Below are 60,948 nucleotides of genomic sequence, written 5' to 3' on the forward strand. Positions count from 1 at the left end.
CTCAGATGGGACTCCCGACCCCCATCCCGCCTGCGAAGCGGGCAGTCGACGAGGCGGGGGAGGCTGGGAGGGTCGGGAAAGGGGCGACGGTGGCGGAGCACCCCCGCACTCGCTGCTGCCATCACGAAAACCTTTCATTCGGCGCGAAAGAAAAAATAAGTGGATTTTACCACTCGTTGTTTTTCCGACGCCGCTGCGAGAAAAATCATTATTTATCTATAGAATTCCCATCGAAAAAAGGAGGAGAGAAAAAGTTTCCGCGCGCAAATAGGTGTGGAGTGTGTGCCGAACGTGTGTTGTGTTAGAGACGCCATTTTTTTTTCTTTCTCCTCATACAACGTGCGTCTGTCAATTTTCCACACTCGTTCTATCTATCCCTCTCTGGCGTATCTCTCTCGCCTTCTATCGCATATTTCAAAGACGCACAACGCAGCCACCAACGTGAGGTTAAAAGTCAAATCTAGATAAATATGTATTTGCATTTGCCGTGAAACATTGATTATCCCGAAAATAGAAAATAGAAAATAGACGAACTACATATTGCGTGTGCTGCGTAGAATCCCTTAACTAATACTGCATACATATGTACATATGTATGTATATCATAAAATGAAAATGATTTAATTCAAATATTTATTCAATTCTATATAAAAATATGCTCAGATCGTCTCGTCTTAATAAAATATGCCGAATTCATCCGACTAAGATTAAAAAAAAATGGTGATACATCTGTCAGTAAAATAAATCAAATTAGGATGTAAAATACAAAATGAAGCATATATTCAATGTATTTCAATAACGTATGTAAAATTCAATGTATGTAAAATTTCAATAACGTCAATGCCCGATTCACTATATGTATGAATCTTTTCTATCCACCTATTTGTCATAACAATACATCATTATGCGATTGCACGGATATGCCGATTCACCAGGTGTAGAAATATATTCTATACACCAATTTTTCATAACACTTCATTTAATAGTAAAATCACACGTATATGATCTCTTTACGATGGTATGAATGTTTGCCCTGACCTTTTTGCTGACTCTATCAGTACTTTTAGGGCTAAGGTGAAGGAGGAAATCTGTTGTTGATTTGCTTCCTCATTTGTTCATTGTCATACATTATGTATTATTTTTAATATGTTTTTGTATTTTTTTGTTTTTTTTTATACATTTGTCATGTATGTGGTGCTCACTGTACTTGGAATATAATATTTTCATTTTTATTTATATATTTTTTATCTCACTGTACTTGCTTTCTTTTATATTTAATTCATTATGTGTGCCAATTTAAATCTATATATTTATATAAAAATCAATTTTATTGTGTGTATGCCCGCGATGGTTTCTGTAAAAAAAAATCGGCCAAAAACGGGAACGGAAATGAGTGGCATTGAAACGCAATAATTTCAAATGTGTTCGCGTCGCCACCTGGGTTGTTAGGGTAAAATAAACAAGCAATTGTGTTCGCCGCCTACGTTTTTCCGACAAATTATCATTACTGTTATTTAATTTAATTATTAAGTATTAATTTGAAACTGAAGCATTCACTTATCGAAACACATCGAGAAACGGAAATTTCTTGCGTTATTGCGGCATTGCAACGCATGCCAGGTTCAACTAGTAAATAAATAAATAACAATTTAATTCAAATAGTTTCATACGAAAACTATACGTATATGTTGAATTCCGATACACTAATTATCTGTCCATTTTTCATTATTTTCATAATTGGATGTGATATATAAGTGAATTTTGTTATTCTCTCTTCTATTTGGGCCTCACGGTAGTGCTTTGTATTTACAACTGGTTCTTGTATATATATATTTGTGATGACTGTTGATGCAAGACATTCCCAATTTTTCTTCTTACATTTAACTATTATTATATGTTTTGTGACTACATCTATTAATATTTGAATTTTTGCTGCAATTTTTTTATTATAGCCGATTATTTGAATTTTGAGCCGTTATATTTGAAAGTGGTGGAAATAAAATTTGCATTTCCAAAAAAATTATTTCTGTTTGACTTGGAAGTTGGAAAAGCAGAATAAACGTATTACAGGCTACCAGTATGTTTAAATATTGTTAAACGCAAAATATTATATTTAATGTTTTGCGAGATACTAGTTCTCGAAATGAAAAAAAGTGGACTTATGCCACTTTCGATTATAAAAGCTCAAATAATACATTGTACGTATAAATACTTTTTTTTTCTGTATAGTTAACACATTTTTTTGTTATATTTTCGATCATTTTGAAGGATTAGGAATTCCCATAATGCTACAATGGTCCAAATTAAAATATGTAAAATATCCGTCATATTTTAGGTCATCAATTATATATCAATTGTATAATTTATACACATATGTAGATATTTATTTGAAAAGAATTTTAATTATTTAATATTTTCTATACTATTTACCATTATAATAAACAAAAAAGGTATAAAATATACAAAATATTATAACCGATATACTAAATAATTTTCTATTATATAATACTGCATATGTACATATGCATGTGTAAGGAAAGTCAAATTTTATTATCAATTATAAATATGGAAAGCATTTCAATTCTTCCATATTTCCTATATATCAGTGAATTCATCTATTACATATACAAAATATTTTAAAATATACAAAAAAAAATTTCAACCTCGAGATTCCAACTTTAAATAGAAATTCTCATTCGTCGACATACATATAATATGAAAATAAATAAGAGCACGTAGTTGAATCGCAGAATCGAACACGCAAAATAAAAATTTAATTTATGAATCAGCTAAAATGCTCAAGTTGTATGCTACGAAATGTACAAAGCTCAAATTTGGTTATATTCGTGTGCCAAGGGAATGTTTAAAGGGCTTTTTAGTATGGAGTTAGCTATTGCAACATAAAAAAGTGTATGCGAGCCTGAAGAAGAACCGTCTTAGCTTGAAGAAGATGTATCGTTTTTTGATGCTTAAATTTCACGCTTTTCCATACACATACCGTCAAGGGTGAATACGAAGCCTTCGTTTTCGAGTACGAACGGACTAAAATATAAGATTGATTGTTGGAATACTGAAAAACTCTATAAAAAAAAAATCACATTTTAATGTACATAATACAAACCCACATACTCATATTATGTATAGGAAATTATCATATAATACATACATATATAAAATAATCAAATTTCAAACATTCATTTCACCTATTTTAGAACTCGATCCTGAAGTGATTTATAGGCTGAAAATTTAAAGAACGCTTATGAGGTCATAGAAAGCAACAAATGCACTTTCTAATGCACAACGACCGTAGCCCGATTTCTCTTTTAGGCGTCCCGGTTTTTTTTTTCCTAAAATAAAACACAAACACATTGTACCTATATAGAAAGCGATACAGACGAAAGCTCGTTTATAGCCAATGTTATCCGTGAGGTAATAAATCGACAAGTTTCACTTAATAAGCTCTACGCATTTCGTCCCATGAAATTCTTCGAGGTAATGAGCAAGTAATAGATACACCGAAGATATCCCAAATTTAGCTCCGGTTGACACAAACCGATCAAGATAAAATTTAAACAGATTCGCAAGATCGTTAAAAGTTACCGAGTGTTGAAAAATCAGGTTTTGTACCCATGTGGTCGGTGCATTTTTTATTATCGTCTTGACCATACCCAAACTCGAATGCACCTGACGATAATGCACGTTCTGCATCGACGCAAGTGAATTTAAAATAAGAATAACTAGCATTATTTTTTTTTGTGAATCCCATCGCAATAATACCGATTTAAATGCAATATTAAAATATAAATTATTTGTATAATTAACACTTGCCTTAATGTGCCCAAAAATCCGCTAGCTACTGTGCTGGACGCCAAGCGTCCAATTAAAAATGTGCATTTTAAGTTGAAATAATGCAAAATCTGCGCGGTCAATTATTGTAATTAGCAATAAAAATCGTTTTATCGTGTATTAAACGTCGAATAACATCACGAAATACATACATATGTAAGTGCAAGAAATGAAAAAAATAGCTACTGAAGCAAAGCCATCATTCCAAGGTGGATGTCATTCTCACAGTATCCGTTGAGCGCAGAGTACTGAATTCCCCCAATCTGTACAAGAGGCTTCCCTCGAAAATAATTATTTCTGTTGACATTGATCAATGTTTTTATTTCATAATGACATCCTTGGAATCATATACGTATTGTACATAAAATATGAAGACCCTGCATTCAGTATATTTGGAGATATAAAACAATATAAGTCATGGTCACTCACTATCCATCACAGTGCGGCAAGTGTTAATGAAAATAACATTATTAATTTTTTTCAAAAGACATTAATAATAAATCACGTACTTTTTGCGTTGAGACCAGGGTTGCCAGACATCCATATTTGAGCGGGACTGTCAGGAGTTCAACAGACAAATCCTGAATCCCACATTGCCTCTGAAAATCCTGACTTTGTATATGTACGTATATAGAAATGGTTTGACTTGAACAGTATTAACAAATATCAATCCATTTAAATATTGTCCATAAACCAAACATGAAAACTGAATTTTCATCAATTAACAATTTTTTTAATATTCCTTGCAATGTTGACCTTCAATACAAAGATGTCTGTTTTTTTTTTACTGAATATGACTGAATATGAACATTTTGAACACATGACTGAAGCAAACGAGAAAATAACAATATATGAGAAACGGATAATATTTTTTTAAAGATCATTCCGCTTGTAATAGTAGTTTGTATAAAATTGTGGCCCACATACTTTCAATTCCACATTCCAGTGCAATTTACGAAATAATATTTATTCTAATAAGTGCAATCTTTGAGGGAGTTTTCAGGAACTTGGAGTGGGACATAGCCGGAGTAAGCATCAACGGTCGTTTCTTGAGTCACCTTCGGTTCGCAGACGATATAGTTTTAATAGCTCGTGATTCAGCTGACCTAATTAACAGACTAACACAGCTGGACAGGGAAAGTAGAAAAGTAGGATTAAAAATTATCGTAGATAAGACCAAACTAATGTTCAATAGTTATTGCATGCCTGATAGCATCCCATTAGATGATAAACCGGTAGAAGTAGTAAATAATTATTTATATTTAGGTCAAATAATTGACATGTCTGCTAGTAAAGATGAAGAGATAAAGAAACGTATGAAATTAGGATAGAGTGCATTTGGACGGAGGAATGCTGTTTTTAAATCAAAAATGCCGCTCTGCCTGAAGAAAAAGATCTTTGATCAATTTTTTGAAGAAAAAGATCTTTGATCAAGTTTTGCCAGTGATGACGTATGGATGTGAAACTTGGAAACACAAAACGCCAAGATACTACATAAAATTCAAATGCAATGCACTCAAAGAAGTATGGAACGCTGTATGCTTGGCATAACGAGGAAAGACAGAAAGCGGAACACGTGGGTGAGAAGTATGACAAAAGTAGTGGACATAGTGGATAGAGTGAATAGATTGAAATGGCAATGGGCGGGTCACGTAGCTAGGAGGATGGACGAAAGGTGGACAAAAGAAGTGCTTGAATGGTACCCGAGAGAATGCAAAAGGGTAAAAGGAAGACCGCAAGGAAGATGGGTGAACGAAATTAGAAAAATGTGCGGGATGTGATGGGTGAGTGTTGCGCAAAACAGAGACGAGTGGATTGTAATGACTTTAGAAAATTTTATCAAGCAAAGATGGCAAACATATTTTGAAACAAGCTAAAATCTATAAAAAAACTTTTGATAAAACTGCAATGATTGTGCAAATTTTTTAATTTAAATAGAAATATAATTCGTGTAATTGTTTCCCATATATTTTAATAACTGTGATTCCTGTGGATTATTATGTGACTATTTTTTATGTCTTCTCTTATTTATACATATGAATGTAAATAGGTTTTTGAGTTATTTTACCTATTATGCTGTACATTAACATTAGAATAATATAATACTATGATTACTAACCAAATTAAATTAAATTGTAAAATAGAAAATGATCATTAGATCAGTATCTATTAAAATAGATATACATAAGATGTAATGTGAACATAATTTCGTAATAATAAAAAGCATTTAAAAATCAAATCAAAAAAACTTATGATCGTCAAATTTAGTAAACTACTTACTACCTAAGGCTTAAAGTCTAAGCTGTAGACGGAACCTTTGCGAAGAATTTTTTAATATTCATTCACCCGATCGATTCGATTAGTATATTACATATTATATATGTATGTATTATAATAATATATTGATATTTTTAGATATTATTTATGAGATATTCCGGAGTAAATCCTAGTGTTGGTCAAATTAATATAAGATGCTATTTATACGTATTCATTACAACACTTTGTATGTATGTACATACGTATGTACATTTGATTAAATGTGCAAAATATTTATATTGACTGTAATAATCCCAAAATACACAAAAAATAAAATGCGTAAATTTTCCATGCGTTTAATTTTATTTGGAAAAAAGATGCTAAAATTGGCTTTCGTATGAGCGAACGTCCTGAGTCGACCTCAGGTGAACTGGTTCCTTGAAAGGACTTAAAGGGCACTTCACGATCGCGGCGAAAGTCATGGAGGGCAAGAGGTACGTCCTCCCAAAATGTTCCTTTGGCTCTTTTTTCAAATGTTGCATCTTCGTTGCTTTTATTGCGTGCGTTGCGTATAATCTCCTATGCGTTCTCCGAAAGAATTTTAATGGACGTCCACATCTCTGGCGGGATACCATACATACGCATTAAATATATTTACAATGAAAGCATTGAACATAAATTAACACACTCAAAAGGACCATTCATGAATGATCCTTCTCCAGGCGGCGTATCATTTGGTTAGATATGTACTTATGTGTACATGTAATACATATGTGAGGTCTGGTTCTTCGTATGTATACAGGTGTTATTTATGCCGTCATTAAAAAGGTCTGTGATAATTCGACCGCTGTTATTTTTCACCCACATACACTGATCTATCCCAACGCTGTTGGGTTAGGTCAAGCTTTGGATTAGGTCAATTCAAGTCGGTGGGAAAGTGAGGTAGGATGAGGATCAACACCGCAAACAATTTTGGGACTACTCATCCTTTCAATAGCACCACTTACGATATAATTTTCAATAACTTTCCGATTCCACTTTTAATATTTCGACAATCCTAAAACCATCTACATACATATGTATATGTAAATATACATATACATATACATATGTATATAATACATATGTATTTACAAACATGCATAGGTAGTCTTATTTTTTTTATCCTAAGCTTTTCTGAATAATTTGAATGATTACTCTTCGTTGTAAAAATTACAAATCAAAAATATTTAGTAAAAATTTTAATCATGATAAATGTTATTTTGCCTTATTTTCAAATTCGGCATACATATGTACCTACTATTACAAGTTTAGAACTTTTTCTGCTATATATTGCATTTTAGCAAACATTTTTACAATTTGCCATGTATGTATGTATGTGTCACAGTGAAATTATACATATTTCAGGTGAAAATATATTTTCACTAATGTTTCAGTGAAATTATACATATTTCAAGTGAAAGTATATTTTCGCTGATGTTTCAGTGAAATTATACATATTTCAAGTGAAAGTATATTTTCTCTGACGTTTCAGTGAAATCATAACCAGTTACATTCTCAGGGTTGGTTTCATTCATTTAAGATTAGATTGTTAGGGTTAGTATTATTTAAGGGTTAGGATAGGTTAGGTTAAGTAAGGTTCGGCCCTATTCATTTAAGATTGGGTTGTTAGGGTTAAACGTTTTAAATTCATTGTTTGATACATTTTCACTGCTTAAATTGGTGAAAATATATTTTCACTTGAAATATGCTTTCACTGTAACATACATACACTGTAACGTATGTTTGGACTATATACTATGTATGTATAGACCATGTAAAATTTTCTGTGGCCGTAAAAATTTTCAAATCTTCGAACCTTTTATCACCCGTCAGATTCAGAGATTGAAGAACTTCTATTATTTGAAGCTTTAATTTTAATTTAGAAGTTGGGTCCGTAATTTTATCTACAAAATCGCTAAAATAAGGTAACAGAAAATTTGTCATTCTCATCTTCTGACACGAAGCTTTTTACTGTGTTTTTTAATTTGCCTATGATGAATACGGTTTCTATTATTGATAGGATACTTTTTTGTAGTTGTTTATTTATCAAACTAATACGCGGCAAAAAAATGCTTTAGCAATAAAATTGACCTTTCATATAATCACTTTGAAGCTTTTGCCTTAAATATTTATGCTTTACGCCCAAAACGGATATAACATAATCAATGAATTCACAAATACGTTGAACTCTACTATCGAAGCTTAGCAATCTAATATGGTTGTAATTGAGCAATATATTATGTTTTTCATTGTTCACATATACACTTAAACAAGTTGGACAACTTATTACTGCTAATTCCACATCTTCCATACATTTAATTACAGCTTTGCTAACTAGCACTTCTTGATGCACAGTACAATGCATACGAGATGTTTCATTTTCACAGTCTTCGTTAAACAAATTTAAAACCCCCTTTTTTTCGCTCTTCATAACCGCTGCTTCATCAGCAGTTACAGCACACAAATTGTGCGTCGATACGTTCAACTTGATTAAATCCTCTTTAACACTATAAATATTAATTGTATTCGGGCGGTCTTTCAATGAAGTCTGGCACATAAAATTTTCAGTAAATTCACCTTTTTCAACATCAAAATATCTTGCAAATACTAAAATTTGGATGGTTTTTGTCACATCATTACTTTCGCCCAAACATAAAACTATAAAATGGGCTCATATCAATGGATTTACTTATTTTAGGTCCTATAAACTTTCCTATTTCGTTGAATTGTATTCAGTCAGTATTAAATAAAAATATTAAATAAAATACTCTATAAAGCGTTGGTGGCCGCAACAAAATGCTCTAGTGGCCGTAAATGAGAACCACTGGTATAGATACATATCTACATATGTACATATTTAAACATACATATACGATCAATCGTTTTTTCTTTAGCGTTTTTTCTCTTAAATTCTTAAAAAAATCAATGTGATGGAACATTCCATGTGAGGTTTTTTAAATGTGAAACTATTTCATTTATAGGGTGAATTAACTTCTAAAACTGGGATTAAAATTAAAAAACCTTTGAAAATCAATAAAATTTGCTATTTTCACAAACTTACATAAATGGGCTGGCAGCAGTGCAAATAGCTTTTTTAACAATTTGATATTAATTTTACGAATTTCCCGTGATAAGAAAACAACTTTCAAATTCAATGTTTTCGATATACCCTATTGGTAATGTTAACATATTTATTCAATCAAAATACTATTCGATAATATATAAGAAAACTTACAACAACATTAAGAAAAACCCAAAGAAACCATTTTACTAGAGAATACTACTAATATCAGTGGTGTTATCCCAATTTCGAAACAACGGGTTTCCTATATAAACATACATATATGTATAACTTACATATATATAGGATTCGGATGTGAAGGATTCCAAGTGAAACGCAGATTAAGTCAGAACTATGTATTTATTAACACATGTCTTCGGGCTTGTTCTCCAACAAGTGACCATAACAACACGCATCCGGTCTCTCCCATGCATACCACACACACTTTATCCATAGCAGTTTGACCAACCACAATTACGGCTCGGCTCGTTTAAAAATCATTCCTACATATATTAATATATATGTATGTATAAAAATACCCACAATTTCAAATTAAATTCATAACAATTAGCGATACGGGCATATACATATTTTTTTTAAATACAGATACATTAAATAAAAATGACTTTAAATAAAATAATTAGTGAGAAATGAAACGGGTTTCCGGAAACTTTTGATTTTTAACAACCGGTTTCAGGAAATCCTCAGAAACTCAAGGATGACACCACTGCTAATAAGATTGTTTAATTACTATCCAGTATTAAATGCAATTATAACACATACTTTCTTATTGTTTCATATTTGATTTCTTTCATTATTACTTCACTTTTCTTTAGGAATATTTTTAATATTATTTATATCTGGAGAGGTCTGGTATCATATTAAAAATATAAAGAACCCTTTGAATGCTGACGTCTTTTCTGTTGAAAGCCCGCTACGCAGAAAATTTCACCAACATTTCCAACTAGAATTATTTAGAAATCCAATATATCTTGCAACAATATAAAATAAACAAAATCTGTTAATAAATTTAATTTTTCCAAAACTAGTTCGATCTTCTTCATTGTTTATTAAAATGTAATGCTCACAATCTAAATTCCAAGCCACAATCTAAAATACTCAGCAGTTAGGGATTTCCATCGAGAAATTCTGCTATGGTTATAAATTCAGAAATTCCGGTGTAAACCAGTCTTTATAAACATTGACACAGATTACACGACCCATATTAAATGCATTTTTGTCAATGCTACCTGGAAAGGATTAGCGGGTAGTATTCTTGTTTACTTTGAACATGCTTAAAACACAACGCCTATCGGCGTTTTCAGGCCTTGTTGCAAAACGCCGATCGGCGTTGGTCAGCATTCAAAGGGTTCATTGATTTCAAGTAATATTTTAAGACGCCATTTGGTAAACGCTATAAATTAACACTATTTAGGCTAAATTTTAATATTTGTATTTGATTTTTAAATGCTTTTTTTTATTACTAAATTATGTTCACAATACATCTTATATCTATTTTAATAGCATCTGATCTACTGATCATTTTCTATTTTAAAGTTTTAATTTACTTTTGATAGTAATCATAGTATTATATTATTCTAAAGATAATGTATGTACAGCATAATAGGAGAAGATACATCTAATACATATTAATTAAAGACTCTAAAGCAGATTGTGTTTAGGTAATCTGTGTTTATACCTGAAGGGTACAGATATTTTGTTGTAATCACCGAGACTCTTCACAAGTGTGTTAGTATGGCTACACTGTTCGACAAATAACGAATTTAGTATAATAATAGTAGCGAATTTTTAGCTCGCAATTTTACCGATTTAAAATTTAGCACACTTCCAATTAACCCCTTTAAACGAAAATAAAAAATAGTGTGGCCAGAACACTCTCCCAATAAACATGTTTCAATAGAAAATACTCAATATAAAAAAGTATTAACAGTGTAAAAATACGTACTTTTGACTTTTGATTTGAACTGGACGACTACTTAGAGATATTTGAAAGCTGAAAAGTACTACAAATAAAAGATAAAATACCCGACTATAGATTACAATATTCATTTTGAACAGGAAATTGACATATTTTGAGACATCGACCGAACAACACCAAGATATAGAAAAATCGCGCGATTTAAAAAACACATATATCTCCGAATCTCGAGCCGATCAACATTTATTACCAGATTCATATTTACTGGGCATAGATCTATAAGATACGTCATATCTCATCTCTGAACCATTTTTCGTGTCGAACAGTGTTATTAGTGATTCTATATATACATACATACATATATGCTTAGAAGAGTACTTTCACGGTGATTTACATATATACGTAGAATCATCTTAATAAGTTACTAATTAAAATCTGCATTGTATACATACATTGTCAAGTAGCTCGTGCCATAAATATACATATATTAAAAAGACGCACTTTTAAAAAAAAGTAATAAAAACTTGAGTGCATGGTCACGAAAAGGACCCTTTTATTATACACGTATAATATCCGAGTAGACAGACAGACACCATAAAATACCGAAAAAATCGCGGCACCGAGAACGGGACCCCTGGCCCTGTCTGTGTAGTTTGAGCAGGTGTTTGAATCTTGTTCGTTTTGTGGGTGCGTGCGAGTGCGTCGGGCCTCGACTCTTGTTTTTTGGTCCTACCGAGACAACAGGCCCGGATGCTGGAGGGGCAGTCTGACACGCGGTGGCGTAGGTTAGTTAATGCACCTTTTCAAACTGCACCCGTCATCAAATCTTACGTATGTATGCATACATACGTACATAGGTATGCGTAAAAACTTACCTACCGTTCGACAGTGGCGTAGTCTCCGACCGTTGTACGAATCAAACATGTAGAGACGAACCCGCTGCTTCAATTGAGGCAGTGCAGGATGGAACATTTAACTTGGACTTTTTCAATACACAATCAAAGATAAAAATACCATTGCAGAATATTATTATTGCGATTCAGACTACATTACGATACAGACTATTGTATAAATTGGGATTTCAATCAAAATTATGATCCCGGTGAAATCAGAAATCACAGGGAAGAACGGCACGTCGTCTGCTTGGCTCCCCGCTGTGGAGGATCTCCTACATTTCTTCAAATATGGGATACACCGTTATCGATCACTGTCAAGCAAGGGTAAATACAAGTATACAATTTTACCGAAAACACTCCTGGGGGGTGATTTTAGGATGATGTCTGCCGGGCGTCCCATGAATTTTTATTTATTTATTTATTCAAATAGCAAAACTGCTAATACATACAATACAAAATAACAACAAAAAATTTTAAATCATCTTCCACAAAGGTATCCATTAACACCCTTCAAGAAAGCAGCAATGTTATTAGAACTTCTAATGCCTTCAGGAAGGGCATTATACATTTGAACACCTCTGTGAAAAACACCTCCTGCAGTTTTAGCTTTCTTAACTCTACCTATAATTAATTTATTTCTATTTCTCGTTTTATAATTATGTATATCTCTATTCCTAACTACATATATGATTATTACAATATTTGGGTAATAGATTCTTATCTAGCTTAAATATAAACTTTAAAGTGCTTACTTTAAGACTATTTCTAATGTCCAACCATTTCAATTCATCTAACATACTTCTTACATTCTTACGTTTCCTCACAATATGTGCAAGGTATTCTACATTTTTTTCGCATGTTTAAAACTATCTAAAAAAACCATATGCCACGTTCATCGCTGTGTGTTTTCGCCCTTATTGGTATAAATTTTAAAATTCTACACTACATATTATATTTAGTCATGTTTAACTATTTTTGCACGCTTTGATTTAAATATTGTCTTGTATTTAACGTTTAACTTAACGTCCTCAATATATCCGACATTTAATCGTCAAAAAATCTAAATATATGGCGTACTCATATTCAGCAGCGGTTTATCATACATAGAAAATAAGCAAGCGCTTGGGGCCCCAAAATCTTGGGGGCCCCTAAATGGGCCTTTGCTACCAATATTTACAACTTACAAATTATTATTATTGTCCAAAATACGTTCGTAAGCCAAGTAGATGATATTAATATCTATTTTAGATAGTATTTTAAAATATTACCCATTTTATTCCAAAAATGTTTTATGTACTATTTTATTATATTATTTTTTCTTTGGCTTATGCTGGACCTGTATGGAATAATGTCTCCAACTCTAACCATTCAAAACTCCAAATAATACAAAATAAATCATTTATACTAACCTAAAAATACTACAATCACAAAGCATTCCGTAAGTTGTATTTTATTTTTTATTTTATTTTATTAATTGAAAAATCAACAGACAGGATGTACAGAGATAGGTATAAAAAACACAAAAAGTAAATAAATAATATATGTAACACCCGAGTCCAATAATAGATTTTTACAAAAATGAAAAAGATAAATATAAGGAAAACAAATTAAAAAGTAAAGAATAAAGGCATGACAAAATATGTAGTACATTGCATAATTAAACTATAGTATTAAAATATTTGGAAAAGGTTATAAGATAGAATATAAGAAGAAATTGAAATTTACAAATATAAAAAACAAATGAAAAAGGTAAATACAAAATAAACAAATGAAATGGAAAGGAATGAAAGCTATAATATGATTAAATAGCACATTACATAACTAAACTAAAGTATAAAAATAATGGAAATATTGGAAAAATAGAATAGAAGAAAAAATGAATCAATCGGTCAAGATTCTCTTGATGTTAGACCTGAATTGATGTAGGGAAATACCAAACAGATCAACCTCATTCAGCTCTCCGTTAAACATACGATAAACACGCTGCAGATAAAAATATTTTTGGGAATTAGTATTGAAAGGATCAAGTGAAAAGAGTGTAACGCGTCTAGGGTATCGAACTGGGATTCTGAAATTAACCTTATTCAGTAAATCAGAACAATCAAGGAAACCATTTATGAGCTTAAAGAAGAATATAGCATCAGAATGTCGTCGCCTGACAGAAAGATTGTTAAAAGAAAGGATTTTTAAAATGTCGGAAACAGTAGAATGGGTATAGGTAGGAAAAAGGTAGCGTAAGGATTTAATAAATTTAAGTTGAACTTTCTCAATACAATTAATATGGGATAAATAAAAAGGTGACCAGATAATTGAGGCAAATTCAAGGTGAGACCTTACAAAGGAAAAATAAAGTAATTTTAGTACATAAGGATCATTAAAGGGTTTTGTTGAGCGGAGTAGGAATCCAAGAGATTTAAATGCTTTGTTGGTAATAAAAGAAATATGTTCAGAGAAATCTAGTTTATTATTGAGTATTACACCAAGATCCTTAATAGAAGATGACGTGTTAAGGATTGAATGATTTAATTGATATTGATTAGTAATAATTGACTTATTTCTAGTGAAATTTAAAATAGAGCATTTTTCTAGATTAATAAAAAGATCATTATTTAAACAATATATAGAGAATCTATCTAGATCTTCTTGTATCTTATGACAATCGTCTATGGTGTATATAGGTTTGTAAATTTTTAAATCATCAGCGTAAAGAAGTATAAAGGAATGTTTGAAGATGTATGAGATATCATTAATATAGAGTAAAAAGAATAAGGGACCTAAATGCGACCCTTGTGGGACACCGGAAGGAATATGTCTAAGTGATGATCTAAAACCATTGAGAATTATGATTTGGTGACGATTTAGTATATACGAAGAGATCCAACGAAATAAATTTCCTCGGATTCCAAGGGACCAAAGTTTATTGAGTAAAAGGTTGTGATTGATTTTATCAAAAGCTTTAGAGAAATCCGTATAAACGACGTCTATTTGGATTCGTTTGTCCATATAAGATGTGAGAGTACTAGTGAAATTAAGCAGGTTAGTCTCTACCGATCTCCCCTTAAAAAAACCATGTTGTTCAGGTATAATGTAGTTTTTGAAATTGGAGAAAAGGAAATTATAGATAATTTTTTCAAAGATTTTACTAATGACAGATAGTTTAGATATAGGACGGTAATTCTCAATAAGATTCTTATCACCTTTTTTAAAAATAGGGGTGATGTAAGATAATTTCCAATAGTCAGGAAATTTACCGTTCGACATAGAAAGATTGAAAAGGATTGTTATGGGAAGAGATAATGGGACAGCACATTTAACAAGGAAAAAAGAAGGCAAACCATCACAACCCGCACCAAGATTAACATTGAGAGAGTTGATGTGACTGAGTACAGTAGATAAATCAAAATGAAAAGTAGATAAGTTACAAGAAGAAGTATCTGTATTAGAGATAGAAAGGTTAATGGTAGAATCACTATTGAAAGTGGAGTCAAAATAGTCAGCAAAAATGGTACAGATTTCAGAACCATGTGAAGCCGACTTATTTCCATAATACATTACGGAAGGATATGAAGAGGAGGTATTTTTTTTTGAATTTATATATGACCAAAATGATTTGGGATTAGTTTTAATATTATTTTGAATAAGAGAAATATAATTTCTAAAGCAGATTAAAGAATATTTTTTAATTCGAGCTCTTAATAGTGAAAAACTTTGATAATCTAAGGGATTTGAATAAATTTTAAATTTTTTATGGAATTTGTTTTTTTCTTTTATTATTTTAATAAGAGACGATGTAAACCAAGGGGGATATTTGGTACGCTTAGATTTAAGAGTAAAAGGGACGTGGCATTCAATAATATTTTGTAAGGTATCGTAAAATTTTTTACAAGCTAAATCAATATTTAAATTGGACAAAAGTGAATTCCAATTGATATCGCTTAAAATTGGAATAATTGTAGCATAGTCAGCTTTTCTAAAGAGGAAAGTTTTATTATAATTATAATTCAAGGGTGAAGATTTGTTGTAAATTATTGAGATGCAAAAGGATAAATGATGAGAATCTTCATGGATTAGCGTAGAGTCAGCACGAGAAATATATAAGGGGAAACTACTAATAGCTAGGTCAAGAATACGATTATTAGTATTTGACAAATAATTGTATTGATAAAGTTTATTATAAGATAAGAATTGAGTAAAGGAAAGGGAAGAAAAATTAATACAATTGGAAGGAAATAGATGCAGATTTGAGTCGTATTTTGTCCAATCAATAGTGGGAAGATTGTAATCACCGAGTAAAATGAATCGATCCTCTGGATAATTGGTTATTAGATCAGATACTTTATTTAAATGGGTAACTAATAGAGTTTGGTGAGAATTACCAGGAGGAATATAGACAGTACAGATATTTAGTTTAAAAAATTTAGTGGTAATAGTAATCCAAAGGTCTTCTGTGGAAGTTAACCAATTATTTTGAATGACAGAGGGTAGATTATTTTTCACAGCTATGATTACACCACCACCAAATATTTGGTTATGAAGAGAATAATCTCTGTCACGTCGAAACACCTGATATCTGGCATCAAAAAACTCACTATTATTGAATGAGTCATTTAGCCAAGTTTCTGATAGACAGATAATATCATAATTATTAACTAATACATTTTGAAGAAAAGAGTCAGATTTAGTTCGGAGACCTCTGACATTTTGATAATAAATGACAAGACGATTAGAAGACATTGTAAAAAAGGAAGTAGATAGAGCACGTACTGATATAAATATAAATATCCATATGCATAAATGAAAATAGATATATGCATATAAACATACACATAACTGCATACACAGATAAAGATATGGAATTATTAAGCAAACCATCCTTGGTGATACCAGTTGAAATGCAAAGGTATACATGGACACAAATATAAAAACGAACTCGTACCTTTTTTAGTTTATGAGTAAAATATATGTAAATAGCATAGTTATATAGTAATAATAAAAATAATAAATTATATAGCCATACGTACATAATTGTTTGCACATACATTATAATATGTGATGCAGACCAGTAGACAATAAATGCATAGATAATTATTAGGTTATTAAAATTTAATATTGCACTTAGTCATTTGATTTTGCAAAGATCTGATTCTTTTGAGATTTGTATGATATTGGAGCTCGCACTTTTTCTAATCATGATCTTGCAATCTTTAACCCACAAGTAGGCGTAGTTATATTCAGTTTTCAATTGGCGTGCTCGCTTCAATAATAATTTATTCGTTGGTGTAAGGTGATCCGTTACGTATAGGGTGGTGGGCGGGCCTGGAATATTGATGTCGTTGGTGGTGATGCCGCGGCGGGCGCGCACGGCCGCCATCAGCAGGTCCTTACGACGGCGCTGAGTGAACCGTACGACCACTGATGACGTGCGCACACTCACATCGCTGTTGCCCTCTCGCTGTTGCTGTTGCTGTGAACCTGCAACGCCCTGGGACGGGTACGGCCGCACACGGTGTATGGTGTCAATATCTGTGTCGCACAATTTGTGACCCACGACAGCACATAAGTCATATAATATAGACACTAGATTTTCACCCTTTTTCATAGGTATGCCGGATATTTCTACATTGTTTTTTCTAGAGAATTGATCTTGCAGATTGTTTTCTTGTTTCAGTTCAACAATAGTATTTTGCGCCTCAATTAAACCTTTATTTACATCAGAAAAGCAGGAAATTTTCTTTTCAGCAGTGGTTAGTCTCCCATCAAATTCATCAGACTTAGCCTCTATTGTGAATAATTTATTGTTTATGTCTGTGATTACAGATTTTATGTTTTCAAACTCATTTTTCATGGTATTAAAGTCTGCTCGAAAGCATTTAATTTCATTAAGTATATCAAATAAAGATGGCTGAGGACTGATGACTGAATCTTGAGAACTGAGCATTAGTGATGAGGACTGAGACGGCGGAAGGGGGTTAGGATGGATACGGCAAGAAACGCATCGCCATTTTTCCTTATTCTTTGACGTCATTTTTTTGTATTTTGTTTCCGAAATCCCCACACAATCATGGTGGAAAGGTTCTTCACAAAGCTCGCACAGCACATAATTAGTCAACAACACAACACTTTTGCATTTATAGCAAATCATTGTTAAGTATTATTAGTTATTAGCGTCACAATTTATAATTTAAATAAGAGAATATTCTCAAAATTTCGCACAAAAATATGTATGAAATAAATAGTTTTTTGTTTAACAATGTTGCATTATGCTGTAATATTGTAAATATGCTCTGGGTTCGAGAGTTAATATATAATTTCAGAAATCAGTTTGATCACGTTCGTTGCCAAACGAATATTATTTGAAGAAACAAAAGAACTTTTTTTTTTTTTTTTTTTTTCTTCTTCTTTTTTTTTTTTTTTTTTCAAGTGAAAATTATCTTTAAAATATAACCTTAGAAATCAGTTTAACCACTGTATTTAATCACAATTGCAAAAATTTTAATCAAAAATTAAAGCAACACCAATAACTCTACACAATATGCAAAGCACGACACCATTAACCGACAATATTTACGAAAAAAGCATCCAAATAGCGGACGAGCAAAACAACGAACCAGCTAGTTATTATGCTACCTAGCAACTAATGTATCAACAAACTAACCAGGAGATTCTATGACAGAATTACTAATAACCACAATGGTACATTTGAAGAGTCTCTGTAAGTCTTTAGTTTAAATAACATACATATGTATATACCAGTGGCGTGCATTAAAATTATCTCTTTGTCGTACAGCCTTACTCAATGTGCGCGAGCAGGATACAGAAGAACAGGCTGTTCCTCTTGTATCCTGCCCATGCACATTAAGTAAGGCTGTACGACAAAAAGAGAGAGAATTTCACAACACGCCACTGTTATAATGTATTCTGGTTTTCTACAAATCACTGAGAGGTTGCCGGGTTCGATCCCATGGGTTGATATCGATTGAAAAGAATTTATTCCGACTATTTCAGTGGTACTGCTGGCCAGACTTGGATATGTGTGACTCCAAGTCGATCAGAGTTTGCCATTATTACCACCATTATTTGAAAATGATTTCAAAATTTATATCTGTACAAGTTTAGAACCATAGATATCGCTCAACGGCAACCCGAAAATGGCATCATGGGAAAATATAAAATAGGGTCCATCGGCCTTTCCCAAGATTAAAAACTATTAATTATTACTATACTGTACATATATTTACATACTATTGTAGTTGTAGTTATTCTGATTTTTCGATTTTAGAATTCTCGATTTCACTTCTCAATATTCTCGAGCAATTTTGATTAATGAAAAAATGTACATATATACTAATAAAATGTATGTATAATATTACATTATATTACAGATAGCTTTAAATATGTTCGACTGTTGACCGACAACTCGTCAAATTACATTAAGCGAAGACGGGTAAAACCACTAGTCTAATATATAATTTGGAAAGAGACTCTGTATATATGCATGTATGTATGTATGTATGTACGTATCCTTCGTTCGTAGAAATCCGTGACGTCATCAAACAAATAATTCACTTTTTTCCGATTTAAAGGATTCCCTAAGCGAAGCCCTAGGGCTCCGCATCCTAAGGGGTGCAGACGTCGACGGAGCCCTAGGGGGTGCAGACACTGGGGGTGTACATATAATTTTTTATAAGAGACTTACTATGTATACATATACATATGTTTGTTTGTTCGTGACGGTCAATTTAATAAAAAAAACAAACGAGTATTCAAATAAATTTATATAAAATAAAACTATTCAAATAAATTTAATAATATGTTTATACTATTATATTAGTCATGTTCAAGCGGTTTATATTACAAATACCGAGCGAAGCCGGGTAATACAGATAGTGATCGATAAAGGTGATTCGTTATTGAGCTCCGAACATCGGATTAAGAACAAAATTCGGGACTCATGAAGACGCTTTTTAATGCTAAAGTAACAACAGCCGTTGTTAATAAGACAATATAAAAAATAAAACTTTTTGGATTGTTGAAAAAAGCTTTTAAAAACGAAATTAGCCTAAATAATTTTTTATTTTGCCAATTTCCATGCAAAGTGATATCTTTTTATCGGAGCCGGGTCTTAGATTACCACAGGGAAGATAAGTCCGGATAGACTAATAAAAATTATAAATAATTTTTTGCCTTTCGAATACTTTCGACCTAACAAGAAAGTGAGCATTTTTTCAAACATCTGGCATAAAGCTTCTTCTTATCTGAGTGGTACGTTTATTAGCTAAGCAAATATGCTAGTTCTAGATAATTTTAAACAAATTTTGCAATCAAATAATACAAACCTTCCAAGAAGTATGAATATTTTCAAAAATTAGGCACTAACCCGCCATTTCTTATGCAGCGGCACAAAAAAGCCTTTAAAAATACTGGTACACATTTAATGTTTAATAGTAAAAAATGCAAAAATAAAATTTCATTTCTTGAAAAAATTACAACATCTGAACTACACATTGCTACAACGTACTCTATTTTTGATTCGCACATTTTCTATAGAAATTTGCATTAGAGTTGAATTTTAAGAAGTGTCTTTTCAATGAGAATTCGATAAGAATCTAAGACCATTAAGTCGTTTTCTATCGTGACGAAAATCTTTTAACTATTAATAGATTGTTTTTAAACTACATAACGTTACAGATAAGGCTATTGTGTATTATTGAAAAAGGTCGCATTTGTTGTTCTTTTGAATGTTTTGCATTTGAAATATTTTCATCCTATTGAAATACAAAATTCTAACCTACTTTACCCAAAAATACATAATGTCAATAATGATATTTTACTACTGTAATGGCGTAGAAGAAAAATAAAAATAAACACGCCTGATAACGTAATCACGCAATTGAACGGGCGTGTTTAACTTAACATTCAGCTTATCTAAAACATACCGATAATCAATTATTGACGAGGTTATACTTATTCATATTCACTTCTTTACAATCACTAATACTGTATTGCAATCACGAATAATGTATAAATTGTATTTTTATGATCGTTCATCTGATATGTACATACATAAATTTCGTTTCAAAGCAGTCCCTCAACATATAATGGTCTTTTTGCTTTCGTTCCGAAGCATTAAGTCCCTGGATGGAGTCGAACGCCAAAAACACGCGTCGAAAATTCGTGTACGTGTAAGGTAAGCCCACAATCTTGTACTTGTTGAGCTAGGTTAGGGTCAAGGAACTTGGAAGTCCCTTGACACCTGGCTCAAACATGGTGCATTCAATGTAGCCCAAAACGCATAAAGTTTTGGGACCTGTCTTCTGCTGGTAGAATTTCCTCCGTATAAGCTCCTCGAGCAAATCGAGAAATAAGGATTCGTACATCGTCCCATTTGAATTTATGTCATTTTAATATCCGAAATTATTTTGAAGTCTTAAAATGAGAAGATTCGGATAGAGTGGGAGCTTTGCGGACAAAGCTTCTCCAAAATTATGGGGTGTCCAAATTTCAGTTCTGGAAGCTTGGGACGCGCTATCTCTACGTTTCAAATTCAGCAACTAAGTTTCAAATCCCTGTGACGTAATTTGAGTGAATTTGGGTTTCTATTGACATTATATGATGATTAGATTCTATACAACTTCTCCGGGACGTCATTTCAGCTTTTTCTTGGGGGGGGGGCAGGCAAAAATTGGTCAAATTGAATTTTTTTTCAAAAAATATTTTATATATCAAAATAAAAATGGAAAATATATACTTTACTGAGTTATAAAACATGAAAAAAATAAGCTTATTTTTGAAAAAAAATATATTAAATCGAAATTGGAAAAACAAACATACAAAAAAAATTAAAAATTATTAATTATAAATTATAAAATAAAAAATTAGACGAAATAAGAGTATTTTTATAACATTTAATTTTTCTATTATTTTCATATACAACATGTGCTTTTTTCATATTATTATAATCTAATATATAATTTCGAAAGAGACTTTGTAACTATGTATAGTTGGGTGGGAAACAAAAACAAGTCAAAGTTTCCATGACGACAAATAAATTCGCCTCCGGCCCCAGGGGGCGCCGGATTCTGGTATACATATAATTTCGAAAGAGACTTAATATATATGTACATATTTTTGTTTGTTCGTGACAGTCAATTTAATAAAAAAACAAATGAATATTCAAATAAAATTATATAAAATAAAGCTATTCAAATAAATTTAATTAAATGTTATGACTATAAGATTAGTCATGCTTAAGCGGTTTATATTACAAATACCGAGCGAAGCCGGGTAAAACCACTAGTATATAATAATATGGAGTGGTTATATAGATATAACAAAATTCTATAATTGGGCTCTTTATTTTTATGCATTTCTACATATGTTGTCTGTTAAGTTAAATAAATAAATATAATAACAATAATCAACTTTATTTTTGAAAAAATTTCAATATTCAAATTTATATTTTGTATTACGTAAAAAGTCAAAAAGGCGCCTTCAAAGTCAAAAGGTCAATAAGGCGTCAAAAGGGAAATTTTTTTCCAAAAATCTTCAATCAAACTGTTTCACTAAAAAAACTATCAATTAAATTAATTTCTAACGACTGTCTTTTTACTAGCCTCTTCTTTCTTACCTTTTTGGGTTTCAGTGATTCTAAATTTGGGTTTCTGTGATTTTATCCGATCGTTTTCAAACTTTGCCATTTTGCTTGGTTTGGTCATCAATATACATATTTACTTTATTTATGCACGTAGTAACAATAGATGAAGATTTGTGATCATGAGAAAATTCTAACTCGAGATTTTGACTCATTCACACTATTTTTTCGACTCTTTAAATATGTGTGCTCTTCACGACAAAATTGAAATACATATAATCCTTGTATCAATGGAAAGTGGGATCTTTTCCTCATAGAAAAGTCAAAAATGTAGGAAAAAAACCACACGGTTTTTCCACACCCCCGAACGTATCAAGCTGAAAATTTATACTTGTATTCTTTACATATATACTAACTTAGAGTGAGTACATATGTATATGGTTTTTGATCAGAACGCAATTTTATTAAATAACTTTTTTTGTACCGAACTCGTCACACATGAAGATTAAATCCATCTCATTCTTTGTTTTGTGACAGATTCAGATTGATCCGATTTCGAAAAATCGTAACTTAAAACCTTTCTTGAAAACAAACAATAAACACGAACCTTCGGAAAATATACGTTACAAATCTGTTTTTGATGTAAAATAAAGTAGACGGACCTTTCTAACAATTCGCTCCATGGGTCGAACAATTTCTAAAAAAACCAGTACGAATGGTCACCTCATATTAGATGTAGTTATACGTCAAAACTTATTCGATAATCTTTGCAATGGTGAATTTAAAATGTAAGGCACACCTTCTGGATGACTTGAAAGTGAACACCACAACCAGGATGAGTTGAAAATGAACGAAAACGAATGCACACCCTATCGGGTGAGTGACGCTGGTGGGCCTGCGCGCCACAGTTTGGACACCACTCTCAAATTGAGCGGCTATATAATACGAAGAGCTGGTTTCCAACGTGCGACAAATGCACCAACGTCCTCCGACAGTGGATTGGTCAGTTCTGTGCGACGGACATGTTCAACGCAAAACTCTACCACAAGGCCAACAGTCTTCAGCGTCGCGACGCCACCGACGTCCTCGACAAATATCTACATATGGTCGAGTGGAGGAAAGATGGTAAAGATGTGGTGCTGGACGTCGGATGCGGCGAGGGTGATGTCACCATTAACATCTTGCTGAAAAGGCTTCCGATTAATTTCCACTCGTTGACCGGTGGCGATTTGTCTGTCGAGATGGTGGACTACGCCAAGAACATCTACGCCACTGATAAAATTAATTTCGTTCTCATGGATATCGTGGCCGAGCCCAAGCCTGAACACATTAATAAATACGATCATCTATTCTCGTTCAACTGTTTGAATTGGGTGCAAGATCAGGCGTGAGTTTTCAAATGGCAATTCCTTTGATTCCTTTCATCTAATATTTCATTCATTGTTTATATCAATTAAAACAATCGAAATACATTTTGCAGTATTTTAATTAAATTTCTTGGTTGTTTATTAACATTTGAATTATTACTAATATAAGTAGTCTAATTTCAGTCCTAAATCTAAGATTATCTTAATTTTAAAAACTAAAACAATGTATAGTAAAATTTATAGTTTTTGTCACATCCTTATTTGAACATATTTTTCCCTTTTTTATTTTATTTTCAAAAATAATATAATATTTGTAATGTTTATATGGCCAATATACTACATACTTAAACCAATTTTTTTTTACAAATCATTTATTCGTTTATTACTTAGTCATTTTAACAAAATAATTAAAAATGCATATGTTATCACAATTGATATAGGTTTTTCGTTCCAAATTGACTCTTTCTCATTGAAATTGAAATGAAAAAGGGTCAATTTGAAATGAAAAAGGGTCAATTTAGAATGAAAAACCTACATTAATTCAGTATGAAATGTTGGCTTTTATTTCATCTATTTTTGTTTTTAGTTTTGCGATAAGTACATACATACATACTTTTTGATGAAGCCTCTTTCTTTTAAGAATGTAGTATAAAATTAAAGTATTCAAAATTAATTTTTGAATACTTTGACCCCTTTTTTCAAATTTTTCAAATTGACCCCTTTTTATTGTCTATTTGGAATCAAAAACCTATATTAATTAATCCTAACTACAGTATGAAATGTTGACTTTTATTTCGTATATTTTTGTTTTTAGTTTTTCGATAAGTAAATGCGTACATACTTTTTGATAAAAGCCTGTCTTTCTTTTAAGAATGTAGTATAAATTTAAAAATTAAATAAAATAAAATTCAGATTTTCTAAATTTATTTAAAATGCCGAAATATTATAAATTCAATTTTTCTGAACATATATTTAACTTTGTATAATTCTATATTACATTTTCAATAAATAATAAATAATCTCCATGAATTGAATATATTTTCAGATCTGCTTTACGATCGATGTACAATATGCTAAACGACACGGGCGATTGTGTGATAACCTTTACAGCAAAAAATCGTATTTTCGATGTATGGAAACTTATGTCGGAAGATCCAAGGTGGGAACAGTACATGAGAAATCACGACATGTACATATCACCATATAATAACTCCTTAAACCCTGCAGCAGATTTTAGGAAATTACTATTTGGAGCTGGTTTTAAAAATGTGAAAGTGCAAGTTAAACATAAAACCCACGATTTCATCGGACTGAAAAACTTACGAGGTATTTAAAAATTATAATAAAAACAATTCTCAATATAATGAATCATCAAATATATCTAGATGTTGTAAATACATATTTCACACATAAGTTTTCATACAATTTTATTTTTATTTTTCCAAAGATTCTGCAGCAGCAGTTAACCCATTCTTAAAATATATTCCTAAAAATCTGCATGAAGAATATTTGGATCATTATGTATATTATGCAGGTGAATTGGGTTTTTTAGAAGAAGACAATAATAATATTAGTGAAAAAGTACTTATACAATCAAATTACAGTTCCTTGATTGCATACGCCTCAAAAAGCTAAATAAATCATCTATTTTTGTTCAATTATAATTCAATAGATAAGAATTTCTGCTAGTTATTTATTATATTTACATTAATATTTATGTAATTGCCATAAACTCGAGTTTTGATATAAATCTTGAATAATAGGTAGTATACATTTTATTATAAATAAAATCTCAATTCATATAAATTAGTTCTTATTTAATCTGTTAATCATTTTTTTTATTTGTTATATTATGTATAAAACAACCATATTTGTTATTTAATTAAGGTAATGTATCCAATAGTGAAAAGAAAATATTTATAATGTCAAAATTTTTTTTTGAATTTTTCACAATTCTAATAGGTATGTATTTGTATTATAGATTTGTAAATAAATGTATTTCATAATATTTAAATCAGAATCATCTGAGAAATGTACGGTATTACTGTATATAATTATTTTCTGTCTGTAACAATTCCTAGCACATCCAATCATAAATAAAATTTTATTGTTATTAAAAATTGTTATTTTGTTTTTTTTTTTTGTGTTATATTTTTTGACCATTGTGGCGCTTTAGGAATTCCTGTTATGCCACAATGGTCTGTTTAGAATAAATAAATAAATAAATAAATAAGTATCCATCATATCTTGAAATTCCAACAAATTGCTAAGTTGATTTTGACCAACATAATTTGTCTGTTTCATATGTGCATTTCATATAGCTTTGATGTCTTTACGAGTTGATAATTTAAGTGTTTCTGCAAACCCTTATTGCCACTCTATACATTGCTGAATGATCGAAACATTCAAATTGTAACAATCCAACACCATAAAATTCACTTAAAAATATTACGACAGTTATAATCATTCTGACACAACATTACATTTAAAAATAATGAAACGATTACCTGAACAGTATTTTCTTTAATTTGAATATCATTCGCAAGTTCCACATAACGAACAACGTCTTTGTCAAATTCTTTAGATGAGGGCTTTTGTGATACATAGTCTTGTAAAAACTCCTTTCTAGGAATTTTCCACACATGTTTAAAATTATTTCAACTTTCCAAATAAATGCATATCAAAAATTTTCAATGCTTGCTCTAATTCTAAAAATTAATATCAGCATTGGAAAAAAGAAATTAAATACAAAAATATCTAAATAATTATAGTCATTCAGTACCAGTTATAATGAGTTCTTGATATTTCAGACATTCAATGTCTTTTTCAATTATTTTATTAAAACTTGAGAGTCCATCACTGGGCAATCCAAATTATACACACAATCGTGGAATAGTGCTGAAATTTTATATAACTCCTTCTAATTTTATATAACTAAAAATCTGCTTCCGGTGAGGAATAAGACATATTTGTTCATTCATAATTTTTAAATTCACATTCAATAATGAAGTCGGTTCAATACTACTTTAGATTTAATAATTTTTATTCACAAAAACTATGTATATTTTATTTAAAAAAATATACAAACCATCTCCAGTCGAATTTTTGTACATATTCTTCATTGTTGTTCTGACGTTAAATATTACAGCAGTTTCTAAGAGATTATCAAATTGCAAAATATATTTCAACCCCAAAATAATATATTTTAAACTCCAAAATATATGGTATCTGAAAAACAAATTGTATTTACATATATTAAAGTAAATATATAAAAGCACACAAACTTGTAATTATCATACATTATACCTAGTCAATAAATTCTTCGAATCATTATTTCTTCAAAAGACTTGCTGCAAATATATTCTATCAATTTCACTATTCTCACGTGCCTTGTATTTATTCAAAATTAGTTGAATCTGAAATTCAAAGTACAAAACAGGTTAAATATTTAATGACAATAAAAAAAAATTGGATGTGACCAACCCATGACTTTATCTATGTATTTAAGGATTATAAGAAAGTAAATAAATGTAAGAAACACGTTCACACATACCGGTTATGAAAGCATTTTCAATACAAATTGAGCATAAATATAGGGAAACTTACACAGCACAAAAGTTCTACTTACGGTTGTTGGATTTTTTTCGAAATTTGTTTATTACTTAACCCATTTGAACCCAGAGCTCGCGTGAAAACACATGTCCCATGTGCCCAGGACTATTTTTTCGTTTATTTTCCAAAATCTTTGAGTTATTTCATGGGAAATATTTTTTATAGGATAGGGATGGATAATTAATTGATTTTTCAACATTTGTAATTTTTTTCAAGGTGGTGCCGTGAATGAACTTTGGGGCTAATGAAACATGTTTTTTAAAATAAAACAAAAATCACAATGGAGTCACATAATCAGTTATAATACTTTCTCACTGGTTATTTGTAATTTTATTGTTAAGAAATTTATAAAATTAATTTTAAAAATAACAAACACGCATCTCTTCGATAAAATAATATTTTCAAATCGCATAACATAACACACGTAGGTACATATATTGTGACATATACACATCGTCAACAAAAAAAAGGGTGCACCCTTTTAAAAGAAGAAATGTCATAAACGAGATTTTGGGTTCAAAAGTCGTAAAAACAAAATACATGAAGACAAAATAATTAATTATTATGATACGGTACAAAACATTTGTCATGCAATGGAATTTCACAGTTATCACTAGCGGAAAACGTTTTATTTTTACAGTGTCCACAATTTCTCCTTTTCTGTTTGACCAATATCAAATGTCTTCCAACTTCCTTTTGATTTTGATTAACTTTGCCGGGTCTGAATGGGACCAATTGTTTTCGTTTTTGACCACAACACTTGCACAACGTCTCTGTTACCTGTCTGATAAATCCTAATTTATCAAATTTACAACCAAAACTTTTGCTTAGAATCCAAGCGTTATTCACAGCTACATCGATGTTCCAAAACAGAATAGGCATGTACCATTTTTTCTCTCTAATACTTATATTATAGTTAGAAATATGGTTATCCATTTGATCAACCCCACCCATATATTTATTATACATATTTATACTAAATGGTTGATTGATTTCCACCCTACTTTTTTCTTTAACCGAATATCAGTTTCCAGGGGTGGTAATATGTATGTATGTGGAATCCGGAAGTTGAGACGTCCCAATTATCAATTTCTTCCCGTATCTCTGCAGTAGTAAAATTGCATTCTCTGGAAAAAAATATGTGTCATTATCCCAAGGAGTCATATACGACTCCGTCGACTTTTGATTTTTTTTTTCAGGAATATGAGATATATAAACGCAATTTCTCTTATGCATATTATACAATAAGTCCTACTGTATTAGAAACATAAAGATAAATAAAAAATATGTAAAAATAAAAAACTTACGTATGTTTTCTCTTCGACATATCTGCAAGTCGAAAAGCGCTCGATGTTATTCCCTCAAAACTCCAAAAGGAACTGATTTCATTTCGTGTGACTTTCTTACAATTCATCACCAACATCTAACCAAGCGTAACGAAAGGTTTTACGGCCGGCCTGAGTGATCCCTTTATTTTACGACGCAAAATTGTAAAATGCCGTGAATGACCGCGCTGGCATACATCGTGTAAGTTCATAACTGACCGCGTGGGTTCAAATGGGTTAAAATCACTATAATTATTATACGCATTAAATATCAAGAAAATAAAAATAATTTAAAAGGTCCAAATAAAATAATGAAATATTGTTTTAAAAAAAATACTACTTCCGGTTTACGAATTCTGACGATAACCTTATCAGCTCTAAGTTAGTACATAAAAAATACAAATATAAATTTTCATATTGTTGCGTTCAGGGGTGTGGAATGAGTCGTGGTCACAACATTTTTGACTTTTCTAAGACGAAAAAATCCCACTTCCAGTTTATTAAATTTATTATTTTTTTTAATTTTCATCACATTGATACAAGAATTATACTTGAATTCTTCGTGAAGAGCATACATGTTTAAGGGGTCGAAAAAAATAGTGGAAGAAAAATCGAACAAGAGTAAACTGCCAGTTGACGGATGCTTACCAAATTATACAAAACTTGCTTTTAAGCCTAAACTTCTAGATATGAAATTGTTTCCTGTTTCAGTTCGAGTTCCGGATTTCTTTTTCAGTTCCGGTTCCTGATTCCTGTTTCAGTTCCGGATCCCGATTGCTTTTTCAGTTCCACTTCCAAATTTCTTTAACAGTTCCAGATCTGGATTGATTTTTCAGTTCTGGTTCCGGATTATTTTTTCAGTTCCAGATCCCGATTCATTTTTCAGTTCCAGATCAGGTTTCCTCTTTCAGTTCCAGATCCCGATTCTTTTTTCAGTTCCAGATCCCGGTTATAGATTATTTCTATCAACAATTCAACAATAACCGATTTCATTATTTTATATAACTAACCGTCAATTATTTTATTCAAAACAGCTATACATTTTATACAGTTTCTTTGATAATCAAATTGATTTCATACGTTATCTCAAAACTAATGTAAAACATTGATTCTGAAAACTAAACAATTGGTAATATGAGTCAATATTTCTAAGGTTCTATACTGCATGATATCTTTTAATGGCGCCGTCCACACACACGATATCTACGGGTGATCGTCACCGTAGATATCGTCCGAATGTTAAAAAGTCGAAAATGTTCGTTTACCATGCATACATATGAAAAACGGTTCGTATATATATCAGTGGCGTGCGGTAAAACTCTCTCTCCCCCCGTCGTACATCCTCACTTAATTTGCGCGAGCAGGATACAACAGAAATAAGAGGATCAGGCTTTTCCTCCTGTATCCTGCGCGCGCACATTAAACAAGGCTTTATGTCAAAAAGAGAGATAATTTCACCGCATGCCACTCATATATATTATATATACATAGTACCATTTACCATGCACCCTTTTTTTTTGATCTTTCGACTTAAGATCTTTCGATTTTCAATCTTTGCCTTCCGATATTTGCTTTTTCGGGCTTTTCACTTTCGGTCCCGTGAGGTAGACCCCGTGTGTGTGGATGACGCTATTCTGCCATTACCTATATAAAAATTACGAATATAATAAATAAATATCGCCTTTTCCTCATAATTATATCTACCGTCATTCGATTCAATATATTAAGCCATAAACATAAAAAGTCAGTTGAATTTATTAGATATGAATAAAGAAACAAACTCTGTGCTGCAAATATCACTGAGCCTCATGGTGCGTACGCACCAAGCCAACGAACGACCCACGACATTTAAAACCAGTAGCGTACAAAATATCGAAATAAAAATTAAATTTAAAAATTGAAATTAAATATCAAAATTAAAACTATTATTATTATATTAAAATTAAATTCAAGTATCAAAATAAAATTATAATCATTATATTAAAATTAAAATTAAATATTGAAAGTTAAAACAGAACATGCACAATTTAAATAAATTTTCGAGATTGACCTAAAATCAGATCATCAACAATCACATACAGGTAATCCTCGACTTTTGTTTGTCGAAGATGTTTTGACTTACGAAGATACGCACTAAGATCGATAAAAAATCAAAGAATTATTATTTTTACTTCCCCATAATGCGCAGTTACTGAGAATATATCATGTATTAGTATGGGTGATCCAACGATTTTTGCTAACCCGGAGTGTTGTCGGTCACATCAAACGGATTTTTTTATTCTTCAATTTTTTCTCTCGTCGAAATAAATCAAGTAATTAAATCATTTCAGAGGTAAAATTTATCGGATAATGTGTGATTATTAATTTTATTTCGACGAAAGAAAAAAAACCTTTTGACAAATCACCGACATCCGACACCACGTTTTTGTATGAATTGTTTTTTTTTTTATCGATCATCCACGTGGAAATACAGTAACATCTCGTGACGACTTCAACAATATTTTTTTTCGCTCGTAAGCAGAGAAATTATAATATTTCTCTGGTTTTAAATGCGTATCGTCGTAATTCAAAACATTGTTGTAATTCAAAACATCAACGATGATCTAATTTTAGCTCAATCTCGCTCTTTAGCTTGATTTTGATATTTAATTTCAATTTTAAAATTTAATTTTTATTTCGATATTTTGTACGCTACTGCTGGTTAAAAAGTTGGCCCAAAATCGTCGTTGGTTTAGTCCGTAAGCACCATCAAAAATAAACTGCACTCTACATAAAATGTGCAAATAAAATGTAAAGTGGTAGCACTGTGGAGTATTTTTCCAATGGCAACACTACGAAACTTGACATTGACAGTGACACTAGCAGCCGACAAACACATTGAATGTATCCAATAAGAGGTTAATGACATTGAACGGTAAGCGACGATGTGGCATCAGGTATCCCGAGATCATCAGCTCGCGTTACAAAAGCAAACGGAAATGGATGTAGAGAACAAATACCCAGTCGATGACCCAATCGTCAACTCCTCAAATCTGGAACTATCGGACCCAACACCGGATATACACTCGCTCTTCATCCAATTCAACCATCACTTCTTCTGGGGTCGACAGCCATCCGTAGTCGTACGATAGAGTAAACGAATGTACTCTTGTGCCGGCATATTCAGGTAACTTGTGAACATACTATTTCCATTTACTACAACACACTCTATTATAATTCGCACATGTTCTAAAGAAATTTGCATCAGAGTTGAATTCTAAGAATTGTCTTCAATGAGAATTCGATAAGAGAAGACCATTAAACCGTTTTCTATCGTGACAAAAATCTTTTAACCCTTTGCCGGCAGCAATAAATATAGCGAATAAGCCCTGTAAGCGGCACCTTTTTCGCGAATTTTCCAATCGAGTTTTCGACCTTAAATACAGATTTTAATATTTACTCAAGTAACCAGATATGTTAATTAACACATAAAGTATTATTTGAAACAATAAAATACATAATATATCTCGTAGTTTTGGATTAATTGTCAAATAATCATTCTTTATAATTGTATGGAGACGTGACGTCACATAAACGAGGTTTCAGTATGGTTCCACAAAAAATTAATTTTTGACTGGTATATATTCATTTTAAGCAAATTGAATAGATGGCATTCAACTCTCAGTAATATATTCAACCAATTTTGAACCTTAAAACAGTTGAAATAGGCGCATATAAGCCTCGAAATCCCGTGCAAAGTTCAGAAATTCTATGGAAGACAACCGCGCTACAGACTTGTCGCCCAAAGCTTCCATATAAGACGGCCGCGGGCAAACAGTTAACTATTAATAGAATGTTTATTAAACTACATAACGTTTCAGATAAGGCTATTGTGTATGATTGAAAAAGGTTGCGTTTGTTGTTCTTTTAGATGTTATTATTTTATAACCTTTGCCAGCTTCAACAAGAATTACGACGCCTAAGATTATGCTTCGAAATCTTGGAATGATCTAGCTTTGCTCCATTATTATGAGGTGTTCTAATTTCAGTTCTGAAAGCGTGGGACGCGTTATCTCTACATTTCAAATTCAGAAACAAAGTTACAAATCCCCGTGGCGTAATTTGAGTGAATTTGGGTTTCTATTGGCATAATATGATAATTAGATTATTAGACTATACAACTTCTATAAAAAAAAATTTTTATAATACATAAATTCAGCAAATGATGAATTATTCCATATGTGTAAAATCTCTCGGAAGAAATTTTACTTTGATTGCTCAAAATTAATTATGATTAATCATGATTGCTCGAACTTTTAAAACTTTTCAGGAAGAAAATATGTTTTCTTGTTAAAATTTGAAATATCTACCATCAAATGTTTGATTGATCAAACGAATTCATTAAATATGTTTCGTGGACCTACAATACATATACAAAAAATGAGAATATACTCACTACAATTAATATTGATGTATTCAACTAGATAAAATGAAATATAAGGGCTGGTTTTTACAAGTTAAATTATTAAATTAAAGTGACCATTTTACGTGTTTTTAGGCTATTATAGTAATAATAACTTTTTAATCCAAACCAGAATGAGAATAATGCAATCTCCATCGTCCATATAAATCTAATATATAATTTCGAAAGAGACTTTGAAATTTAAGTTTGTATCTTTGGTTGGGAACTTCGTAAACAAGACAAAGTTTCTATAACGAAAATTCAATTGGTTGAATATTATATGTTTTTCGATTAAAATAAATTTAATAAATAAACAAATGAATATTTACTATGAGATTCGCCACGTTTAAGCTGTTTATATTACAAATACTGAGCGAAGCCGGGTAAAACAACTAGTGATATATATAGATAATACAATGAATGATAAAATAAATAATTAATCTAATATATAATTTCGAAAGAGACTTTGTATGTATGTAAGGATTGGTTGGGAGCATCAAAAACACATCAAAGTTTCTATGACGACGATATCGATTCTGTTTTCGATTTCGATTCCGTTTCCGGATTACTTTTTCAATTCTTTTTTATTCAGGTTTTAAGATTTTAACTTTTTCAGGTTTTAAGATTTCGTCCATCCAAAATCATGTTGGGAACAAAATGAAGACCTAGACCGTATAGGCAAATCAAAACCATCGATTTACTCGTATTATACTGTATGTTATGTTCTGCATCACAACACGAGCAAACTTCCAGAAGTCGATCCAAAACCGGGACATTTTTTCAAAAGAATGTTTCTAAATACTTGAATTATTAAAAACGATAACGAACATTAGAAAATCATGATTGCACATTTATAGAAATAAAATAAAACAATGTCAATAATTATAAACAGGCCCATCCCAAGGATTCTGCAGGACAGATACCCAAAAAACCAGAACTGTACTGGTAGAACCAGTATGAACGGTCACTTTATATTAGAAGCAATCATACTTCAAAACTTATTCTATCCATCTAGTATTGCCATGCCACACTTATCAAGTTCTTACAAGTAAAGCAAAGAAGTAACCTTCCCATGATGATGCTGGCAAAACCTGGATGAGTTGAAAGTGAACCATTAAGAATGCGTACCCTATCAGATGAGTGACGCGGATGGGACTGCGCACCACAGTTTGGATACCACTCTCAAATATCCACCCAGCATTGAGCGGCTATATAATACGAAGAGCTGGTTTCCAAGCGACAAATGCACCAACATTCTCCGACAGTGGATTGGTCAGTTCTGTGCAACGGTCATGTTCAACGCAACACTCTACCACAAGGCCAACAGTCTTCAGCGTCGCGACGCCACCGACGTCCTCGACAAATATCTGCATCTCGTCCAATGGAGGAAAGATGGTAAAGATGTGGTGCTGGACGTCGGATGCGGAGAGGGTGACGTCACTATTAACATCTTGCTGAAAAGGCTTCCGATTGATTTCCACTCGTTGACCGGTGGTGATTTGTCCGTCGAGATGGTGGACTACGCCAAGAACATCTACGCCACTGATAAAATTAATTTCGCTCTCATGAATATCGTGGCCGAGCCCAAGCCTGAACACATTAATAAATACGATCATCTATTCTCCTTCAACTGTTTGCATTGGGTGCAAGATCAGGCGTGAGTTTTCAAATGCCATTTCCGTTGATTCCTTTCATCTAATATATCATTCAATGTTTATATCTATTGCAAACAACCGAAAAACATTTTGCAGTATTTGAATTAAATTTCTTCATTGTTTATTAACATTTGAATTATTACTAAGATGAGTCTAATTGCAGTCCTTCAATTAAGGTTAGCTTAATTTTAAAAAATTAAATCAATATTTAGTAAAATTGATAGTTTTTGTCACATCTATTTAAACTGTTTTTCTTTTTTTCTTTTTTCAAAAATAATGTAATATTTCTAATGTTTATATGGTCAATTTACTACATACATAAACCAATTTTTTTTACAAATCATTTATCCATTTATTACTTAGTCATTTTAATAAAATAAATAAAAATGCATATGTTATCAGCATTGAAATAGGTTTTTCATTCCAAATTGACCATTTTTCATTTCAAATTGACCCCTTTTTAATGTCTATTTGGAATGAAAAACCTATATTAATTTATCCTAACTACAGTATGAAATGTTGACTTTTATTTCATATATTTTTGTTTTTAGTTTTACGATAAGTAAATGCGTACATATTTTTTGATAAAAGCCTGTCTTTCTTTTAAGAATGTAGTATAAATTTAAAGTATTCAAAAATTAAATTCAGATTTTCTAAATTTATTTAAAATGCTGAAATACTATAATAATTTTATTATTCATTAATCATAAATTAAATTTTTCTGAACATATATTTAACTTTGTATAATTCCATATTACCTACATGTAAAATGATTTATTTTCAATAAATAATAAATAATTTCCATGAATTGAATATATTTTCAGATCTGCTTTACGATCGATGTACAATATGCTAAACGACACGGGCGATTGTGTAATAACTTTTATAGCAAAAAGTAGTATTTTTGATATACGGAAACTTATGTCGGAAGATCCAAGGTGGGAACAGTACATGAGAAATCATGACATCTACGTATCACCATATAATAATTCCTTAAACCCTGTGGCAGAATTTAGGAAATTACTATTTGGAGCTGGATTTAAGAATGTGAAAGTGCAAATTAAACATAAAACAGACGATATCATCGGATTGAAAAATTTACGAGGTATTTGAAAAAATGTTATAAAAACAATTTTTAATATAATGAATCATCAAATATATTTCGATGTTGTAAATACATTTTCACACATCTGTATATATCTTCATTTCACCCAGTTTATTTTTTCATAGATTTTGCAGCAGCAGTTGACCCATTCTTAAAAGATATTCCAAAACATTTGCATGAAGAGTATTTGGACCAATATATTTATTATTCAGGTGAATTGGGCTATTTCGAAGAAGACGATAATAATATTAGTGAAAAAGTACTTATACACTCAAATTATAGATCCTTGATTGCATACGCCTCAAAAAGGTAAAGGTGGCCATCGGTTTTTGTTCAATTACAATTCAATATATAAGAATTTCTGCTATTTATTTATTATATTTACATTAATATTTATGTAATTGCCATAAACTCGAGTTTTGATAGAAATCTTGAATAATAGGTAGTATACATTTTATTATAAATAAAATAGAAAAATGTTTACTTCGAAAATTAAAGGCGAAAGTAACCGTCAACGCTTTAATAAGCAAATTCTTTTCAATGGTTTTTAATTTATGTCTGTTTTTTTGTTTGTTTGTGTTTTTAATTTTAATTTATAATTTGTAAATAAATCTATATCAAAATAAAACACGTATATTTAATTATCAAAAGGACTTTTATTTTTGTAATAATATGTGATGACCTTGATTCTATTCCAAGCGTATTAATAGTGAACGCATTTGATTTTTAAATGCTTTTTATTATTACTAAATTATGTTCACAATACATCTTATATCTATTTTAATAGCTACTGATCTACTGATCATTTTCTATTTTACAATTTTAAATTAATTGTGTTAGTAATCATAGTATTATAATGTTAATATGTACAGCGTAATTGGAAAAAGAGATCAAAAACCTATGTAGTGTACGCATACAATATTGCGTAGTTATGAAAACGGTAGGCGTGTTATTTATTGACACAAGAAATGTATTGGTAAATTGTATTAAAGGCACTTCTATTATTATAACATTTCTCTGCCCTCTGCAGTTACGAAACTACAAAAAAATGCATGAAACTCAAATCTTCAAATCCACATCTATGATTAAAAAAGCGAGATTGGCAATATATAATTAATTTCATCTAATATTAAAATAATAATAACTAAATAAACTGGAAAAAAAGAAAGGAAACACTAGCTTATAAAGGAAGGATTTTAAATGTTTGTTAAGTTTACGCTTTTTACAAGGTTTTTTTATAATTCTTGTAATATGCCTATGCATCTTCTTTAATTTTTGTTTTATTTTATATTTATTTCATAAGACTAAAAAGCCAGAGCGCCCAAATCTTTTGTAAAAGGTAAAAAAGATTCATACAAGGAAATAAACAAATCTGGCAGCCCTAGTATATTATCATGCCTAGAGCGTGATTTTTCCAGGAATCGGGGCGGTTTGGCTCTATTTACAAAGCTAGAGTGCAAAAAAAAGGTTCGGTGAACCTTTAACAAAGCATTTACAACAATTGAACAATGGACGGCGCGCTTTGGGTCCGCTCACTAGTCATGGCTACTGCCAGCATTCTTCATAAACATTTCTATGGGTGGCACCGAATATTCAATTATATTCATAACTAATTACACCGAGCAACAAAAAATCACGTTTTTGAGTTACCAGAGCGGAGACTAACCAATCTTTACTAAGTTTAACCCACTTAATTTGAATAATTGATAATGATTTTTGTTGATTAGTGATCGTTTACGAAATATGAGCGTTTAAAAAAATACGTGATTTTTTCATTTTTTTGGCTTGATTTCATCGTCATAATTGTTGGCGTATTGTATAACACTTCTCTGGTTCTACTCCCGTATTTCACTTTCAATAATTTATTTATTTATTTTAAACAGACCATTGTGGCATAACAGGAATTCCTAAAGCGCCACAATGGTCAAAAAATATAACACAAAAAAGAAAAAAAAACAAAATAACAATTAAACATAAACATAAATACATTCATACATAAACATAAAATATAGCATTTAATAATAACAGATAAAGTAAAAATATCAAATAAAATATAGCATAAGGAATGCCTTGCACCTACAGCCAGTTTCAATAAATATGTAAGAAACAACTACAAATACAAAACATCCCTGTAAGGCCCAAATGGAAGAGAGTTAATCAAAATTTCACTCATTTAATAATGTATTTATCGTATGCAGATTTTACTATCACGAATCTTAAATCGATTTGTGCGAGATCTCCAGGATTTTGTAGCAAATTGTGATAGTCATTAAATACCAGAGAAATGTAATGCGGGCTCTTCACTCGCGTGCGAACACAGCGCGAATTCGCGCCGCGAATCTGCGAGTGAAGTGACAGCTTTTTACTTTGTTCGTGCCAGTGGCGTAGCTAGAATTTTGGGCCCTGATGCAAAAATTTCTCCCCACTTCCTGGCCAGTTTGTTCGCTTCTGATTTTATTTCTTCGTATGAATTTCGTAATTTACTAACATTCTCATATATACGATCAAACACCAAAGTGGCTTCGTCTAAACTTTAAAATAAGATCTCGTTTTTGCGATCGATGTTTCTACTCGAGGGCTACACGCCTGATTTGTTATTGACACGCCTACTTGCCACGCCTTAGCAGTGGTGTACGGTGAAATTGTTTCATATCGAGCATGGGCCGTATGCTTTGTATCATTTATGCACAATGGTAATTACGCCACTGGAAGTGTTGCAATTTGGAAGTTCCCCGCTAAAAATGGGGCACGCCTCCACCCGCGAAACGTAAACACTCACACACTCAAACACTCACATTTCCGGCTTACGGCGCGAGTGAAGCTTTCCAGTTTAGTTTGGGTGCTCAGAGAGAATGGAAATATTTGGGTGCTCAGCGAGAATGGAAACCAGTCGATTCAATATCTTTAACTTTATTTTTATTTGAGTTTCAATTCCTTTTCGAAACCACCCGTTGAAATCAACGGGCCCAACACTAGTAATATATATAAAAACGGACTGTCGCTAAATATATATGTATATATGTATACATATTTGTATGTGACGGACGATCAACCATCAACCAGTATGGGGAACAATTTTTTTTTCATTTTTTTTCATTTTTTTCATTTTTTTCATTTTTTTTATATTTTTCATTTTTTTCAGTTTTTTCATTTTTTTCAGTTTTTTTCATATTTTTCATTTTTTTCAGTTTTTTCATTTTTTCATATTTTTCATTTTTGTGCTTCGGGGCGCCGAGGGCGAAGGCCCCGGGGTGCCGGAGACATCGGGGACGCTGGGGGCCCTGTGGGTGAAGCCCCCGGGGTGCCGAAGGCATCGGGGGCACTGGGGGCGAAGGCCCCGGGGTGCCGAAGGCATCGGGGGCGCTGGGGGCGAACCCCCTCGGGGTGCCGAAGGCATCGGGGGCGCCGGAGGCGTCAGCGGCGCTGGGGCCGAAGGCCCCGGAGCGACGGAGGCGCCGGGGGCGAAGGCCCCGGGGTGCCGGAGGCATCGGGGGCGTTGGGGGCAAAGGCGTCGGGGCGTCGGCGATGCACAAAACGTAATTCGTAATCACTTCGCAATTTGTAATTCGTAATTTCTAATTCGTGCATCAATTTCTTTCCGAAACCAGTCGATTCAATATCTTTAACTTTATTTTTATTCGTGTTTCAATTCCTTTTCGAAACCGGTTCGGTGATTACTAGTCAAATGTGAACCTGTCACAGGACTGTCGCTGTCGTCATATCGCTTTGGACTAATTAATTTATTAAAAGTAGCATAATGATAGTAAAGCAATACCACTTGCTTGGTAATTATACAATTTCAATTTTATGCAAAGTACTTCAAATCGCCGAGTGTTATTAGCATAAGATGAAATGTACAATAAAACAAAAATAAAAAATTATATATATGCACAGTAAATACAATGATTTATTATGTTTTCAACACATTATACATAAACATATTCTTGAATATATATTATTTGGTTTGATTTTTAAATGCTTTTTATTATTACGAAATTATGTTCACAATACATTTTATATCTACATATTTTAATAGCTACTGATCTACTGATCATTTTCTATTTTACAATTTTATTTTATTTGGTTAGTAATCATAGTATTATATTATTCTAATGTTAATGCACAGCATAATAGGAGAAAGAGCTCAAAAACCTATTTACAATTGAATATATATTATAATATATAGATGACATATAGAAAATGTTTTACAATGTAACAAAGATAAACGAATAATGTTACCGACGATTTATTTATGTAGATGAGATGTAACAAGTTCATTATAAAATGACGAATTCACTTTTAGATACTGTCCATATTAAAGATGAAGCCGATGGCATAATCATCGCTCTTGTACAAACATGCATAATGAATCTCTGGCAACGTCCCATTGGCTCTGAAGCTGAGAAACGAAAACGACCTTCTTTTTTACAAATAATTACTATTGTAACAAGTGAACATAAATAAAGGATCCTCTTAGTGTTAGTACACAATCAGTGTTTTCGTAGACCTCCCCGCGGTACATTTACCGCGGTGAATTAAGATTAAATTTTGATTTGACATTCGAACTGTCAAAGTGAAATGAACGCAAAAGCGATTGCCAACCTTCTCGGATGCGAGCGATGCGAACGTCAGATGGGCTGACAGATGCCCGCGAACTCCTCGCGAAGACCACAAACAACTGCCACGGCCACGGCCACGAGGGCCTTTGGCTCGAACATATGTCTAGTCGATAATAATAAAAATTTCGTAAATAAAAAGTATTTGGGAAAATTTTTGTTTGTGTGACCAATTTTAAATTTTTGGGTGTGACCAGTTTGAGCGTGTGACCAGTTTTCCAGTGTCCAGTTTTAGCGTGTGACCAATTTTCTCGTGACCAGTTTTCTCGTGTGACCAGTTTTAGCGTGTGACCAGTTTTCTCGTGACCAGTTTTAGCGTGTGACCAGTTTTCTCGTGACCAGTTTTAGCGTGTGACTAGTTTTTTCGTGACCAGTTTTAGCGTGTGACTAGTTTTCTCGTGACCAGTTTTAGCGTGACGGGTGATCACGAGTGACCGATCTAGAGCGACCAGTTGTCCTGTGACAGGTTCACATTTTACTAGTAGTCCATTTACCTCGAAACCACCCGTTGAAATCAACTCGCGAACGCGCGTTGGATGCGTTCGTGAACGTTCGGGAACCCTCTCTCGCGGGACAAAAAACGGGGAAAGGAATAACGCGCGAAATCAACGCGCAAAACGCACACACTCACATTTCGACTCACACACACGGTGTTCGCGGCCGCAAACGATGCGAGTGAAGAGCCCGCATAATAATAATAGAAGGGCCCTTACGAATAAATAATTGTTGTCAATATTACGCGGTACGCTACAACGCACGGAATACAATCGGATTAATTTACTTATAAAAATGTATCCCATGTTGTTGATTGTTTGTTTTTGAATGCATTGTGCAATTTTTACTGATACTTGCCCATCTTGCAAGTAGTATAAATAAACAGAGAACTTTTTATCGGACATACATCGAGCACCAAGCATCAAATACGACTGATGCTAAAATCATTTAGGATTGTCTGTGGACAATCGTCACTTGACAACAATATGACGCCCAAAGCCACTTCTATTAATATAACATTTCTCTGTTAAATACCCTGTGAGCGGCTTTCAAACGTTGAAATTGTTTTGTTTCCATCTGTTTTAAAGGAGCGTCCATCAACATTTTATTGCTGCTTTTATCCCAAGTAAAATAAGAAATATTAATTAATTGATTTTTATATTTATTTAATTAACGCTATAACATCCGCTTTTATATGTATAATAATTAAATAAAAAGTCGAACTACGAAGATGAATTAAGTAGTCAGTGGTATTGTTACCCTACAAACGACGGGTATGCAACTCGAAGTGTATGTTGTTTTCGTGCCACGGACGACGAATCTAAAACTGTGTAGACACGTACGAATATTTAAATAATTGATTTAAATATGTACGTAATTACCTTTACCAATCTTTATACATAAATAAACGGGTCTACCTCACGGCACCGAAAGTTAAAAGGTCGAAAAAGCAAATATCGGAAGGCAAAGATCGAAAATCGAAAGATCAAAAAAAAGGGTGCATGGTAACGGTACTATGTATATATGATATATATCAGTAGCAAACGGTGAAATTATCTCTCTTTTTGTCATACAGCCTTGTTTAATGTGCGCGCGTAGGATACGGGAGGAAAAGCCTGTTCCTCTTGTTCCTGTTGTATCCTGCTCGCGCAAATTAAGTGAGGATGTATGACGGGGGGAGAGAGACTTTTACCGCACGCCACTGATATATAATATATGTATACTAACCGTTTTTCATATGTATGCATGGTAAACGAATATTTTCGACTTTTTTACGGTCACCCGGTGGGGACACATATGACGCATAATTGTGCTGCTCGCCACACAGCGTTAACAAATTCTTCCAGGGGTCTTCCTGTCAAGCCTTCCTGGTATATATATCTCGTAAACGGACTACTAGTCATATGTAAATCAGTCACAGGACAACCGGTCGCTCTAGATCGGTCACACGTGATCACCCGAACACTAAAACTGGTCACGAGAAAGCTGGTCACACCCTAAAACTGGTCACGAGAAAACTGGTCACACCCTAAAATCGGTCAACCAGTTTTCTCGTGACCAGTTTTAGTGTGACGGGTGATCACGTGTGACCGATCTAGAGCGACCGGTTGTAATGTGACCGGTTCACATTTGACTAGTAATCAGCGAACCATATACTTGAAATCAAAATAAAACTATTTAAACGTGTATGCATAAATAATGAGTAGATATCGATTTATAGAAATTTTTTATGGACAACTCAATAATAACCGATAGCATTATATTGTGTAATTAACCGTCAATTATTTTATTCCAAATAGCTATACATTGCATACCTTTAAATCAGCGGTTTCCAAACTTTATGCTACTACGCCTCCCTAAAAAAAAATTTTTTTTTCCGCGCCCCCCTTCATTTTATTTTTTAATAGATATAATAATATAGACACGTTTTAAATCATAAACTTTTATATAAAAATAATGAACACTACAATAGACAGAATTATAAAAAGGTTTTGCTATAACATAAATTTATACGAACACGTATATTTATTTTTATATTAAATTACTTATTAAACTACATCTAACACATCAAAATTTAATGCGAAGGATGTTTTTGTTTATTGGCACAAAGTTTATCAAATCTTGGGGGCAATATGGAGAGTGCCACTCGTAATTCCTTTTCGACTATTAACCTGACTCGATATTTGGTTTTCATTGCAGCTAGTGCCAAAAAGCCCGTTTCGCATAAATAAGACGTTCCAAACGGTAGAAGCATTTGCATTGCTTTGCAATACAAAGATTCATACTCTACACTAAGATTCATCCAAAATTTAATTATGGTTTCATTTTGAAACTTTCGTTTTAGTGAGCTATCGCTTTTTCTTTTTCGATGGTTGTCAGCTCGAATTCGTCTTCTTCATTGTAGATAGTTAAATGGAATGGAGGTCTTTGAAATAATTGGAAAAATGCAGCACTAAACCATCTATGTGGTCAATAAAAACATTTTTACTTGCTTCAATATTGGCTGTGGACCAGAAATCTTTGGAAAATGAAAACATATCCAACTCATTCTTTTGTAAATTTGATTTCATAACTTCAACTTTTTAATGAAAGCTTTTACTTTGTCTTTTTGAAAAAGTGGATGTATTTGTGATCTATTTAAACCGCTCAATTTTCCAAAAATTTCAACTTAATAGGCAAGTTTAACAATAAAATATTTCGTTCGACCATAGATGTGCCTCTTCATGTTGGTTTTCTTCGAGAAAGAAAATGAAAGAAAAATAAACATTCATGCATTGAATTTTTACTGTTAACCCTTTGGCTGCTACGAGGTTTTTCAATGTCCAAGCGAAAAATGCTAACATTTGTAATTATTTTGAAAAAAAATAAATATAATATTTTTTTTTACATACTTACTTCGCCGAACACTCGTAATTTTTATAATACTTTATATACATTTTTAAGAAGCAGTCGTGGACTCGTGCTCTCTCTTTCTGTCTTGCTTTTACATGCGTGCGTGCGAAAGAGATACCTACATATATACACTAAATAAGTTTTGACGATTGTTTTCCGAGGCTTTATTCTTTTCAATAATCTATTTTTAGATATCGATGTATCCTTACAACATGCGATATATTCGAAACAGGTAGCGGTCTCTCTCTCTTTCTTTCTTGGTTTTAATTGTGTACGTATGAGCGAGACACACAAGGATGCGAAGTTTCTAATAATCAAATAATTTTTCAACATGTATCATAAACATTTTGTATGCATTTCAGTTGCATTTGATTGATTGCATGAATTCGTGACGTCTCGTGACCTATATAATTGAAAGCGGATTTCTATTGTTTTTTGCCATTTATTTTAACTCTGCAAAATGATATTGGACAGTGAAAGTGATGAAAGCGAAATAATAGCTCCTCGCCGAGGAACTCGACAAATCAGCAGCTCTACTGATTCTGAAAATGAATTTATCGATAATAATCAATTCCCAAGCAATAACTCCTTATATGACATTGACAACGAACCCGAAATTTACTTTGATGATGAACCCGAAATTGAAGAGCTTTTATTTAAAAAATTGATAAATATTTATAAAGCTTGATTGAAAAATGAATATAAATACGTATATAAAAAAAATGTTTCGTGCCACTGATGCGCTGGTGGCTCAAAGAAAGTATTGAAATACGACAATTAATGACGTCAACAACGATCGTCGTAGCAATCTTCGCCGATTTCAAAACAACGATTTATCGTTGTTGTAGCAGTCAAAGGGTTAAGCTACGATATGAAGTTTTATTTATTTGTAGACATTATGGTATGAAAATTATTTTTTTATTAAAAAGTTTTGGCGCCTCCCCTGGCAATTGTCCGCGCCTCCCCAGGGAGGCGCGCCTCCCAGTTTGGAAACCGCTGCTTTAAATAATAAAACTGATTTCATACGTTATCTTAAACTAATGTTAAACTTTGATCCTGGAAACTAAACAATTGGTAATATGAGTGAAGAGTTCTATACTGCACGGTATCTTTTAATCTGCCATTAACTATATAAAAATGACAAATATTATAAATAAATATCATCCTTTTCTCATAATCATATCTACCGTTATTCGATTAAATATAACAAACCATAAATATAAACAGTCAGCCGAATTCTTTAAATATGAAAAGAGAAACAAACTAGGTGCTGTGAATAGCACCTAGTCTTACAAATAAACAGCGCTCTGCATAAAATGTGGTAGCACCGCGGAGTATTTTACAAATGGCAGCAATATGCAACTTGACTAACAACCGACAAATAAAAGTATACAAAAAGAGATAAAAAATTAATATCATTTAACGGTGAGTGCCGATGTGACGTCAGGTACCCGAGATTATCAGCTCGCGTTGCAGAACAGACGGAAATTGGTGTGGAGAACAAATACGTAGTCGATGAAAAAATCGTTAACTTCCTAAATCTGGAACTATCGGACTATAACTTTTAATAGATTGTTTTAAAACTACATAACGTTACAGATAGGGCTATTGTGTATTATTGAAAAACGTAAAGGAGGTATGTAAAAAGGTCAAGTTTGTTGTATTTTTAAAGTAATGTTTTGTAACCTTTGCCAGCTTGAATAAGAATTGCGGCAGCAACCATTATGTTTCGAGATCTTGGAATCATCTATTTTGATCCTATTGTAACTATTGCCTGTGTACTATTTTGTTTGCATAATTTAGATGAAATTGTCAATCCAAGGTGAGCTGGCGAAGAGAATATTAGGATTCTAAGTGAAATTATTAAGTTCAAAATAAATGTGAATGATTTCAGAGATAATATTGATAATATTTTAAGAGATATATTATTAATATATGTAATTGCAAATAGCTCTGCAGAGGCGGAATGAGGATTTTCGCTCATGAATACTATTTGTTCAGAAAAAACAGGGAAAATTTAAGTATTAGACACATATCAGACTTAGGGCCGGGCCGCACCATAGTTGCGCGACACGAAAAAATGTATGGAAATGTGTGCGAAAAACAAGTTGACGGGTGTGGCATGTCCCATCTACCTGCATGCATTGGTCTGGTCGCTCGCAAGTCGCACGGTGCGGCCCGGCCCTAAATGAACATTCATTTGATATATTTGCAACTGACTTCATGGGATTCCACACCATTCGTTAAATCATAGCTCAGAAGTCACCATAACTTTCGAGTGAAAATCAAAACACTATTTGGAATGAATCTGATAAAACCAGTACGAATGGTCAACTTACATTTATTAGATGTAGTTATACGTCAAAACTTATTCAAAATTCTTTGTAACGGTGAATTAAAATGTAAGGAGCACCTTCTGGATGACTTGAAAGTGAACACCACAACCAGGATGAGTTGAAAGTGAAACAAAACGAAAGTGCACCCCATCGGGTGAGTGACGAGGGTGGGACTGCGCACCACAGTTTGGACACCACTCTCAAATTGAGCGGCTATATAATACGAAGAGGTGGTTTCCAGCGAGCGACAAATGCACCAACATCCTCCGACAGTGGATTGGTCAGTTCTGTGCAACGGTCATGTTCAACCCAACACTCTACCACAAGGCCAACAGTCTTCAGCGTCGCGACGCCACCGACGTCCTCGACAAATATCTACATCTGGTCGAGTGGAGGAAAGATGGTAAAGATGTGGTGCTGGACGTCGGATGCGGAGAGGGTGACGTCACTATTAACATCTTGCTGAAAAGGCTTCCGATTGATTTCCACTCTTTGACCGGTGGTGATTTGTCCGTCGAGATGGTGGACTACGCCAAGAACATCTACGCCACTGATAAAATTGATTTCGTTCTCATGGATATCGTGGCCGAGCCCAAGCCTGAACACATTAATAAATACGATCATATATTCTCGTTCAACTGTTTGAACTGGGCACAGGATCAAGCGTGAGTTTTCCAATGGCAATTCCTTTCATCTAATATTTCAATCATAATTTATATCAATTAAAAACAATCGAAATACATTTTGCAGTATTTTAATTAATTTTCTAGGTTGTTTTTTAGCATTTGAATTATTACTAAGATGAGTCTAATTTCAGTCCTTCATCTAAGGTTAGCTTAATTTTAAAAAATTAAATCAATAAATATCAGTCCAGTTCTCTTGTATTTAAATATTAGCAAAGTGTAAATACAACCACACCGTCTATACCTAAAGTGACTATACGTCGCGTTTTGAACGGGACCATCCCTTTTTGAGGTAGCCTGTCCCGTTGTCCCCAAGCACATCTTCGGGACGTCGTAATATCCCGTTTTCAAAAATAGAGTATATTTATTGAATTATTATTATATATATATATATATATATATATATATATATATATATATATATATATATATATATATATATATATATATATATATATATATATATATATATATATATATATATATATATATATATATATATATATATATATATATATTTATATATATATATATATATATATATATATATATATATATTATATATATATATATATATATATATATATATATATATATATATATATATATATATATATATATATATATATATAATAATAATTCATATTCAATATATATATATATATATGTATATGTATATGTATATGTATATGTATATGTATATGTATATGTATATGTATATGTATATGTATATATATATATATATATATATATATATATATATATATATATATATATATATATATATATATGTATAATAATTCTAAATAACAAACTAAGGAAAAATATAGACTTTTTAATTTATTTTGACGTATCACTGTGAAGTAACCAAAATCAATTTCGAATCATAGTCTTAAACACGAAAGAGCGCGCACCCATGCGCTTATGGCAATTAAGTGGTTAAATAACACTGTTCGACTTTTTTTTGGTTCAGAGACGAGATATGACATTTATTATAGATCTATGCCCAGTAAACACGAATTTGGTAATAAAAAATGTTGATTGGCTCGAGATTCGGAGATATATGTGTTTTTTAAATCGCGCGATTTTTCTATATCTTGGTGTTGTTCGGTCGATGTCTCAAAATCTGTCAATTTCCTGTTCAAAATAAATATTGGAATCTATGGTCGGGTATTTTAACTTTCATTTTTAGTACTTTTTAGCTTTCAAATCTCTAAGTAGTCGTTCAGTTCAAATCAAAAGTAAAAATTACGTATTTTTAATTGGGATTTTTTCCCACTGTTAATACTATTTTATATTGAGTTTTTTCTATTGAAACATGTTTATTGGGATAGTGTTCTGGTCACACTATTTTTTGTTTTCGTTTAAAAGGGTTTATTGGATGTTTTTATTAATAAATAAAAACTATGAAAAAATACACGTTTTCTTGAATACACATACTATTACGTAAAAATTGGTAGATGTCCCGTTTTGAGGACAAATATTAATGTTCACATTATCTATACCTCCCTTTATACGGCTTTTCGCTATAATTTATTGTGATCATATACATGCATAATTAAAATGACAAAGGAACATATCTTCTAGCGTATGCGGCTTGCTGCTGGTGCACTGCATAATAGAGGGAAGATTCTGATGTAGCTAAAATGCAGACAAAATACATTTTTTTTTATTCATATTTAATTGACTTTCTCTAGGCTTACCAACTTTTCATCGGGCCCTTCGTTTAGGAAAAAAATTCGACAACAGTTTAGAACGAATCTAGAAGCTTTTTTATTCTAGAAGTTAATTTTTACAGATTTTTATGGGTGTATTTTTTCAAGTTTTGTACTTTCAATTTTGATTGAATCCAAATCCCGTAAAAAATCACTCAACGTCTTTTAATGGACGTAATGTCTCAACGATAACGTTAATTTAGATCCATTTATATTTTGGGAAATAGTACTCTATATTGTTTTCAACTATTTTTGAACAAAATTCTTTACATAACAATAAAGAGTTTAACGTATGGAATGTCTGTTCCATCTAGTAATACAGTCTATGTATTACAGGTCTTCTAGTATCATTACCGTTAAATTTCATAATAAGAAAAGGGATTGTTAACTTTTTAACCAACTCGCGAGCTTCACATATAATTGTATTTAAATCGGAATCGTTAATAGAATCTTTGATTGCTAATTGTAAAGTAGCAATCATAATCTGTATTGTGCTGAACATATATTTAACTATGTATAATTCTATATTAAATATAAAGCGACTATTTTTCAATAAATAATAAACAATCTCCATGAAATGAATATATTTTCAGATCTGCTTTACGATCAATGTACAATATGCTAAACGAAACGGGCGATTGTGTGATAACCTTAGTAGCGAAACATCGTATTTTTGATATATGGAAACTTATGTCGGAAGATCCAAGGTGGGAACAGTACATGAGAAATACCGACAAGTACATATCACCATATAATAACTCCTTAAACCCTGCTGTAGAATTTAGGAAATTACTACTTGGAGCTGGATTTAAAAATGTGAAAGTACAAGTTAAACATAAAACGCACGATTACATTGGAATGAAAAATTACCGAGGTACTCAAAAAAATATAATAAAAGCAATACTGAATATAATGAATCATCATATATATTAAGATGTTTTAAATACATATTTCACACACAAGTATAAAATTAATTTCACACAGTTTATTTTTCTTTTCATAGATTCTGCAGCAGCAGTTAACCCATTCTTTAAAGATATTCCTAAACATCTGCATGAAGAATATTTGGATCATTTTATGTATATTACAGGTGAATTGGGTTATTTAGAGGAAGACAATAATGGTCGTGAAAAAGAACTTATAAAAACAAATTACAGTTCCTTGCTTGCATACGCCTCAAAAAGATAAATAAATCATAGGTTTTTGATCAATTACAATTCAATAGATAAGAATGTCTGCTGTTTATTAAATATATTTACATTCATATGTATGTTATTGTCGTAAACTCGAGTTTTGATATAAATATTGAATAATAGGTAGAATAAATTTTATAAAATCTCAATTCTTATTAAATTTGTTAATGATTTTTTATTTGTTATATTATGTATAAAATCAACCACATTTGTTATTTAATGAAAGTAATGCATCCAATAATGAAAAGAAAATATTTAAAATGTTAAGATTTTTTTTTTAAATTTTACTCAATTGTAATATTTGTATTATAGATCTGTAAATAAATTTATTTTATATTATTTGAATCAGAATCATCTGAGAAATGTACGTTATTACTGTATCTAAGTATTTTCTGTCTGTAACAATTCCATGCACATCCTATCATAAGTATCCATCATATCTTGAAATTCCAACAAATTGCTAGGTTGTTCTTGACCAACTTCATTTGTCTGTTTCATATATGTATAAATAGCTTTGATATCTTTATGATTTGATATTTTAAGTGCTTCTGCAAATCCTTCTTGCCACTCTATACATTGTTGAATGATCGAAACTTTTAAATTTGAACAATCCAACAGCATAAAATTCACCTAAAAATATTATGACAATTATAATCATTCTGACTCAAAAGTACTTAAAAGTATAAAAATATTAAAACGATTACCTGGACAGTATTTTCTTTCATTTGAATATCATTCGCAAGTTCCACATAACGAATAACGTCTTTGTCAAATTCTTTAGATGAGGGCTTTTGTGATACATAGTCTTGTAAAAACTCCTTTCTAGGAATTTTCCACACATGTTTAAAATTATTCCAACTCTCCAAATGCATATCAACAATTTTCAATCCTTGCTCTAATTCTAAAAATTAATATCAGCATTGGATAAAAAAAAATCAAATACAAAAATATCTAAATAATTATAGTCATTCGGTACCGGTTATAATGAGTTCTTGATATTTCAGACATTCAATGTCTTTTTCAATTATTTTATTAAAACTTGGGAGTCCATCATTTGGCAATCCAAATTGTACACACAATCGTGGAATAGTGCTGAAATTTTCTATAATTCCTTGAAAAATTGAACAAAACAGATTAAAAATCTGCTTCCGGTCAGGAACAAGACATATTTGTTCATTCATAATTTTTAAATTCACATTCAATAATGGTGTTGGTTCAACAATACCTTAAATATAATCATTTTTATTCACAAAAACTATGAATATTTTATTTTTTATTTGAAAAAATATACAAACCATCTCCAGTCAAATTTTTGTACATATTTTTCATTGTTGTTCTGACATTAAATATTAAAGCAGTTTCTAAGAGATTATCAAATTGCAAAATATATTTCAACCAATTATATGGTATCTGAAAAACAAATTGTATTTACATATATTGAAGTAAATATATAAAGGCACGCTAAATTTTAATCATTGTATTATATATTATACCTCGTCAATAAATTCTTCAAATCCTTCAAATACAATGACAATGTATTTAATAATATTTTTATAAATTAACAATATATTATTTATCGTTGATTGCATCACATTTTTTATTTCTTTTTGTAATACATCAATATTAGACAAATTAAACATTCTATACATTATCAAAGATTTACTGCAAATATCTTCTATCCATTTCACTATTCTCACGTTACATATTTTATATTTATTCAGAATCAGTTGGATCTAAAATTCAAATTACAAAACATGTTAAATATTTAATGACAATAAAAAATAATGTGAATGATTTTAATAAATTACATAATTGAAATAATACTAACAAATTCGACGCTCTTGATACAATTTGATAAAAATGAGTCGGAATCAACTGAATTCCACTTAAATTTTAGCATTCCATCACTTATTTTTGTTAAACATTCCTGGAATTTATCTAAATTTTTAACAACATACTTACAGAAGAATGAGATAATGTATTCAATTCAACATTATTGTTGAACTCAATATAATGATAGCGTATTCAGTTCTATATTCTTGTCGTACTCATTACATTTTTATTTATTTTTTAATGCGGTATTTGATTCAAAATTTTAATTTAAGGTGTTTTTCTGCCATACACTTATTTTATATTAGTTTCAAGTAATATATGTGACAAAAACAATTAAATTAATCAAAGAAATGTAAAATAAAAATTGTATTAATGTATGGACAAGTTTAAAATTTAAAGATGAACAAGTGCTCATTCTATTTATTCACTGTCAATTTATTGAGAGTGAATAAATACAAACAATGAGTAGATATCGATTATTTACGTTTATAGAAATTTGCTATAAACAAATCAATAATAGCTGATAGCATTATATTATGTAATTAACCGTCAATTATTTTATTCCAAGCATCTATAAATTTTATACAACTGTATAAATCGTTATAGCTGTAGGCGGGGTAGGTAGTGTTGACCGTATCCCAGCCTAACGAAACACTGTTGTGCTTGTTTTAAGTTGTTTTATTGTTTGCCTAAATATTGTACAAGTGTATTAGAATATTTGAGGAAGTTTTCTCGAAACGGCTATTGGCTGTTGACTTGGTGTCGTGATGGCCGCTGGATCTGCAACGTGTCGTTGCTCTGGATCCGGCTATGTTCAGATGTCTCTGGATATGGCAGTGTGTTGCTGGCTCGGCATTCGGCTGAGTTGCAAGCGTTCTTCCATTGTAGGGTAGTGTAGTGGTAGCTGTTCAGATGCTGGATGTCGACTGGTCCGCTGCTGTGTGTCGACTCTTGTTGCTGTGGGTCGACTGAAGTTGTTTGGGATGGACCTCTTTTTATATGGTTTTTGAGGATCCACGTGACCTGTGTTTGGCGATTGATTCCAAGAAGTGCACGTGGTGTTTACGTGTGCAAGTTATGCGAGGAATGTGGTTTGTTGTTTAGGGTGGACGTTTCTCGAATGTTTGGCGTCGTTCCACTCGATTTAGTTTAATGGATGCAGGTGTTCTTCGTGTCGTTCTGCTTGGTTTGTTGGGGTGGAATATGCTCGAATGTTTGGCGTCGTTCCACCCGATTTAGTTTAATGGATGCAGGTGTTCTTCGACTTGGTGTCGTTCTGCTTGGTTTTTTGGGGTGGAATATGCTCGAATGTTTGGCGTCGTTCCACTCGATTTAGTTTAATGGATGCAGGTGTTCTTCGACTTGAGATGACGTCAATGGTTGAGCGTGAGAAAATGTATTCTCCGTCGCACTAGATGTTTCGATGGCGATGACGAGATTCCTACATAACTAAATTGATTTCATACGATATCTCAAACTATGATCATGGAAACGAAACAATATCACGGTAACTTTAAATGTGCCATTAATTATATAAAAATGGCAAACATTACAAATAAATATCGCCCTTTTCTCATAAATATATCTACCGTCATTTGATTAAATATAATGTCGCGGCTCTACGACATGGTCGCTTACCATCCTGCGAGTTGAGACTGTAGGAATCTAGCACAACTTGTGCTAATACGAATCAAAACCAGTGATCACATCATCGATCCTGTACAAACATGCATAAATTAAGGGCAACGACCCTTCGACCTGTAGAGATATAGCACGACTTATGATATCACCTATTTCCCTCATCGAACTTGATCTGTACAAATGACATCTCGTGTCCTCTTCTCGTACACGAAAGTTAGCCGTGGCCGAAATACTTCGTCCAGCTTACCCATAAACGCGATTCGACTCGCTCCAGATACGCAATCACGAGTACACGGGAAATCCCAAGGAGCTACGCAACTACGCATCAAACATCGAACACAAAGGAAGACCTCGACCCCGTCTGAATCTTCCAGAACATGATCTCACCAGCCCAGCTACGCGTTGCTCAAGCAACACATTTATAAACCAGTGCATCGTCCCCAGATGCCAGTGAGCTTCAGGAACTCGACCTAGCTCGTTCCAGTGAATCCTTTACCTACTTCGCTGTACATACAAAAACACCTGTATTAATCGAGTAATAAAGATCCTCTTCAAAATTCAACTGAATTTCCATAGGCTGGGAAACGGTCCAAAACCTTCAACCCCCCTATAGACCATTCCAGAAGAAAGAGTTCATCGTTCGATCGTAAACGAACGAAACCCCACAGTGATGTCACCAGGCAACCGTGACACGATGTCCTGAAAAGTCGTAAACTCGTGGCAGTCATTAACGCATGACGTCCTGGCACACTGACCCCAGAGCTATAAATCACACATGTACCGAGCACGCGCCTCGAATATAGGTCAACACGTGTCTTGGAAACGAAGACAAAGCGCGCGGCACGCTCCAACCCAAAACGTATATAAAGCAACGCAGCAGCTCGCAATGCCAGAGTGAACCAGATCAGATTACAACCAGATCACTTCTCCGAAGCTCAACCTCTTCGTACATACAATAACCACTGTAACAATTGAACAAAAATAAACGATCCTCTTACAAACACAAACGGTGTTTTCTAAGACCGGGACACGGTCAACACATCTGTCCCGCGTACTAAATGACCAATTCGGCCAATGTTGGTCTGCTGCTACTTTACTTCCTTCCCGCCCATCACATTAAACAGTCGTGCCTTAACAATTCCGTCGTTTCACTTCACACGCCCCATAATAACAAGCCGTAAATATAATAAATCAGTCGAATTCTTTAAATATGAAAAGAGAAATAAACCAGGTGCTACAAATAGCACCAAATTTTACAAATAAACTACGCCCAGCATAAAATATGCCAATCAAATGTAAAGTGGTAACACTGCAGAGTATTAAAACTTGACACTGACAGTGACACTAGCAACCGAAAACACATTGAAGGTATCCAATAAGAGATAAAAAATTAATGTCATTTAACGGTGAGCGACGATGTGGCGTCAGGTATCCCGAGATCATCAGCTCGCGTTGCAGCTGCAAGCGGAAATGGGTGTGGAGAACAAATACGTAGTTGATGAAAAAATCGTCAACTCCCCAGATCTGGAACTATCAGACCCAACACCGGATGTACACTCGCTCTTCATCCAATTCAACCATCGCTTCTTCTGGGGTCGACTGGCATCCGTAGTCGTACGTTGGAGTAAACGGATGTACTCTTGTGCCGGCATATGCAGGTTACTTGTAAACATACTAAGTATTTCCATTTAAAAAAAATGACAAGTTTCGTCTATACTGTATTCAGTTAGAAGGGAATCTAGTAGTTGCATCCAATTTACATTGCAATGTATTTCCGAAAACTGTCACTGAACAAACCGAATATAAAATTTCAGGTATAAAGGCCGAGAGGGTTTCTGCGATATAGCTTTGAGCGAGCCACTATTAAAATTGAGACCTCGGAAGAATTTAGTCGAGACGCTGTTACATGAAATGATTCATGCGTACTTATTCATCGCTGATAACGATCGAGATAGAGACGGACATGGACCGAAATTTCACGAACACATGTACAGAATCAACCGTGAAGCGAACGTTAACATCACCGTCTATCATACGTTTAGAGACGAGGTATTCAGCTTTATTCTCTAGTATTGTACAATCTTATTGTATTCACTATATTTTCTGTTTTATTATTTTACAGGTTGATCTTTATAAAACGCATTGGTGGAGATGCGAAGGTCCTTGTCGAGATAGAAGGCCATTCTTCGGAACTGTTCGTAGATCTAGTAACCGCGCGCCCGGACCGAACGATTTTTGGTGGCAAAAACATCTTAGCAGCTGTGGTGGAAATTTTATTAAAATCAAGGAACCGGAAAAAAATGCGCCTAAAGCCAAAAATACCTTACCAAAAATCAAAAATACCCCGCCTGAAACGAGCAAAGACATCAGAACGTTTTTCGATAAAACCAATAATGAGACGCCCAAAAATAAACCCAATATTGGACCAAATAGATCTGCAAAAAAGTTTAAACCAAATGAACCAGTAAAGAATCCAAAAGTATCATCGGTTACTAAACGCAACAATGAAAATTTGAATAATGTAAATGTAGCATCAACTGCATCTCGACCTTCGACGAGCAATGCAGTTCTAGAAACTGTAAGAAATCATTGGTTAAACAAATACAACCAAACAACTGAAAGTGTGAACAAAATCAAAACAAACAAAGGTAATGATAATCAAACAATAAAGACTCCGACCCAAAAATCAAAGAATCCAACCAATAAACCCTCTGAAAAGAATTATAAACCCACACAAGGTGGTTTGGTCGACACGTATAATACAATTATTCAAGATTTATATGGCAAGGATGTTGTGTTGAAACCAGAACATTTCAAATCGCCTCCCGTTGACGATTCTAAAACATACTATTCCAAATGCCCTGTTTGTGATATCTCCATATCTAATTCCTACTTAGAAACTCACATTTCCACTTGCATCGAAGTTGCACTGCTTAATAACAACACCGATTTCGAAGAGCCTACTCCAGCTGCAGTTGTGGATCTGACGCATCTGAGCGAATCTCCGCAGAAATCCAACAATAATCTCAAAACCTGTCCGACGTGCAATGAAAAAATTCATTCCGACTTTTTCGATGAGCATTTAGAAGACTGTTTAAATAGAACATTTGCCGAAGAGAGTCTCCATGTATTCGAGTCAGACTCCGATCACGCAAACACTTCAAAAGCCATCTATTTATCCGACGATGACGATGAAAAGAACATTGATAAAGGTATCAGTAGATCTAGTACTGAAATGCCTTGTCCGTGTTGCTTAAATTTCGTTGAAGAGTCATTAATGAATTCTCATCTCGATATGTGCCTCTCATAATGTTATAAATTTATGTAACTATAGTTACTCGTTTTGATTAATGTGCCATAATGAACATTACTTATTAACTTAATTTTTAAAAAATTGTATTATAATTTTTTTGGACATATATTTTATAATAGAAATAAAATAAATATATTTTAATTTTATTTGAATCACTCACATTAATTAGAGGCCTAAAAAGAGCTACTTCTTCTTCCGATAGCGACGTCAGAATGCGATTGTAACCTGTGACAATCAATAAGGAATCTTCATACACAAATTTTACTTCGCTGATATTCGAATAGACCTAAAACATCAATATATAAAGAATTCATCTTAAAAAATTATATAAAAGTACAAGTAAATATAATAATTCAAACATTAAATTATACCCGTAATACATCAGAAGGTATTTCAAACTGGATATTTTCCCAATGATACGACTCCTTACACATTCTCATAGTATTCCTGAACAAATAATTATTTTGTTTCATTAAATGATCAGTATTTCGTTACAACCTTAAGATTTTCTTTATTCATACCTGTCAAAATTACACTCTAATAATCCCGCTTTAATATTGCTGTAACATATTAACATTCTATTCAAACCGTGCAACGAGTCATTGTCTATAGAATTCTGCATAACATTTAATGATTAATCAATAACTAAATTCAATGCCTTTGTTTATACAAGTGACTACATTTGTACATACTTTCCATGAATTCCAAATTCGTAACAAACACTCGTCAATTGTTATCATCACCTTTTTGTATTCATGTAACACGTCTGCAGAATTGCTGCATGTTGGCATCCAAATTGCCGTATCCATAATCTATAAACGGTTACTGTTAATAAGTTTCTTTAAAAAAATGTTCATCTTATTATAAAAAATGTTGGAAAGACCTGCTTTATGTGAAGCAAATAATTTTTACAACTATATAGCTGTAATGCTTGACCAGCGTAGATTGGCATTCCGGCCGGATACATATCCCGTTTACTCACCATATCCTGCTTTATCGTTTCTATTTCATTTAACAGTAAATTCCACACCTAAAAATATATGGTAAGAATATTACATAGTATTTCCAATAGGCGAAAGCTTTAACTTACATAAGCAGTGTTCTGTGTAAGAAAGCTATTGAGGTTTCCCCTTTTCAAATAGTTGAACGTTGAGCCGAGAATTTGAACAGCTTCTTCTACATTGTTAACTTCTTGGAAAAGTGACAACACTAAATTTTCTATCAACACCTTTCATAAAATAAAATTTTCAACATATATTATAACCAATAGACTTCATTTAAATAATGAAACTCCTTAAAGACATAACCTCAAAATCAATAAGACAGAAAATACTATATGCTTTTGGAGCTATGTATCTAAGAAATTTAGCTGTATAACAAAATTTACTTCAATATGCTTCGTTGTATTGCGAAACTCTAATATATTAGTGTACCAATCAACTGCATGTACATTAAATATGTCTTCTTTTGCGTCTTCTATTTTCTTTAAGGCAATACGAAACATATATTCAATGTTTCGACATTTCTTTTCAAACTCTTCTCCCTTTGTTCCACCGAATCGAGGCATATTAATCTTCTCTACTTCGTCAATTCTAATTAATAATGAAAATTACGTTTAAAGTTTACTCAAACGAGACATTATTTTCATTCATATAATATCAACACAATACCTTCCGAAGATAATCATTCCGTTGCAAACTTCCAACATGTCAACACATCTCTGCACAAATGTATCGATATAATTAAATATAATCTCTGCATCTAGATTCCAGCTTTGAGGCTTTACAGTATTATGAGCGTCCGATACGGTGTTGTAAATATCTCTGTAAATTTTGCAGCACTCGATACATTTGTGAAGCTCTTCAATTGCAGTTCTAGTCTTTCCGCTGAATAGATCGGTCAAGTTTATCCATTGCGTACATTGTATGATGACTTGATTGCTCAGATAGCTACACAACTTTGTCATCTTGGCGTCTACATTATAATATGGTGACTCGGTCCATACGAAGCGGAATAAATTCAGTATGTTTGAAATGTGTGTTGGTAACTCATCAGGACTTTTAGCCGTCACCATTAGTGAACAGGGATCCTTTAATATTTGGAGATATTCAATGTTAGAAATGGTCTCGGCCATACTCTCTTTGAGCTCATTACAGAGGTATTGAAATTGCTTTATGTACGAAGAGTGTGCATTTTTTAATATGTTGGACAGATGTATCACATTTTCGTTTTGTATTTGGTACATTAAACCACTTAAGTTTTCATCTAAAATTATTTCATAGTATAAGTATGATATTTAATACAAGTTTGATTAATTTTATTCGACTCACGTCTATAAATCCAAAAATTCAGCTCATCCAAAGGACATATAAGTTGCTTCTGAAAGGCGATTATATTCGAATCTTCTAAACATGACTTTATTTGTTGAATCCAATTTATAACAACATTCTCCAAACGTTTGACTAATTGCTCATCACCGCTGGCTTCATCTACTGTTTTGTCAAGACCTTCACGAGGAACATATATAACAGTCTGTCCTACTGTTTTAAAATGCCTATCAGTCAATTTTGCTAAAAATTCGTGTATTTGTCCATTCAACTTATTTTTTACGCCTGTTATTCTTTAAGGAAATTACCAAACTTAATCTACATATAAAATGAAATAAATGTCTATATAAAATACAATCTAAAAGGATACTATTCGGCCACGTATTCATGGATTGCAACACAGGTGCGTACACAATCTCCAATATTTTAAGAAGGGAACCTTCAATGCTTTCAACAATCGTGCCAAAAATCATTTCATCATAAAAGTTATCGACAGAGAATATCATATCAGGTTGACGTAAGAAGTATGTCATATCATAAAAAGGCACCCGCGGTATACACAATGAAGCCACCAACGTATCGTCATCGTAATAAATGCACAGAATGATGTTTTTAGGCTCCATAAAGTACTGTCTGATCATTTCTATACACGTATCATTCCAATCAGCATCTTGGAGACAATACAGAGTCGTCATACGTTTTGTATAGCTGACCAGTTGATCGAGCTCACTATCAGTGTATGATGGCTTTTCAGGTGTTTCAATTTCAGCTAGTTCTGCCAAAGCTATCCGTTCCTTTTCTGTGAGTAATAGAATGTTTTATTAATGTAGTATACCACCGTAAATGTCCATTTTTATTTTTAAATGTCAAACCTCGTTCTTCTTCAGAATCATAGCTCAAATCATCACTCCAAGCAATCTTGTTCTTTTTACTCCTTTCAGCCATTTTTCAACCATCAAACGAATTCGTGTTTGTGTTTCAATATATATTGTATATTTCATTGAATAAATAGCGTCCCTAGCAACCATGCTGTTTATATGTAGATCGTTTGTTACAATGTATTCAATCCTTGTCTCAATTATATACATAAGGGCTGGGGTGGTCGCCCCCCCCCCTAGATTTGAACGGGACTATCCACACATTTTAATGTATTATTATGAATTAAAATACTAAAATACTAAACCAACAAACCAAATATCTTTATATATTTTTAAAATTATTTTACTATTAATTTTATTGATAAAAATATATAAATAAAAACTGATTAAAAGAAATAGTTCATATATGTATGTACACTAATTTTTATATAAAAATTCATATATACTAATTTTTTAATATAATACACCCCCCCCCTAGAAAGTCATTCCTTACTGTTCAAGAATTTTGCCCCCCCCCTGAGAAAAGTTGAAATGACGCCCCTGCCTCATCCCCTAGAGTATATCTGGTGATATTATATTCTTGTGTTGACAATAGTCGATTCTCATATCTCTAGATTCTCAAGAAATGTAGGAGAATCTTGTCTAAATAATAATAATCATGAATAATGACATGAAGATACGCCTATCACAGTTAGAGTTACCTACGCGTCCCGTGCCGCACTTTTGAGTGTGTTCTTACCATTGTACTGACATTCTTGACGGGAAAGTGGTGATAGCATTATAATAACAACGCCATTATCTTATAGGGATGTCGTTTTAAAATAATTCTTATCAGTGAGCTGGGTTTTAAACTGTCTTATTTATTTTCTTTTCCAAAAAGTAGTAAAATT

General features: G+C 32.3%; 6 protein-coding genes across 6 annotated transcripts; 4 read left to right on the forward strand and 2 right to left on the reverse strand.

The window, feature by feature from the left end:
• Window positions 1-6,482: 6,482 nt before the first annotated feature.
• LOC143912308 (protein FAM200A-like) lies at window positions 6,483-21,417 on the reverse strand. The gene is made up of 4 exons (XM_077431591.1): window positions 21,276-21,417; window positions 20,909-20,965; window positions 8,236-8,802; window positions 6,483-6,652 (listed from the first exon to the last, which is right to left on the reverse strand). Exons 1-4 carry the CDS (start codon window positions 21,415-21,417, stop codon window positions 6,483-6,485), a joined length of 936 nt encoding a protein of 311 aa, XP_077287717.1.
• A 2,236-nt stretch (window positions 21,418-23,653) lies between these two features.
• LOC143912309 (juvenile hormone acid O-methyltransferase-like) lies at window positions 23,654-25,633 on the forward strand. The gene is made up of 3 exons (XM_077431592.1): window positions 23,654-24,018; window positions 25,044-25,324; window positions 25,446-25,633. The coding sequence occupies exons 1-3, from the start codon at window positions 23,654-23,656 to the stop codon at window positions 25,631-25,633; spliced, it is 834 nt and encodes a 277-aa protein (XP_077287718.1).
• Window positions 25,634-31,765: 6,132 nt separating this feature from the next.
• Window positions 31,766-36,783, forward strand: LOC143911726 (juvenile hormone acid O-methyltransferase-like). Its single transcript, XM_077430738.1, has 4 exons — window positions 31,766-32,101; window positions 33,993-35,033; window positions 35,856-36,136; window positions 36,262-36,783. Exons 2-4 carry the CDS (start codon window positions 34,513-34,515, stop codon window positions 36,447-36,449), a joined length of 990 nt encoding a protein of 329 aa, XP_077286864.1. The 5' UTR covers window positions 31,766-32,101; window positions 33,993-34,512; the 3' UTR covers window positions 36,450-36,783.
• A 9,940-nt stretch (window positions 36,784-46,723) lies between these two features.
• LOC143911539 (juvenile hormone acid O-methyltransferase-like) lies at window positions 46,724-50,424 on the forward strand. The gene is made up of 3 exons (XM_077430440.1): window positions 46,724-47,140; window positions 49,467-49,747; window positions 49,877-50,424. Exons 1-3 carry the CDS (start codon window positions 46,776-46,778, stop codon window positions 50,059-50,061), a joined length of 831 nt encoding a protein of 276 aa, XP_077286566.1. The 5' UTR covers window positions 46,724-46,775; the 3' UTR covers window positions 50,062-50,424.
• LOC143912310 (uncharacterized) lies at window positions 49,774-60,125 on the reverse strand. The gene is made up of 17 exons (XM_077431593.1): window positions 60,053-60,125; window positions 59,536-59,979; window positions 59,184-59,423; window positions 58,524-59,118; window positions 58,241-58,445; window positions 57,944-58,081; window positions 57,737-57,883; window positions 57,546-57,665; window positions 57,375-57,469; window positions 57,225-57,300; window positions 57,014-57,139; window positions 51,895-51,993; window positions 51,560-51,799; window positions 51,362-51,476; window positions 51,043-51,291; window positions 50,771-50,967; window positions 49,774-50,696 (listed from the first exon to the last, which is right to left on the reverse strand). Exons 1-17 carry the CDS (start codon window positions 60,123-60,125, stop codon window positions 50,448-50,450), a joined length of 3,408 nt encoding a protein of 1,135 aa, XP_077287719.1. The 3' UTR covers window positions 49,774-50,447.
• mh (DNA-dependent metalloprotease SPRTN) lies at window positions 54,832-57,236 on the forward strand. The gene is made up of 3 exons (XM_077430439.1): window positions 54,832-55,198; window positions 55,355-55,589; window positions 55,663-57,236. Exons 1-3 carry the CDS (start codon window positions 54,957-54,959, stop codon window positions 56,848-56,850), a joined length of 1,665 nt encoding a protein of 554 aa, XP_077286565.1. The 5' UTR covers window positions 54,832-54,956; the 3' UTR covers window positions 56,851-57,236.
• Window positions 60,126-60,948: the final 823 nt, after the last annotated feature.

Source organism: Arctopsyche grandis, chromosome 5 (assembly GCF_051622035.1).
Source record: "Arctopsyche grandis isolate Sample6627 chromosome 5, ASM5162203v2, whole genome shotgun sequence".
Taxonomy (NCBI): domain Eukaryota; kingdom Metazoa; phylum Arthropoda; class Insecta; order Trichoptera; family Hydropsychidae; genus Arctopsyche; species Arctopsyche grandis.

Bases quoted from the DNA above. Each gene is read 5' to 3' on its own strand.
- LOC143912308 (XM_077431591.1), bottom strand. From the start codon at position 21,417: ATGTACGAATCCTTATTTCTCGATTTGCTCGAGGAGCTTATACGGAGG. The intron at 20,966-21,275 runs GTTCCTTGACCC...GGTATGTTTTAG, and splicing joins AGGTGTCAAGGGACTTCCAA to ATAAGCTGAATGTTAAGTTA. The intron at 6,653-8,235 runs GTCAATTTTATT...ACGCAATAAAAG, and splicing joins TCAAAGTGATTATATGAAAG to CAACGAAGATGCAACATTTG.
- LOC143912309 (XM_077431592.1), top strand. From the start codon at position 23,654: ATGTTCAACGCAAAACTCTACCACAAGGCCAACAGTCTTCAGCGTCGC. The intron at 24,019-25,043 runs GTGAGTTTTCAA...ATATATTTTCAG, and splicing joins AATTGGGTGCAAGATCAGGC to ATCTGCTTTACGATCGATGT. The intron at 25,325-25,445 runs GTATTTAAAAAT...ATTTTTCCAAAG, and splicing joins CGGACTGAAAAACTTACGAG to ATTCTGCAGCAGCAGTTAAC.
- LOC143911726 (XM_077430738.1), top strand. From the start codon at position 34,513: ATGAGTGACGCGGATGGGACTGCGCACCACAGTTTGGATACCACTCTC. The intron at 35,034-35,855 runs GTGAGTTTTCAA...ATATATTTTCAG, and splicing joins CATTGGGTGCAAGATCAGGC to ATCTGCTTTACGATCGATGT. The intron at 36,137-36,261 runs GTATTTGAAAAA...ATTTTTTCATAG, and splicing joins CGGATTGAAAAATTTACGAG to ATTTTGCAGCAGCAGTTGAC.
- LOC143911539 (XM_077430440.1), top strand. From the start codon at position 46,776: ATGTTCAACCCAACACTCTACCACAAGGCCAACAGTCTTCAGCGTCGC. The intron at 47,141-49,466 runs GTGAGTTTTCCA...ATATATTTTCAG, and splicing joins AACTGGGCACAGGATCAAGC to ATCTGCTTTACGATCAATGT. The intron at 49,748-49,876 runs GTACTCAAAAAA...TTCTTTTCATAG, and splicing joins TGGAATGAAAAATTACCGAG to ATTCTGCAGCAGCAGTTAAC.
- mh (XM_077430439.1), top strand. From the start codon at position 54,957: ATGTGGCGTCAGGTATCCCGAGATCATCAGCTCGCGTTGCAGCTGCAA. The intron at 55,199-55,354 runs GTTACTTGTAAA...ATAAAATTTCAG, and splicing joins TCTTGTGCCGGCATATGCAG to GTATAAAGGCCGAGAGGGTT. The intron at 55,590-55,662 runs GTATTCAGCTTT...ATTATTTTACAG, and splicing joins ATCATACGTTTAGAGACGAG to GTTGATCTTTATAAAACGCA.
- LOC143912310 (XM_077431593.1), bottom strand. From the start codon at position 60,125: ATGGCTGAAAGGAGTAAAAAGAACAAGATTGCTTGGAGTGATGATTTG. The intron at 57,470-57,545 runs GTATGTACAAAT...AATGTTATGCAG, and splicing joins GAATTTGGAATTCATGGAAA to AATTCTATAGACAATGACTC. The intron at 51,800-51,894 runs GTTAGTATTATT...TTTGAATTTTAG, and splicing joins GTATCAAGAGCGTCGAATTT to ATCCAACTGATTCTGAATAA.